Source organism: Colias eurytheme, chromosome 26 (genome assembly GCF_061535395.1).
Source record: "Colias eurytheme isolate Ceu_HAF_F1 chromosome 26, ilColEury1 Martin Lab GWU primary, whole genome shotgun sequence".
Taxonomy (NCBI): Eukaryota; Metazoa; Arthropoda; class Insecta; order Lepidoptera; family Pieridae; genus Colias; species Colias eurytheme.
In genome coordinates, this window is record NC_143005.1 from 3,399,023 (window position 1) to 3,471,111 (window position 72,089).

General features: G+C 31.0%; 1 protein-coding gene across 1 annotated transcript; it reads left to right on the plus strand.

Moving 5' to 3' along the window:
• Positions 1 to 348: 348 nt before the first annotated feature.
• Positions 349 to 51,043, plus strand: LOC149897111 (synaptotagmin-10-like). Its single transcript, XM_090116610.1, has 10 exons — positions 349 to 474; positions 4,820 to 4,961; positions 16,099 to 16,242; positions 23,981 to 24,103; positions 26,541 to 26,695; positions 32,693 to 32,861; positions 37,326 to 37,446; positions 46,464 to 46,635; positions 48,960 to 49,160; positions 49,921 to 51,043. The coding sequence occupies exons 1-10, from the start codon at positions 395 to 397 to the stop codon at positions 49,922 to 49,924; spliced, it is 1,311 nt and encodes a 436-aa protein (XP_089972736.1). The 5' UTR covers positions 349 to 394; the 3' UTR covers positions 49,925 to 51,043.
• The last annotated feature ends 21,046 nt before the right edge of the window (positions 51,044 to 72,089 follow it).

Here is a 72,089-nt window from a genome sequence, read left to right on the forward strand (position 1 = left end):
ATATATAAGAAGATTATTATTTTTCACATTATCAATTATTATCATTATTCAATACTATCCTCTAATATTAACTTAAATTTCGACGGCCACAATCGAAAATTTGTATTTATTTAGAAAAAGATAAAATATCCTGTTAAAATTTATAGGGTGATAAAGTTTTAAAAACTAATTGGTATCATGGACGAATAGAATCAAAGTTTATTAGTCCATGTTGGTATACTTAATTATCTATTATTTATCGTTTATTTATTTACTGTAATGAAACCAAACAGTGTTTTTTCCCTAACAAAAAAAAGCTACAAAATCCTTACTTGTTCCAGAAACTTGGAAGCCGGAAGGTCTGGAGTCTCCAGCTGGTGTGCTGGGCAGTTCCCTGGACTACGCGGCTGCGTTGATGCTGGCAGCCATGGCGGCGGTACTGCTTGCTGCTGTGGGATATCAGTGTGCTGCTACATGGAGATGGATTATGGGCAGGTAATTGGAAACTGTATTGGTATAATTATTAAAGAATTATGTTTGGCTGTAACAATTGTTTTGGTGTAGGAGAATTAATAATTATTAAAGAATTATGTTTGGGAAGGACTTGAATTATTAGGGGAAGGCGGTCCTACAATTATTCCTAAATATTCAATTGCTAACACTAATATTGCAGCCTTAGAATATGTGTAATTATTCTTAGATTGCAGCTTAATAATTTACGCTTGAATACATTGATTAAGTTTAACTTTATGACCTGAAATGACCAAAAAATGATTATCAGTTCCTTACCCATACCTAGTTGAAATCTTCAAGCATTTTGCATCGGTAAAATGAGTAAAATACTAAGAAACATCTAGATCCTTATATCAACATAAGTATAGCGTAATCGATCGTCAATGCTTCCTTATTTTCTGACAAAATTCTGTGATAAATTATTTATTTAATTCACTCTTGGTCCGAACCCCCAAAGCTTACCGCCTCAATTTTGCCTTAACTAAAAGATACACATTTGGTCAATATAATCCAACGCCATATTGTCTGCTAGTAGGCTTGCCCTACAAGCGACGTCGAGCGAATAATAACATTGTTCCAGATAACTATCTTGAGGAAATTGCATTTCAGTAGACTGGCTTAGCGCAGGTGAGCGGAACGGATTTAAAACTTCTGCTTATTTATAGGCTCCTGGTACTTACTTGAGACTTCAAAGCTTCAAACAATGTTTTAAAATGAACATTTTAAACTATATAGACTACCTATGGATTAAGTAGAAGAAGAATAATCCTTGCAATGTTTATAGTCTTCCATATATCTGAAATGAAAATAAGAAAATTTATTAATTTGCAGGGTCGAAATCCCAACGAAATCCGATACGTTGTTCGAAATTTTACCTATTTAAGGCCCCATTGTTCAAAATGTATGTTTCTAAATCATGGTTTTTGGATAGAAATCATCATATTTAAAATCCTAAAAAAATATATAGCACAGATAAACGTTTGATCTAGTGACTTTTTTGGATAAAAACACAATATTAAACATTTAACTCGATCAAAAAAAAATCAGAAGTAACATCGATTTTGAAAGCATAATCAGTTTTATGAGAATTAGGGGAACGCTATGTTTATGAAAATTTTACATTTAATTTACTAATCAGGTTTTACAGGGAAATTTTTGGATAGATTTATAATTTAGCCCTTATTTTTTTCTATATAAAATATAATACGTAAAATGCGACTCGCGCGCACCACGTCAGTGCCGCCAGAGTCCAGCCGGACGTCATCGAAGGAGGACCTGTGCTAGTTTTGCTCCCGACCACGTTGTAGTCGCCGCTCGCGTATTAGAACCGAGCGGCGAGTAAAACGGCGAGCACGTCACGGTATAAATAAATCAGTAGTTTGATTTTGTTTGTTATCCTAGGATTATTGTTGTAAATATAAATTAACTTCTTATTCTATACTATTAAACGAGCAATATTTGCATATTAATATATTTGTTTGTAAATACAGTGTGGAAATTTTCGATAGGCCCTGGGTGAAAGTACTAGAAATACTAGAGATAGCAAATTTCCTTTATTTTAAAAAGAAATAGAACTGCATTCAAAGATTTTCAAAAATTCATTTTCTTCGACCGGGAATCGAAAGAACTATAAAATCCGTTGCGTAGTTTCAAAAATTTAAGCGTACAAAGGGACATAGAGACATAGGGACAGTGAAAGCGACTTTGTTTTATATACTATGTAGTGATTTAAAAAAATTACCTTGTAAAATGTTTTAAAAATTACCTTGCCTGAGATCCTCTTTTATATGGGTTGTTGAATAGGAATAGCGGCAAAGTTTTGAAGTACTAGTAGAAAGACTATTATGATGTTGGTTGATCTGTATTCAATGAGTATGACAAATATTATTTTTATAAAACAACAATCCAAGATGGCGCCGACGAAAATTTGACTTTTTTCGTGATGAATGTCATTTTCATGGTTTTTGGGGTAGCTATTAACGAATATGAGGCCAAAACTAAAATCCAAGATGGCACCGACGAAAATTTTACATCTTTTCGTCATGGGTGTCATTTTCATGGTTTTTGGGGTAGCTATTAACGAATATGAGGCCAAAACTAAAATCCAAGATGGCACCGACGAAAATTTTACATCTTTTCGTCATGGGTGTCATTTTCATGGTTTTTGGGGTAGCTATTAACGAATATGAGGTCAAAACAATAATCCAAGATGGCGCCGACGAAAATTTTACATCTTTTCGTCATGGGTGTCATTTTCATGGTTTTTGGGGTAGCTATTAACGAATATGAGGTCAAAACAATAATCCATGATGGCGCCGACGAAAATTTTACATCTTTTCGTCATGGGTGTCATTTTCATGGTTTTTGGGGTAGCTATTAACGAATATGAGGTCAAAAAAATAATCCAAGATGGCGCCGACGAAAATTTTACATCTTTTCGTCATGGGTGTCATTTTCATGGTTTTTGGGGTAGCTATTAACCAATATGAGCTCAAAACTAAAATCCAAGATGGCGCTGACGAAAATTTTACATCTTTTCGTCATGGGTATCATTTTCATGGTTATTGGGGTAGCTATTAACCAATATGAGGTCAAAACTAAAATTCAAGATGGTGCGGACGAAAACTTTACATCTTTTCGTCACGGGTGTCATTTTCAATCATTAATTGATTATTATTCAAATTGTTGTAAAATACACTTTTTTAAGTTGGTTGAATACACTAACATACTTATTACATACTTATATTCAATTACATATTATTTTGCCTTTTTTATTTGTTTTACTTTTAATTATTATTACCAATATTTTCAGAAGAAAATAAATTAATGTATCCAGAACGAGAGTTTCATTTTAAACTTTAAATGTATGTATAAAATAGACCAATAAACTAGAAGCGTTCTTTATGTTGAGATGATGTTGATTCTACAATAAAAATGTTAGATTCCATGATATTTTTATTTCTAAGAGCAAATATTTTTACGAAAAATTAACAATAAATTATATTTTATATTGTTTCTATCGATTTTAATAATAAAGTAAAATTTTAAAAAGGAATGTTACCTTTCAGAAAAATTTGCTACCCCTAGTATTTCAAGTACTTACTTTCCATTCAGGGCACATCGAAAACTTCCACACTGTATATATACAAACAAATATATAAATATTCAAATATTGCTCGTTTAATGGTATAGGATAAGTAGTAAATTTATTTATCAAATACATTCCTACGATAGCAAATAAAATCGAACTACTGATTTATTTATACTGTGGCGTATTCGCCCGCCTTCATAGGTCACCGGAGTTCATGCCGCGCCGGCTCCTGCGCAACGCGGGCGCGAGCCGTCTCAGTGCCTAAAATGCCTAAACTTTCAGTATAAGGGGCTCTTAAATGAATACTTGGATTTTTTATAACTTTTTTTTAATTATTAAGTAAATAGTTTACGTTAATTATAATTAACTATCTTGTTTCGTCTTAATTTGCTTAACACAATGGCTTAACATATAAATATAAATGTAAATTTACTTACTCTGATAAATTTTATTTAACCCAACATATTTACATTATGGCACAAAATACATAATATTAGCTAACCGCCTGAAACCAAATAATAAAAACATAGGCGAACATAATATTATTTAAACACGCAAAAGATCAATAATTCACACCACGAATTATATTTATTATAGTACGACGGATATTTTACAACACGTTTTTAAACTAACCTTATAAAAAATACATTCGATTTTTTCTGTTTGAATTTTTAAAAATGTATGTTTTATTGCAAGTACTAAAATCACCAGACGTATTTGAAACTGGCAATATTTATTCATATCACCCATTTTTCATGGATATTTCATTATATGCATTATGCAATTGCTGTTACAATTTTTTTACTAAAGTAGTGTCATTAAAGAAAAAAAACTAATTAATAATTGTTTTAAAATTAACGCAATATAATTTTTTGGCTGTATGCACAAAAACCTTTGCCTATTTGCACATTTGGCGGGAAATATCCGACGGAATTATGTATAATCTGTATTGCAAAAAAAAAGTTAAAATTCTTTTTTATAATTCGAAATTCATGTTTATAGTGGGTGTTTATATTAATTTAGTGAATAATTTTAAATATATTATATTGCTTTGAGTTATATTCATATTCCCATTAATTCTAATACAAAACATTTTTGGCTGCCGTCACTTTGCAATACCTATCTACGTAACGTCGTTACAGGTAATTATTTGTAGATTTATACATACAACACAAACAATACTTTTCTATTAATTTGAAAAATAAATTAGGCAAATACTTTATATTGTCTTCCTAGGGCCCGCCGTGACTCCCAAGACAGTAATTGCGACTCGATTTCCCGCCAAGCCGCCATCAGGATCAGCCACTCCCTGCCTGACTTACAGACGGAGCCATTGAAAGAAGAATACGTACAGGAACACAAGGATGCTGCTAAGAAGGTAAGCGTATAAATTGCTGATAATTTGATTTATTTAATGCAAATCCATTACGTGTTTCTATCTGTGTTGTTCTATTCAATAAGACGAAGTATAACTGGCTAGAAAAAGGAACGGAGAAAGTAATCGTACTACTTTCTACTAGTTTTACTGATATAACAATATTGTGTACCATTCCTGCTACTCGGTTTTGAAACGGTTATAGCTCGCCGTGCTACAAAATAATATTATATACCTTCGGATTAAAAACTAAATGAACTTATAAATTATGAAGCCAAATAATGAACCAAATAACGAACGTTAATTAATTATTTTTTATCAATACAGACAACTGCAGATAAATGTGATTTTAATCCCTAGAATTAAGTTTAAAGCTCAATGAAATGTATTAATTATTATCAAATGAGTTTTCGAGAACTTTCTAAATACTGGTTAATTAATTCTGAAATATTAAAATGATAGACGTAAAATAATTTCAAAATGTAAGAAATACTTTGGTGCATTTTTTATTATTTGTAAGTATATATAAAATTGAATTTACTTGTTCAGAGAAGTTAAAAAACATTCGTATATTTTATAAAATATATCAAACAATGACATTATTATATCAATACTAATATTATAAAGAGGAAAAGTTTGTATGTATGTATGTATGTATGGTTTTCACGCATAAACTACTGGACCGATTTTGATGAAATTTGGTACAGATAATCTTTAGACCCTTAGAAAGAACATAGGCTACCTTTTATTGCGAAATATGTACCACGGGCGAAGCCGGGGCGGACCGCTAGTTATGTTTAACTTGATCACTGTGAAAAATGAAGAGTGAACAGTATAATATTATTCTTATAATAAAAAAAGATTACTTACGTCATTTATCTTTCAAAAAATACTTTATCCCGCTATTCAACAAAGAAAACATAATATTAAGTGAAAGATGATAGAATAAAGGTAAGGTTACCCGAACAGCTTAGGAATACAATTTTTCATTTAAATTGCTATATTGGAATAGACATTTCAACGTGGCTGCATAACTCATTTCCGTAATTTCAGAAGAAATGTATTCTTTGTTCACTAATGGAGTAGGTATTTAGATGAAACTTTGGAATACAATTCTTTGTTTAAGTACCTACGTATTGAATATGAATATAAGTTTTCTACAGTTTTTTATATGAACATTGAACAGTAGAGAAATTGCAGACATTTCTATTCTGAATTGTTGGAGTTTCTTTAGTGTTTTATAGGAAGGAAGGGTAGACAAGGGTGTTGGATTGTTGGGTTTCAACTTCTTAATAAGTGAATTTGATAGTTAATACAATGCAAGAATTTTAGTGTCTTGATATCTAAACTAAAACAATGTTTAGAATATTTAAAAAGTTAATTGTGAGCGAGTTATTGTGCAGATGCATTATGCAATATGCATCTACTTCATATTTCGATTTATTTCAGAACAAGTATCTAATCAGCCTTCTGTGTCCTGCCAGACCGAGACATGTTTTTTCTTAGTCTTTAGGGTATTTACTGACTATGAATACAAAAAGAAAATCAGAAGGGAATTAATATTCCGGCCACTCAGTAAGTTTAATTGTTCAATATTTGACGTGGAATTAGAACTTTTGTCAAAGTATTTTCGTTGTTTGTAAGTTTTCAGGGCAATGTCTTTATGGGGATTTTGACCCGAACATATCTTCGTGAATCCCGCCGAGACACGTTCCCTTTGTATATAATATAAAATATAATATTAGTCAAGTTATTGTTCGTATTAGTGCATTGTTGGGTTTTGTTATGGAGCCTTTGGTTAGCCGAATGGATACTTATTACAGTCGTAAAATTATCTGTTGGATTTTAAAGTAAATCTGAATTTACGGGTTTGTATCGGGGTAATAAACTTAAATGAGCTTAGATTATTCATTAGTTATATTCAAGAACATAAAAGCTGTTTATCTTTACATTGAAATAATATTAAAATTATGCATTGTATAGTTTTGCTCCAGATGGTTTTAAAAAAAGGAAACACGAGGAATAACGCTTGTTTTTTCTAACAGACAAGGGATGTGGGTTAGATTTAAATTTATTTTGGTTTAAAAACCAAACGCCTATTTTTTCATGTTAGACACTAGCTGCCATTTTTGTCTATCTACAAAGTAATATATTTTCCCATTTTTCATGTTGGCCCCGCTTCTATCGGTCGTAGCGTGATGATACATAGCTTTCCTCGCTAAGTAATCTATCTAGCATAAATATATTTTATTAATTCCGAAATTTATTCATTTAGGCTAGAGATAGGTAGTATTAAAACCTCGCTATCCGTCTGTCACCAGGTTATATCAAAAATTCAGATTATGTATTTCTGTTACCGCTATACCTACCTACAACAGATAATATAAATTGAAATTGGTGGTCAACCAATATTAAATGTGATTAAATAAAAAATTGAAGAGGTAAATCTATACATATAATAAAATCGTAGGAAAGTCAAAACTGTACATTGAATATTTTTTTAAAAGAATACATAATCCATGATCTATAATCGATATAGAAGCCAAAAATATAGTTTTTAGAATTTTTGTCTGTTTGTCTGTTTGTCTGTTTGTCTGTTTGTCTGTTTGTCTGTATGTTTGTCCGAGCTAATCTCGAAAAGTACTGCATAGATTGACTTCAAATTTTGCATGAATATTACTAACAGGTCGTGTGAGGTTTTTTTAAACATATTATCATGCTATCACCTCCGGGGGAGGAGCTGTGAACCTTTACTTTTCTTACGTATTCCGTGTACTACGACAGCGTACAATCTAAAGACTCATGTTTAAATGTTGTTTTTGAGTAAGCCATGCTATTATCTAGCTTTACACTATAAAAACTACGTCATTTACGTAATTTGGGCAGAGAAACTGTTTAATGAATCTTAGTACTATAAAGACAAATTGATTCAGCGCCATCTATGAGATTTCGTAAAAATCAAATCAATTTACATGTTAACACTACTGAACACAATGTTAAAAATTAATAATTTAAATATAATTATGTTAGTTATTTATTTAACTCTTTAACCCATAATAAATCTTCCCTTCCCTATAAGGTGCGCTTATATAATTCGTGTGAATATACTACATTTTTAAAAGTGAGGGTAGATGTATATTATTTTAAGTCAAACTAGACACCATTACAGTTAATCTAATATTGATTGTGTTCATTGGTTACATTTTTAAAAATCTTCGTGTTTTAATAATTCGATCACGAGGCGGGACTCTAATACAAAAAGGTTAGTTCGTTGATAATTATTATTCCTTCATCATTTACATGTTGTTAGTAAAAATATACTTTGACTGTTAATACTTTTGTTCAGTATTTATCTGTATGATTATTGCTTGGTAATTAATATATTTTCATGTCGTATACCTAATTATAAACATAAGTGTGATGTGAAACTAGCTGGATTTATTTTTACACACTCACAGTCTTATATTTTGTGTTAATGTTAAAATAGTATTAATAGAGTAAATCATAATATTTTTTCAAAGTTAAAAATATTTCCTTTTTTCTGATGGTGTTGCCATCGAATTAAACCGCGCTGTCGTTTCGTTCACAAAAAGTCATGTTATTAGGACCGAATATGTAGCCGCCTCAACTTACGGAAACGAGAGTAACCTGCGTTGTCTGTTAGTTATTGTATAGTCGAATTTAACGTTACATGGAAATTGGAATCTAAATATATGTATACCTACTTATATTAAATCTGTAGAGGTCAATTCTGCACATGAAATATATTTCCTAAATAACTATCACGAGGTGATTAGAGATCGACATCGACGTCATAAATGTTTGTCCGTCTGTCTGTCTGTATAACCGTTATAGAAACAAAAACTACTCGACGGATTTAAACGAAACTTGGTACAATTATTTTTCATATTCGTGAGCAGAGCAGCAACTCCATTTTTAAGCTTTCGTCGCGTGTGCGTTCTTAATGCGTGTATCTTAATGGTTAAAGCTACACAGAAATCAAGTATGAAAGAAATGTTCTCCATATTATATAAAAAATATCTCCCGACATCATAAATGTCTATCTTTTATGGTTGAGCTTAGGAGTTCAAAGCTTTCTGATTATATTTGTCTACTAGCTGTCCCCGCGACTTCGTTCGCGTCGAATAGTGACTATGGGACCTATGACCATGGGCTCAGGGTGGGGCAACAATAAAAAATCATTTTTATTTTCATGCTCCCACTCCCGCGCCCACTCGCACTCCCACGCCATATGCCACGTTCAGTCCCAATCCCACGCCCACGCCCACTCCCCTTCACAATTAGTACCTACCAGATCAAAGCCAGGGTAAGCGCCCCACCCAGCCCCACCGTGGCTACGCCCATGCTGAATTACTACTTAACATACAATTATTGAGTAAATACGTACAACCATACTGTACTGTTGTACTACCATAAATAATTAAAAGAATTGTTATTAAAATTTCTTACTAAACTGAGCTAAAAAACTTACGTACCAAATTATTAAAGAAAATCAAGAAATGAAATGCCTAACCTATACCAAATAGTTACTACATATTGTAATTAAAAACCGGCCAAGTGCGAGTCGGACTCGCGCACCGAGGGTTCCGTACAAATAAGTTTAAAATTATTAAAAAAAAAATATTATGTGATGTAACTAAAAATTTATGGTTTTCGTAATTTTTCCTTTATCTATGCTATAAGACGTTGCTTCGTACCAAATTTCAAGATTCTAAGTTCACGGGAAGCACCCTGTAGGTTTTGATTCCCTGGCAAGTGTCGAAAATTTGCGGCATAAACGGCTGTATCTTTTGATTGCGTTGGCTTAGAAGTTTGATTTTTTCACAGTTTCAAGGGACAGTAGACCTGAGTAATTGATATAAATTTCAGCTTCATACTTCCACGCGTTCCTGAAAAAAGGGTCTTGACAGACGGACGGACGGACGGACGGACAGACGGACAACAAAGTGATCCTATAAGGGTTCCGTTTTTTCTTTTTGAGGTACGGAACCCTAAAAATTATGATTAGTATATAATATCGAAAATCAAAAAAGAAATGCCTAACTAATTCTACGTAAAATTTCTTTTAAATTATGTCATATTATTTTTTAGGAACCAGGGGGGGGAGAGGAGCAAATTCTATTTCCTTCCTTTCTTAAACGGATGTTTTTAATAATCTATGGTGTAGCCAGCAGCCACTGATCAGCTTAATCGATACTCAGTTTTTATCAAATCCAGAAACAAATCCAAATTAGATCTTTCCTGTCTCACGCACGTAACTAAAGGCTGAATAGAGAGAGAGCACGTAACTTAACCGTTTAGACGAAGAAAAGTGTATAGAAAAAGGAATAAATAATTTCATAAACTTCCCGACGATCTTTAAAAATAAATTATAACTTTCATTTTTTTCATTCCCACTTTTACCCCTATGTAGGTATAATAAGTGGATGAACCAATTTTGATACACTTTATCTAAGAACCAGCGTCGGAAAATATTCTGCCTAACAAAAAAAACCGCATCTAATTCGGTTTACCTGTTAGCCAGCTACGGTGCCATAGACAGACACACACACACACACACAGAAATACATAGCGGTCAAACACATAGGTAACACCAGTCTTTTTGCGTCGGGGGTTAAAAATATAATACGACATAATTTAAAGGACATTTTATGTGGAAAATTTACCTATACACCAGGGTAGATAATTTTTGAAACAAAAAAAAATCGCAGTAGGATGAAACCCATTAGAAAAGGATATGATAAAAATGTAAGGAAAAATAAATTACGGTCAATCGGAGTTCGGGAAGTGGGAGGGGGGAGCTTTTAAGAGAAAAAAATGGTTTCTCTCGATTTCTCGATAATAATAACACCTGCTAATTTTTTTCTACATATTTTAATTGTACAGACATCACTTTTCCACAATTTTATTATATGTATTGATGATGATGATTGAGATTATAACACTCTTAGTCCGTTTTAACTTAATTTTTATTCACCCGCATCAGTGCCACCTAAAAAATCTTTATATATCGAAATTCGAGCAAAGTTAAGAAAATGAGAAATAAGAGTTCTCAAGGATCGTTAGAGATAAGAGGCTTACTATTGACCGAAAACAACATGTGTTATGCCGAACCTGAAACCGCTTCACAACGAGAATTGCGGCTCACAGCTGACCGCGAACGGCATGTACTATCCTGTGAGACCGAAACCTTCACTGAGAGGGTATATATAACGTCTCACAGCTGATCGCAAATGGCATATTGTACTATCCCGTGAGACCGAAACCCTCACTGAGAGGGAATTACGTCTCACAGCTGATCACGATCGTCATATTTTATCTCGAGAATTCTGAAACTTTTACTCAATATGAAGACCGTTTGACAAATAATAGGGTGCACCATAATATTATTCGATCTCTCGAAGATGAACATGAGCATAAACTAGAGTAGGGACGCGAATATTAACCATTATTTGAGACAAGAACGATTAATAAGTTTGTTTAATGAAAGATTAAGAATTGAAACTATTGGTCTCTTTAAACGGACGAATAGCGAGAGGCCCGTCTTACTGCAGACAGATTTCGACATAGTCTTAATGACTTAGGGCCGATTTTTCAATGCTTGGATAAAACTTATTCATCGAATAATGTATAAAACTACCATTTTAAAAACGTATTCTAATTGCCCGTATTTGACAGTTTACGTGACATTTTAAAATTATAGTGTAATACTTTATTGGACGGATAAGTTTTATCCAAGCATTGAAAAATCGGCCCTTAAGGCCCGAGGTAAACATAGAAGATCAATCTACAAATTCGGTGGTGTGGTCCGACAAAATAATATAAAAGTGGGTTTGCTTATAACCTCACAATTGATTACAGATCATCTTCTGTATAGGCGATATTAACGTAGTATGTTCTTTTTGTAATGCTTTAAAGTGGAGTAAGGAGTCGGCTTTCGTTTGAAGATACGCCGTTTGAAGATACGCCGGAACCTTTGAAATCACTACTTTTAAGTTTTAGAGGAACATGTGCAATCTAAACAGTTCTTAGACAATATTAGCTCTTATAGTATTGCGTTTTAAATGATCCTTTGGTGCTCAACAATTATCAGATGCTCCTATCATTCTTACTTTTAAGATACAAGGTCAAGTTTATCATTTGATAGGATCCCTTTTGCCTGAAGGCCAACCTAAGTTTCTTTAAATATATTTTGTATTCGACTACGACGAATAATCGAATACAAGAAATCAATATTTCTCGAATTTAAAACTGAACTCATTTCACAATTTTAGAACATGTTAATTCATCAGGTTAATCCGTATATATTATGCGTTTTAAATCGACATTAGAAGCTTTTCCTCAAGATGGTGATATTAATATAAAATTGGTATAAATGCCGATAGACGGAAGTCTATCAGCACTCAGGAATTCCCTGAGCGTGTTTTAACGCCCAGGCCACAGTATTACAATTTTTCCTACAGTAGGGCGACGAATGTATTTTCGCATAGCAACGGAGGGGAACTCGTGGGGGGTAAAGTGACGCGGGCCACGTACCACAAACATGTTTAGTTTGTGGTACCGAGCGCGAAAGAAAGTCATCGTGTTTTTAGTAAAGTTACTATGTAAACTAACGTAATTTATTACTTAGGTACATATTCTATAATGGTGCGCTCAAACTGTTAATCTACATTTAATTTAGATTATTATTTTAATTACTAAGAAATGTAGAATTTAAATCACATTCATTCATGTTTTCCTCAGATACTCGATGTCTATGATTTTCGATGATTTTAAGATTTTCTTATCAGAGTATTCAATTTTAATGTAGTTAAATTTTATAAGAGACAATTAAGAACATTCAAAAATAAAGTGACACGTATTTTTTTTAAACGACGAATGACGAAAAACGACCGAATCGCGGACGAAGTCGCGGGCAACAGCTAGTACTATATATACCTTTTGTTCTATTTCGTCCCGAAAAGAATTAACATAAATTTTTCGTATCATATCATCAATCTATTGAAAAACTTGGTTATTCCATTTCAAGTTTTCAAGAACCATAGCTTTAAAATCTACATGTATAAGTAGCGTCAAAGCTACAAGAAACGTTCATAATAAATATCAAAGGTTGCGTTCAATTCTTTGTAATACGGAAAAGCAGATACTTCAATATTCGAAGCTATATTGCAAGAAATGCAACGACAAACGGATATTAAACATTAATGGTTTGTCTGCTATTCACTGAATTGGAAATCTATGAAACAATGTTCAACAATGAAGTAAAGATATTTATGCATTTTTTAGGTACTTATTGCTTGGAGTTGATATATTGTTACGAATAATTTTACTAGGAAAGTAAAATTGACGAAATCGCATTAGTGATTAAGGGGTTTTAGAAACATTGCAATATATTACAATATACGAAATAAATACAAATAATGAAATTAAAAGTAGCTAGTCTCTCTCTAGTCTAACTATCATTAGATACAAAAATCATATCATTCAATGTTTATAATATTAAAAAGTATATATTATTGTAAAACGATAATTTGTAAACACTGATACCTTCCTAAATAGAAAGTAATGAATTAGTAGGTACAGAATATCCCTGCTTTATTAATAATCTACAATCATTATTACTCATCCTTATCTTTATTTTATTTAGCGCCGATTTTTCAATCCTTGGTTAAAATTTGTCCGTCCAATAAACTATTACACAAACATTTTAAAATGTCACCTGTAAACTGTTTAATACGGACAATTAGAATATATTTTTAAAATGGTAGTTTTATACATTATTCGACGAATAAGTTTTAACCAAGGATTGAAAAATCTGCTCTTAATGTGTTCTGAGAATAAAGTTAAAACATACAATGTAAATAAATAACAATTGAATAAATTAAAATGTTAAACCACTACTTGTGACCTGCATAAAGCCGTTTCTGCGAAATAAGCGAACTTTATCGAGTTTTAATTAAATTGTCACTGATTTTGGGAACATGATGTGAAATATGTGAAGTATAAATAAGGTGTCGCTGAAAATCAGCTCTGCAGTGAAAGTCTATGCTTTCACTGTAAAATGCTGAGCGGCATTCCTTTTAGCTAGTAGGTTTTAGTAATTAGTTTGTAAGTATGTACATAGATTGTTAATTTTTAATGTACCTGGCCTGCTTGCTAATAAAGATTTTATTATTATTTATTTATTATAAATATTAAAGGTAACGAACTCTTTGTAATATAATTTACACTACACGTAAAAAACACGCTTAAGCTCATGAAATTAGTGTGTTGTCACCGATTTTTGATAAGTGAACAATTACAATTTGGATTAAATCTCCGTCCGTTTAGGGTCAAAATCAAGTCTTACATCAAGTCAAAACAAACATACAGGTGAAGATAATAAAGGGTAATATAAAACGTTTTTTATTTATGGACAAAATAGATTAGATACAGCCAAGACGATATTATTAAAAAACACATTACCTACCTGTAAGGATAGGATAAGATTTACAGCCTATTGCATCAGCAGATTGAAACGAGACCTAGGTAGGGAATTAGGCCTTGGATCGATGTACTAGATAATATAAACCTACAACGTATCTAATACAAGCCGTTGCTCGTGCCTCTGTTCGTATTAAATATGTCCTTTGAGTATTTATTTCGTGTTAGTAATAAGCGTATATGTTTTGTTATTCTGTTTTATTACTTGTAATATTTATTTGTTCTCTATGTCATAAAGCCAAGGTCTTTTTATTATCTTTGTTTTTTTCTGTCTCCATTTAAGAATTAAATAAAACACATGAAAATGTAAGTAGCTGCGTAGTTTTCTCTACCGAAAACTCGATATCAACTTTCTCTCTTCTGTATCTTACTATATCTATAGCTAAATAATTTTAAAAATATGTTAGTAATGTTATTTCAAATGTATTGTATAATATATGAAATATTATGGAGCTTTGATTAGTATTCACATCATGTGTAATTCCACGATCTGGCCAAATGTAATTTATATTATAAACACGTAACTGTAGCACGTAATTGATAGGAAATTGGCGGCAAAATTCTATTAGATAATTCACTATTCAGAGTGTTAGTATTCCGATCTCTGATTAAAATATTTATTACCGTCGTTGGCAAGATTCAATTTTGTTGACAGCTTCCGTGTAAATTTAATTAAAGTTTACTTTTTATAAAATGTAATCTATACTAATATTATAAAGCTGAAGAGTTTGTTTGTTTGAACGCGCTAATCTCAGATTCTTTCGGTGTAGCCCATTTATCGAGGAAGGCTATAGACGATATATCATCACGCTAAGACCAACAGGAGTGCAGTACTGCGGGTCAAACCGCAGGGCACAGCTAGTCTATACTAATATTATAAAGCTGAAGAGTTTGTTTGTTTGTTTGTTTGTTTGTTTGAACGCACTAATCTCGGGAACTACTGGTCCGATTTGAAAAATTCTTTCGGTGTTAGATAGCCCATTTATCGAGAAAGGTTATAGACTATATTTCATCACGCTACGGGCAACAGGAGTTGAGCCACGGGGGTGAAACCGCGCGGAGCAACTAGTCTGTGATAAAGTTCATTTCATTTAATCTGGCAATTTAAATGTATCGATTTGTGGGTATTCATATTTCCCAAGCTTTTATGTGTTCTCATATTTTATCTGTAATAATCTATATGAATAAAAATGAATCGCCGAAAGTTAATGTCAGGACAACGTTTGCATAAAATAAATTCACGAATTGAGTATATTTGTTTGGTTAAACGCGCAATTGGTTCATCATACCAACTGAAAACTTATCTTTTGGTGTTGAATTGTCAATATATCGAGTAATATATTATACACTTCAGATAAAACATGATGCTATGACCTAAGACTATGACTTATAGGAGCGGAGTGCAATAAAAAGTTTTCCTTTTGAGAACTGAAGAAATATTAATAACTTGTGGTCCAACCAGGCTTCGCCCTTGTGTACACTGTACATGCTTACGTTTTCTATTTTCAAGGAAAGGAATCAACCCAATCGGTTCAGTCGTTCTCGAGTTTTTCGTTTAGACACGTTTGACGATTAATTTCTTTTTATGAAGATTAGATAGTTAATACATATAAAATAAACTAATATTTGTTAACAGGTGCTCCGTCAAACGACGCTGCCAATCGTACCAGACCGTCATCAGACATTCCAACGTCAACTATCCCATCGGTTGGACCTGCCTTCCATACAGTTTAGCATCTGTAGCTTGGAACGAGCTGATTCTTCTATTGGACTTATAAAGGTAATGTACATTTTTTTTAATCTTTATTTATTTAGAGGGCGCACAAAAAATATGTAGTTATTTATTTTTAAACGTGTTGTTTTAAATGGAAATAAAAAAAGGTGTTTGATCTTGTCCTTTAATGGATAAAAACCTGGCATCTAATTTCTGAAATTATTCTGCTATAATCATTAAAAAAGTCAAATTTCAAGTTGTTGTACGATTGAGTCTCAAAATATTTGACAAAATATCCTTGTACTTGATTATAAAATGTTCTGATGGATTCTTATTCTAATAGAAATAACATAAAACTATATATTTAAATATAACAAAATAATATCATTTTATACATATAAATGCTTAAAGAATGGTATGTAATTACATAGATTGTGGTATATAATTGGCTATTGAGTTCGACGTTGAATTATGCGGTATTGTTGCTCTTACCAAGTTGTAGATATCAGCATAAATTTTCTATTATATAAAACGCGCAGACTAATAAATTGCTCTATAATTGAAAGAATCCGTTAAAACTGCGTCAATAAAGAACATTAGTTGTTTCCCGTGGTTTCATCCGCGGATTAAGCCGTTTGGTTTTTTAATAAATCTATATTTTATAATTTATAAGGTACATTTTTGGTACCCATAGCAAGTTCGTAGCGAGTTTCACCAAAAACCATATCGGCAGTTGGATTGATTAGTGTGATTGAAAAACAATATCTATCGTCAAAACTTTCGCATTTACTATTATTTGTGTAAATATTTACTTTAAAAGAAAACTTGAATAAGCGGTGTGTATAGTATTACAAGTGTGACAACAAAATAATTTCCAAACAATGTAGCGATCATTGCCTTGAAAGGCAAGGGCATGACCGGGAGTTTCGCCGTAAATCTATCGAGATAGCTCCTTAGAGGAATCTTGTGACGGTAATTAAAATATATTACGGCGAAATTAGGTCATTTTCGCCTTTGAAATATAGTGCAAATTGAATAATTTTGGTGAAAACGTAAAAATGTTACCCGCTAATTAATTTGAGAGCCAGGATGGTGGAAGTAAAAATAATATTAAGTTTATTAGATATATTAACAGCTATTTTCAGTTTATTATATTAAACGTGTGTATAAGAGTCAAATTTTTATAAGAGTCAAACAACCTGAAACTGAGTGTCTTACTTCGAAAATAATAGTTGAGAAATTTATTTCAAACGAAGTGCAAAGTTGGTCTCGTCGTGTTAAATTCTTTTAAGAGGTTCATGTAAATAATATTTCTTCTTTGGAAGAAAAATATCAAAGCACGAATTCATCAACTCTTATCAGGTTACTAAGAGACAACTCAAGTTTATTCTTTACTTAGTATAAATGCTAAAAAGTTTGTATAGACAACTTTGAGCAATTTAAAAGTTCTATTCAACAGTTTCATAGAATTCGAAAACCTCCATGAATTGAAGACCTTTCGTTTATTTTCCAGTAAAAGATTAGTTTGCTAGAGTGTATTAGTTCCAGTTTTCTTGTACTATTCAACATTATTAGTTTCTGTCACAAATGTTATTTTTCTTTACCATTAATATTTGTATATTGTAATAATTGTTTGTTTTGTGTTCATATTTAGTTCAGTGAATTATTTGATACTCAAAATATTGAAATAATTGAAAGGTTCTCAAAACATTAAATAGCAAACAAAAGGAACAAAGGATGAGGAAGATTCTTTGCCGTGATCTTTTGTTCAATAATTGTAATATCAAAATTTACAAAGTTCACAACTAAGTAGTATTATAAGTTAATAGCCCAACTTATGAACTACCTTTATTAATTTTACAAATGTCACATTATGAAAGTGGAAAACAAGTGAAAAACGTTCGTTTTTAGAATTTTATTAATTAAAAACAAACAAGTTAAATCACCCTTCAAAGATGTTTACATAATTTTTGTTATAAATTATATTTCTCGGTCGACAAATATCGTACCTACTACACAAACATAAAATACTCATAGAAAGTTTTCTTCTTTGGAAGAAAAATATCGTTGTAAATTACATCGCTCCAATTAATATAACTTGTCTGAACTTCAGTAATTTGATATTTCTGTTTATTGTGCTCATTTAAAGAGCGTTTAATTTGTGCTCTTCCTACAATTATTTTTCTTTTTTAATAAGATACAGATAGTAGGAATTTTATTAGTTTGGTTAAAAAGGCAAAATTATAATTTCCAAAATAATATAACATATTATCTTTTGAATTCAAACGATTATTTCCATGTCCTCTATTTCTAGGAAAAAGTAACATTTTAAACCAAATCTAATATTTAACTGCATTTCTATGATGACAATGACAGAGTCGAGGACACAGCTTAATAAAACGTGTGTCGCTCATTCAAACAAAACTACTTTGAATTCAATTCTTCGACAATTTCACAAATATATGTGTGCGCTACATACTCTCATAAACTTGTCAACATGAATAAAAGTTTCGGTAAAATTCGAGAGAAATTCTTCGCAAAAATGTCATCCTTTCAGAAAGGTTGTAAATTTAGCAGCAACAGGTTGCCAATTTATTTTAATTTCTAACATTTTGTAAAGCACCAATGGTGCGATCTTCGGGGTGCATTTTAAGTTTTAGGAGGGTACTTTCTACACCTGTTACTCTAGGGTGTATAAATATTAAAGACGTCCAGACATGATAAATCAAAATTAACCTTTTTTACTTTTGCATTTTGTTGTTTTTGACGAATTTTTTTCTATCGCTGTACCTATTATAAGACGTATTAATTCTTAAACTTAAATTCTTCTTAAATTCTTAAACGTTATGTATAAGTATAAATACTTGCAAACCGAACTGTGTAAACCTTTCAGGTATAATAACATATAACACAAGTCTTAAGATATCGTATTATTAAAATATGTTTTCTTACAAATATTCATATTCAACCTTTTCTACCCATATAAGTTTGCATTATTAAATTTCTATTGTTAGAATTTAGAAATAACCAAGCAGAAAGTAATATTTTACTTGTATACGTAGTATATTATTATTAGTCTGTGATTTTACTGTAGACCAGAGTCCAGACGAAATACTTCACATTGAAAATATTACTCTTATAGAATGTTGAAGCTGCAAATCGACATATTTTCTAGGTAGTTGTCAGACCCCTAATCTATACTTACTTAATATTATAAAGTTGAAGAGTTTGTTTGTTTGAACGCGCTAATCTCAGAAACTACTGGTCCGATTTGAAAAATTCTTTCGGTGTTAGATAACCCATTTATCGAGGACGATTATAGGCTATATATCATCACACTAAGACCAACAGGAGCGGAGCAATGCGGGTAAAACCGCGGGGTACTAGTAAACTATAAAATATACAGTCGCACAGAAAAAAATAACTATTAAAACTGAAGGTGAAACGCTGTGAGCGATCGGCTCGTCGGTTGGTTGCGTGCAGAGTACAAAGTCGTAGCTAGTGATTTGAAATATCCACTCCATTTAGCACTTTAAGTAATTTTTCAGTAACAGTTCACTGGCTTCCGTGATGCTGTTTACAACTTTGTAGCATCGATTATGGAGATTGCTGCATTAAGCTAACACCCTGTGCTAACACTAAATTATGTGTCGGTTCTTTAAGATATGTGTGAGAATATTTTCTTTTGTTATAAGGTTTCAGTTTACACGAGTAGATTTGAAGGAATTTGTGTTGTACAATAGACAGAACTCTACTTGTTCGTATCCTGGAATATAGTAGCAAAGCGTAGTTGTATTATTTAAATGTTAATTTCAATTTGAATTTCTTGTAACTGGCAATGTGTTTCTAGTCATTCTCCGAATGCCAATAGGATGAACGTTTTGAAGGAATGTGTTTAAATATTGTTTTAATCTAATGTAAAGAATATCAGATAAATTAAATTCCCTCGTAGAAACATAAATTTCGTATCAAATGAATTTATTAAGATTTATAATAATGTTTCAAAAGCTCTAGTTTCTATGAAACCCAACCTTAAATGCGTGTTACTTTGGCATTGAAATATAAAAGAGAAATTAATCTCGCTAATGGCAAGGTTTGGTTAATAAGTAATGGAGATAGGACATTGAGATAATAATTTGGCAGTGTTACACTAGCCAGCCGAGATATTTATGAACGTCTAGAAATATTAACTTGTATTGCTATTAGTGTACATTAGCTAAACTAATGCAATAATAATCAAAAAATCTAAGGAGTATACACTTTGTGTGGATGTGTTTTATTAAGCTATTGCATAACTTCTATCGCGAGCCTTGAGCGCGGGGACCGAATCCAGAAATTCCGTAACGAAAAAACCTCACGCTCCCCACTCCGACGGGCACGGAGGTGTGGCTTGAAGGCATAGCATGCAATAGCTTTACCGCGGCAGTCCTCGAGTGTCACACGTTTTTTTTTTATTTATATTTTTAAAATCAGTAAAATTATGGTAGTGAAGCGATAAAATAATATTAATTAGTGATAATAATATTAATTAATGATATTAATTAGTGTAAAAAGTAAAAACAAATGCAAAAATAAATACTGCTTGGATACCACAATAAATCAGACTGTAGAATTATTTAGAAATGAGTTTGCTACATTTCTTCTATCCCTCTACAAAATTGGGAAATACATTACCATGATATAGGTATGTTTATTAGTCAAATTTTTCCAATCTCATGTTCATTGTTATGATTACGGAAATGTATAATAAATAAATAAATAAAAACACTTTATTGTACACACAGGTTGACAGAAGGACAATAAAAATCAGCACAAGAGGTTAAGGTACAGTAGGCGGTCTTATCGCTCATGAGCGATTTCTACCAGACAACCAAAAAGCAAAGGAGAGCTGGGAAGTAGGAGAGTAGGCGCGGTACAATAGTGAAAGTTACAGTAAGACGTAACATGTACAAATATTCCACAAAGATAAAATAAAATTGTAAAAATACTTAAAAAACGGAAAAATATTAGGATACTAAACTAAACATAAATATAATACACATATATGGTAAATAGATAAGTATATATATATATAATTAATATACAATATATACACATATATACATATAAATATGTATTATATTATTTTAATAATAATCACCCATCAATTAAATGTATAAATATTTAAATGTGTTTATTAAAATTCAATATTATCATAGAAACGAAACCAGATGTTGAAGATAGTATAGGGTTTTTATTTAGTCTGAATTATGACAGTTTAGTTGGAGCAATTCCTTGCAGAAACTTTGAAGTTTACGAGTTACATCTTGTTATCGAGTCACCTAAATTGAAACATATCGTTTTAGCTCCAGTTGATAGTTATTCAGAATATTACTTTCAATATTTGAAATGATATTTGCTTCTTTATAGAATCTAAATCCGTGATAACGAGCAATTAAGTTTCTGTATGTGGAGAGCTATTATTTATTAAATGTTCAATGTATGGTGAAATTGTTAGCGTATTTATATTTTCCAAGGTTTACTACGATTATTATCATCGTCTATTTATTTACAACATCCATATCGATAAATCACTTACTCACGAAAGCTAGGTTGTTTTTACTTGGTAAATGGTAGTATAATCGACATTAGAACTATGAACGATCACGATTACTTGCTATTAAGGAATAAAAGCTATTTAATGTTAGTTGGGAGCGTTTAGGGTTCTTATATGTATTAACCGACTTCATATTGTTTTGATAATGGACTGGATTATGACGCTTAATGGAATAATTTAATATGATGTGATATTATAGTTTCGTTATGTGATTTAATTAAATTGACATTTTGATTGAATAAAATAGGCTTTATATACCTTTTTTATTATCTAGCATTTAGTATAGTTATGATTTGTATACGATTGATATAATATTTTTATTTTTGGTTCATGGATAATGTTGAGAGAGTTGGAGATAATGTTGTTCTGTAAACGACAATAAAACATAGGTAAAATGGTACAATAGTACAATAGTATACGTAAAGCAAGGAACATTCAAATCAATAACATTATTTCATAAAGATAAGGCTATCATCTCCCATAACTCAAACCCTATAATACATATGCTTTGTTTTCTAACAATTATTACAATGGGTATCTACCCATGTACAAGAACGATGTACAGTACTTGTAATAGGAAGTTGATCAAAGATAAATTGGCGTATAAAAAACAATACCTGTGGCTATTGTCTTTCATTACATATTAACCTACTAGCAGACGCCGTAAAATTATTATTGAAACCATAAATAACGCTTTGTGCGTATTGTTTACGAAATGGCGGGAATTATCGTAAATTCCTTTTTATATTCACGAGCAAGGCTAATATTGTTCCTGTATGGTTTACGGTTTTTAATTTAATGTTTTTAAATGTCCATGTGGTATTAATAGAGTGTGGTGGCTATAGATATTAAATATGAAATATTTTTTGTTAAATGAATTAATGTTGAATAGAATAATAATTAAAAAAACTTATGTCTATTTTCAATAGACATGTATTATGAAAAGGAATAATTACAAAATGCATATAAATTTGTACTTGAACATTTTTTCGATTTGAAGAGAAATATTATTTTATTTTACAATACGTAGTTAACAAAACTTATAGAAAACAAAGTATAGTTCCAGATGGTACCATAGTATTCTGAAGATTCTTTTTATAAAGAATGCACTTCTTACATCAAAAATCACAATACTCGGGTCGAGATGCTTTTCTTTCGTGAAACAAGATTTTCTTTGAATTTTCTTCGTTGAGTCACGAAATGCAGTCTTTTGTTGTTAGCTAATTTATGTAAAGTTATATTTTATGTGGCATTTATAGTAAGGTCTGGCATAGAATTGAATGTATAATATTGAATATAAAATGTTGCAACGATTTACAACGTTTTCTTTTCTGTCTGTGTTATTTTAAAAATGTGATGTGTAAAGAATACGTATTTTAATTTAAATAAGGGCCGATTTTTCAATGCTTGGATAAAACTTATCCGTCCAATAAAGTATTACACGATAATATTAAAATGTCACGTAAACTGTCAAATACGGGCAATTAAAATACGTTAATTGCCCGTATTTGACAGACGAATAAGTTTTAACCAAGGATTGAAAAATCAGCCCTTAAAAGAATATACTGAGAAAGGACCACGATTCATATGAAATGTAAAAAATATGATAGTAAAAATACAAAAAGCATGGCACAATTTAAAAAAGAAAAAGACAGATGTGGATATTAAAATCTCTAAACTTTGATGATAAAGCCCTCATTTTAAAATTACATTCGAGGTAGATCATTTAAAGCTCATTGCATTTTTAATTCTCTGAAAAAAAATGAAGTTCCCATACATCTGTTTCTCTCTTCTCTGAAAAAACTATTATTACCTATTAATTTAAAATCTTCATAATTTTAAACGTGTATAGTTTATATATCATTATTATATAACTGTGGTGAATGTAGTGTAGGTACCCTTTCGTTTGGTTGCCATGTAGCTTAATCCATACTAATATTATAAATGCGAAAGTAACAAAGTAACTAGTAACTCTGTCTGTCTGTCTGTTACTCAATCACGCCTTAACTACTGAACCAATTTGCATGAAATTTGGTATAGAGATATTTTGATACCCGAGAAAGGACATAGGATAGGTTTTATCCCGGAAATCCTACGGGAACGGGTTTTTCTTTGAAAACGCGGGCGAAGCCGCGGGCGGAAAGCTAGTTATTTATAATTTTTTAATTTAATGTTTTTACTTATAATATAGTTAATGTTTGTCCACAGCCGGAGCTCTATAAGAACGAGTTAGTACGTCAGTCATCTACAGACAGTGGAGATTTGGAATTTTGCGGCAAGCTTCACTTTGCACTCAAGTATGATTCGGAGGTTGAAGCCTTGGTGGTGAAGGTAAAATAGTTTATTTGTAATATATATGTCTATGTGTTTTATATGTTACCGACTTTCCAGCGAAAACAAGGCGCAATGATATAGTTAATTACCTGCAACATATTTTATATTTTAAATACGTAATGAAAACGAATTGTTGATAAAAACTCTTCTTAGTACGATACAAGATTCGAAAAAAAAAAGAGAAGATAAAATGCATTTTTACTTATGAGAGTAATGAGAATTGTATTCTAGACAAGTCAGAGCCATTTTAAATCATCGTGAAGTAGCTTATTATATTGAAAACTACACAACACAACAACAATATGAAATTTTCCACTCAGTACACAATTATTATTGAAAATATTATTATTTGATTACACCGTTTCATCATTTGTAACTTGTATAATGTCAATATCAAAGCAACTTCTAATAACACAGACATCACAATAAACGTAATATAAACAAGTATTTGTAATTGTTATCTAGATTCTAGACGATCCCTGAGGAGCCTTGTTTGCTTTCTCATTGTTTTTGATACAATTTATTGGAGTACCTATTATGTAATATTATGATATAATGAGCCCTTATAATAATGATGTAGCGATTTTTATACTGCCATACTGGATACACGTGGAGAATTTCAGATGAAATTTCCAATATAAAAATTAAATAGCATAGTATTTTCTCGTGTTCGATTTTATATGAGTACTAGATTTCCGCCCGCGTTTTCAAAGGAAAACCCGCATAGTTCCCGTTCCCGTGGGATTTCCGGGATAAAACCTATCCTATGTGTTAATCCAAGTTACCCTCTATATGTGTGCTAAATTTCATTGTAATCGGTTCAGTAGTTTTTACGTGAAAGAGTAACAAACATCCATACATCCATACTTACAAACTTTCGCCTTTATAATAGTATTAAGATAAAGATAATACTACACATATAGAAATTAAAGTCTCCCCGTAACTACGCTCTAAATAAAGATTTCGATATGTCAGGATAAATAATACAATGCATAAATCGCGTTTAGAAAGCAAAAAACCTACTTTGTAATACTATTTTAAACTATGTTTCTGAACATAGATGGATGGCTCATCGAGGATGGATTAAAGTTTAGCAGGATAGATTAATAGTCTTTATATTAAACTCTGCAATCACTTATCGGGCTTTAACTTTTTTATGAGCACATAAGCTACATATTATCCGCGAGTGAAGTGAATCCTTTATATTGCAAAGTTTGAGTGAATTTTTACGCTATATAACGTGAATTTTTAATAAATTATTCGTCTTATATTGAAGGTATGATAATTAGATTATAACTTGCAAATTGGAATCATTATTTAAACGTACTTTTGAAACGTAAACGTAAATATTGAAATAGGTAACATATGAAGTGGTTTTTAATATTGAACTCTATTAAATTGACAAAAAAGGTTATGCCGAATATTTCAAAACTATAGTAGATACGGAAAAGTCACTTATAAGTCTTCTTATAGTCGTCTTATGTCTATTTGCGAATGTCTCATATCAAATAACAGAAGATACTCGTAAATAATACAACATACGTGTAGATAATAATCTATAGCGGATTATATCATCCATATTCTCGTAGTAAAGAGTTAACCTTTTTTCTTGACTTAGTATTGTTGCCAAACCAATATATTCTGCCATCAAGTTTTATTAAGTTGAAGTGTAGGCGTTGTGTAGGTTTATAGGCAATATAGTGCTAAACCGTAGCCAATAATGAAAGTTACCGATAAACAAGTGGATTACAGCTCAATCACTTAGTTGGTTCTATCGTTTTATGAATAAAATGTTTGTTTTGATTATCTGTTAGTTTTAAACAATGTTGATCTTACTGCACTGTTGTTTTTATGTATTTCCTCATTCTGACTATTGTTAGCTTTTAATGGAGAGTCTCTCTCTAAAATACTCGATAATCTGATTATAAATTCAGTATGTGTTTTTGATAATAAAATATTATAAAGATTTCGTATTTGAATTACTATAACATAAATTCTTAGTGAGTTTCTCCTTTTCTTTCATATAGAATAATGATTCATTTCAGTTCTCAAAGTATTTTCACAAAACACCTTTAGGTACGTTTTAATAATGGTAAATTCAAGGTAATCAACCAACATACAGTGTATCTATACGAGACATTCTGGAAATCGAAAACTTTACTCGAATGAAAAACAGAAAACTTTCTCCTCCGTCTCGCAATGTATCTTTCGAACAAAATCAAACTTTATTTTAAAATGCAATATTTCACGAGCTTTCTAAACTTTATGGGAAAATCAAAATGTCAACAGAAATACTTCATGCTAATCAATAACTATATTCAGATCTTATTCCGATGATAGAAATATTTTTTGCTATATTTTCGAAATAGGTAGGTATTCATAATATTAGTCTTACATTTTTAATGTACTTATATTATTTATATATTCTTACTAGATATTCGAAGCCCGAGATCTGCCCATCAAGGATGTAACTGGCAGCAGCGACCCTTACATCAAGGTGTTCTTACTTCCCGATCGCAAGAAGAAATTCCAAACCAAAGTCCATCGGAAGAATCTCAACCCGGTATTCAATGAAACCTTCTTATTCAGGTAATGTATAGAAAAAGTGTTTAAAAAAATAAAAACGTTGTAAAATTACCAAGAAATTTTTAAAGAATCGAAAAATAAAATACCAGGCGAGATTCGAACTCGCGTCTTTTGCCTTGCCGGGGCGACGCCTAGCCTCTCCGCGAAATGTAGGAAAGACGCGGGGTTGAATCCTCATGATTGTATTTTTTCCATTCTATAAAATTTTCTCATTTATAAAGCATTTGAATTCTCTCTATAAAACTTAATATCAAAAAGTAAAATTAAGCTAGACCTTAGGCAATATGGGACAGATACACGACAGGACAGATGCATCACTAATTAAAATATACTTACTCAATATAAAATGAGGTCGAAAGATTTATATACTTCTTCGTCTTCATTTTTATTCTTGGAATAAACTTCTAAGTTTTACGCTACTAATAAGTAAATCATAAGATTGGGAGAGAAAATTGTTTCCTGGAATAAGAATTAAGACTTAATACCGATTCATGGAATGAATATCTAAGTTTTAATGCTACTAATTAATCTCTAGATTTTAAGAGTAAATCAGTTCTTCCTTTTCTTTTTGCTAAACTAACCACTTTTGATGTTGATAATTCTCTGATTTGTGATTTCAGACAATACTTTTTTAATAAAGTCATATTAGACGAATTAATATTATAAACTAGGTATAGCAGGATTTACAATATTTATACATAAATTAAAGGTATCACATGTAAATCTGATTATATTATATTTTGATATGAAAGGAAGTTGTAATGCGGGTCACGTATTAACTTGAGAGCACGAAATAGCATCGAAACCCGTATTTTGGTTAACTTAACCTATTCAATGAATTTACACCATCTTATTTTATTAAATTTCTGGTATAGATATCTTTTAATCGAATAAAAGGTTAGCGATAAAACTTTATTTAAATAAAATAAGTTGTATAAGAAAGTCTGCAGTAAGAAATCTCGAGAAAGACAGTTTACATGAGAGGCAATTAAGTTTTCTAGCGCATTATCATGATTTCAGAAGTCTTCGTATAATGGCGAGAAACGTCTTTGATAGAGGAAACTTTTAACACTATGTTATTTAAATCATTTTAAAATGAATTCTTTATAGCTTAAGTTTTACTTTATTTGTGGAACTAGATTAAATAATTTTATATCAGACCACAGACTGAATCTCTGTTATTTACTTAGAAAGTTGGAAATAGAGAAGGCATTCTAACCTTATCTTGGATTATGAACTAATTTAACTCGTGTGTTTTTGATTGATATTCATTCACGTCTCACGATGAGACCACCTTTTTAATGTATCAATCTATATCAATAATAACGGTTTAATTTATTACCCAAAGAGTGCTTCTGTCAATTATTATAAGTCACTGTGGTATTTTGCAAATCTCTTGCACTCATCAAGATATACCTAATGTACTACGTAGTACATACTATCTCTATGCTTGCACTAGAAATTTTCATAGAATTAACTTTTCTATTTATTGTGTCCTTACTTGTTGATAACTTACAATATTATTGCAAATTAATTTACACTTTATAATTGGTCTCTAAGACCTCACATATGAAAATAAATATGATTAAAAATTTCGTTGTCCAAATCGTGTTTCAAATAGAATTGATTACTTGGTCTGTAAGCTCATAGTAACGTCATTATAAGCTTGCTTTAGCGTGAACTATAATACCACCACAATAGGATTATGTTGCTAAAGCCTGTATAATTATGTGACTCGAACCTTCTAGAATGATTTGCGTAGTTAACAATTTTGGCTGTGAATTCGTAAATGTGAAATTTGCCGTTCTCTGGTGGCTAGCGTGGTCTAGATATTAAAAGGAAATTTAATTCTGGGCTCGGACTTCTTAAAGTAATAATTTAACCGATTTATATAAGGGTAAGATGTAAGATTTTGCATACACGAGTAGTTTTCACAAATAGTTTCAGTTTTAACGATAACCGTAAAATGCATCTGCCCACAAAAGTTCACGAAATTCAACTTTATACAACTAGAACTAAGTAACATAATTATTACATAAATCGTTTATTTGCAAGTAAACATGGTATACATAGGTGTTAAGATACATTATTACAATTTACAGCATGTTTAGCCGTCATTCAACGGCATGCAAAGTAATACATTATTGATTATATACATTTTACATGCCACATCTTTCAATTATAATAATTAACATTTATGGTCAAAAAATTCTTTTATGCTATAAAAACAATTTAAGATCAACCATTTCTTTAGATTATTTTTATATACATTAAATGTTTGGTTTCGTATACATTTAGGAATACGGTTAAATATTTTTATGAGCATGATAGGCCCACTTTTAGAGTAAAGCGCAGTTTTACAACGTGACATACTAAGTTTATCAGGGTCTCTAGAGGGAATAATGCTCACGTTAGCCGCCCTTGTAAAATATTGGGGGTGTTTTTTTACGAAGATACAGCTCTCCAGTATGTACATGGAAGTCAGAGTCAGAACGTTTAATTTTCGAAATAGTGGCCGACAGCTTTCTAACGGCCATAGAAATAAAGATAAATTTCATAGAAATAAAGATAAATATTTTAAACCTGTAATTTTTTATGTTTGTATGTAACCGACTTCTTTAGGGTACTTTTCCATGAATAACGTGCGAGTATGTGTAGCGAGGAATGTGTTTGTAAATAACAAATAGTATCGCTTAAAACGCACACATACTCGCACATAATCGCAAATAAAATTTTGCCTTTCAGTATCAAATTTTTCAAATTCAAATTCAAATATATTTATTAAAGTCATAAAGTGAAACTTTTATTACACCGTCTCAAACTTTTTGGTCTGTGTAGCGCATGTCGCGTGACGGTCGGCTGCTGAGTAGGTATAAAGCAGTGTTCGGAAAGTTTCACTTTTACCGTGGTTTCATAAAACCACACAACATTTTTTGTTCGTATATGGTTCATAAGGGTGTTACACAAATTTTTTTTATCGCATATTTTATTTATTTATTTAATAATTAAATTAAGGCTGCAGTCTAGCAAAATTGCGTTTTCAACAAGTTATTTGACAATTTTTTCCCGGCTAATGAAATGATAAACTGAATTTTTTTTTCTTGTTTATCAATTAGTGTTATATACGCAATGCGCGTGAATTTTTTCACATTTATAAAGTTACTTTATGTTACCTTAATCAGGCCTTCAAGATAAGTCTCTTTCCCCCAAAATCATTTCGAGCTAAGTTTGTGCACTCACTACGTTGCAACCGATTACAATTTACACAATCTGATCAGCGCATTATTATCCTTATATAGTCGTTATTAAAAACTGCTGAATACAATTGCCGAAAAATTAATGATTTTCTTAATTAGAGCGTTATAAATTCATTAAATTTCCCATTTTTTGCCTTACAAAATCGATTGATAAATACTGCTAAAAGTTATTTTTTCCATTAATTTATTCGAGTTGGTTGAAGACCAATGAGTATTAATCCTTTAAAAAATTTTTTTTTTGAATTTTGATAATTCTTTAAATATTAAAAAAATATTTAAAATAATACGGAAAAATCCTAGCGAATTTCTTTAGTCGCGCTCCTTGGGCCGGAGCGTTCTGACGTGTGCTCTACGCTCGATTTTCCTTCATACCGAAGTGAAAGTTGCTCTACTTCATTAAATTTAATATTTTTGTTAATTGATTATTTTTATCTTAGTTTTGTGCAAATATTCGTATTTTTAAACATTTGATTTCGATATGGAAAATAAACGAAAAAAATACGTGTGTAACTACTAGAAAAAAAATTATCTTCGAACATAAAGTTAATGAAACCAAATAGATTGCAAAGGTGATTGGCAACAATTTCTTTATTTTACGGGGTGTCAGTAAAGGGATGTATATTTCTTTAAAACTAAAGTAAGCTCATAAATTTTCTTATAATAAGTTTAATTTTTTTGAAGTTCCAAAAATGTTTATTTTTCGTTTGAGAAATACGAAATATAATATAAACTTGTATTGAGAACTTGAACTTCCCAAGTTCATCCGGGGAAATCCCCATACGGGGAAAATGATTTGTTTACTCCAAAATTGATCCGAGGTGTTTTAATTTTTTCTTCTTGTCATTTTCAACGTAGCGGCATGTTGTTTGATTATTAATTTTGTAACTTAAATACAGGATGTTGGTTTTATATTCTGATCTTACAGACGCGCTGACAAATTTAGTCCACCATTTCTAGTTTAGTCTACCAACTCTAAGTACCAATATTAAAACGAATGGATTATCATCACATCATCAAAATTCAGTGGGGTTGAGAACTAAACAAACAGAAGTAACAGAGACGCGAAGAATAAAAAAAGAGGACGAAAACGATAATTCGTTGATGCTTTCCCTTTTCGACGTATTGTTGTACCCTATTGATGTACCCTACATCACCAATCTGCAAAAAACAAAACTGATGATTCCCAATTGCTGATTAAAAATGAAAAACAAATAATCGACAACAGTGGTGAAAATTTGCTGATCACAATGAAACATCCTTCAGTGGTAGCAGATTTACTCATTTAAAATGTATCGGTGAACAGCGTAAAGGAGAGGAGGACAGGAAAACATTATGAATGTGGATGGTGGATTGTATACAGGGTGTAATCGATAAGTATGTGCAGGCGATTATGACGTTATTATTGCAGGTATCAAAAAACTTAAAACTGATATCGAAATTACTTTACCTAATGAGCAAAATGACAATGATAACTTTTTAAAAGTATAACGAGAAATATCTAAAAAATTTACTTTATACACTCCCATATCAAAAAGGGAAAATGGGACTAGTAGAAGTTAAATGTCTAATTCCGGCAAAAGACATGAATGCGGAAGATGCGGTTAAAAAAAATTTAATATTTGAAATACAATGCAAAAAATAACACTTTTGTCATAGATAAGAATCATGACTATTTTTTCCAAATTCAGGGACAACTAAACGTTGCAGAAGCAGAAGTCTGCTTATTTGCTGTTTGGACTGGAGTGAATCATTCGTTAAAAATAGAATATATAAAATAGAATATATAAAAAAGTATGTAACGTTTAGGCAAAATAAAATGATGGACCATTATTGGATTTTACATAAATTGTCTACTGTCAGAATTGATTGATTCGAGACTTCAGCATTCGATGCCCATCAAGGACCCATCCTATATCATTCAAGCGATTGAAAAAAAAGAGATAAATCCAGTGCAACCGATAAAGCATCAGAATGCTAGCAAAAGATTTATTAGGTTTATCAATATAAATCTATATATTATACATAATATAATAAATCTGTAGAAGACGCGAAGACTGACATCCGCGCGGACGGAGTCGCGGGCGGAAGCTAGTCAGAAATAAATATCTTTTGTTTTCATTTGCGTATTTTTCTATTTTATAATTTTTTAAACACAAACATTACATTTTTTTTATTAAATACAAAATTTGTTTATCCGTTTTATTAGTTAAACTGAACAACTTTCACTAAGAAACTTAGGTCGAAAAAAATGTATAGAGTTATGCATTTTGTATGGAAAGCTTATTTTTTTTTATATTTCGTCCAAATTTCTTTGTAAAAGTTGATCAGTTATATAAACATGAAGTTGAAGATATCAATAGAAAGTATTCGCAAATTTTGTGTACTGATAAAAAAAAATCACCCGGTGTAATTTTCACGAAAATTGTTTCAAATTGTCATTTTTGGTACTTATTACGAATATTAAATTATACGAATGATTTAATTTTTAAAAGTTAAGTGGAGCAACTTTCCCTTAGTACATTTGTATTATTTAAATATAGGATGACAGGATGCATTTGTTTGCACTACTAGACCAAGCCCTTAAGGATAAATTATGGAAAAGCCCCATTAGACTCGCTTATGACTCACTTTACTCACTCATATTTTTACACCTTTCAAGGATCGGTGACAAAACCATAATTTCTAGAGTTTAAGCGTGTTTTCGTATTTTGTTTTAACTATATTATTTCTTACCTTCCCCTAGTGTTGGTTACGAAGAACTCCGACAGCGTTACCTCCAATTCTCGGTATACGATTTCGACCGCTTCAGTCGGCACGATCTCATCGGCCATGTTGTTCTCAAGGGCTTACTTGAGTCGGCTGATCTTACGCAGGAGATTGAGTACACTATGAATATCTTGGCACCGCCTCAGGTGAGTTGTTTTTTTTTTAACAATATTTCATCATTTATAGGTGTTTATTGGGTTTGAGCTTATATTCATGTAATGTTACTTGTTTAATAGTTATTTAATGTTCTACTTATAGTATCAGTTGTTTACATTTATCATTGCAACAGAAACTGGGTTTTACGTTTACGGTTGATAACTTTTTATACAATACCTAGTGCGGTTACTTTATGACAATAGAAGTTCGAACTAATAAGTTGTGATCATGCTACTGAAAATATTTTAAACTGTGCAATTGAATGTAGTTCTATAAAATCGCGAAAGAACAAAGACTACTTCCTATATCACACTCTATCAATGTAAAAGAAGAATTATAAAGAACATTTCATACATTTCCAAATAATTCACACAATAGCATCATAACAACATATTGTAAAATATTTCTCACTGTCCCTCGATATCAAAACATAAAAACGATAAAAAAACTTGAAACTCATAAATCACAGTCACATTTCTATAAGTCCTTTTTGTTTAAAATAACTGTGTTGCACTCAGTAGCGAGCAGACAGCGAAAACATTTTATAACTTTTGAAGCATAAATATACCTACTGGTGTTACAAAAGTTACTTAGCTATATATAGGAGACTAAAAATAAGACAATAAACATTTTACCACGAACCACCTACATATAAAGATATTTTTGAAGTGAAACTTCTTTAGCTGAGAATAAAATTTCAAGGTCGCGTCATATCAATACCGTCACGTTATGGAATAAGGCGACGATTTTGGTTTCTTTGAATCTTCTCAAAGAAGTTTCACTTATACACGTGTGCTCGGCACACACGCTCTATTTAAATTCACTCCTTCGGTTAAAAAAATAAATAAAAATCTTAAATGGCCCGAAAATCTAATTTTACTTTTCATTGCCAAGGAATATCTTAATAATTATATATAAATCTCGTGTCACAATGTTTGTCCTCAATGGACTCCTAAACCACTTAACCGATTATAATGAAATTCGCACACCATGCGCAGTTCGATCCAACTTGAGAGATAGGATAGTTTAAACATGTAGGTACCACGAGCGAAGCCGGGGCGGACCGCTAGTAATACTATAAAATTCTCCGTAGTAGGTTATTACTTATTAACCAACAACATAAAACAAATGTATTATAAAAGTCATCAAACTTTTCATCACGTCAAACTTAATACAGCTAACTTCTTTGTTTTAAATCTTCTTTGCCGTTTTTTTGGCAAGTCTCTTTTAAAGGAGTTTGTTAGGATCTAATAATATTTCAATTTGGTTCCTTAGTCTATAAATAAAGGTATAAAGTTATGATGTTATTAAATTCGTGTTTATCTTAAGCTTGGAGTTGAGGGCAATGACATGGAGGTAGGCAAATACATAGGTCTTTTACTTTTCGCTACGTTTTTGTTCTAAAAAAAATAGAAATTACTCTTTATATGCAGTAATATTAAATATCTAGTTTGGGCAAACTATTCAATTAAATATTTTTATTCAAATGAAAAACTAAGTATAACTTGCGCATGACATTATTTTGCATATGTATGAGAAATGAGGAAAACAGATAAAAATAATATTTTAAGGTGTTTCGTTTATGTTGTAGGTACGCAACTCAGCTTAATTGTTTATGTCTAGAGTTTTTGAAGAGCACACCAATTTCAAGTATTCCTAATGAAACTACTTATTCAGTCTAATAAATATTTTCTAACTTTCTACTTAAATATTTAATTTTTATCGCTATAGCAGTCCCTTGGCTTCATACAGACAGACTTATCTCCCTCCAAGATCGAGAGTCTCTTTGAATATTTTTATAACGTTTATGGATGCCAGTATGCAAGACTCTGACATTATGCGATGTAAAATAAGTTTATTTGAGACATAACTAGCTCTCTGAGTCTCTGTCCTATTAATATTAAGAGGATTGCAAAGAGCCACTCAGCAAACAAATGGTACATTTATGCTGTGATTTACTTTTATAATATTGCCTAGTAAATATTTGTAAAATGTGTTATGCAATTTGTAAATTTTATTTTAAAATATGAATTGTTCATCATTAGTAGATAATTTAATCAATCAGTTTAGCCGACAAATTGAAGTAGAAAATATAGGTACAGTTTTAACATAAAATAATGAAAAAACAACAACGCAGTAAATTCATAACCTTTTATCGTTGTTGGGAACGTCAATTAAAAAGGGGTTTGAAGAGCTTTATAATTCTTTTTTAAATGGTGTTATTCTTAATATTTACTCAATTAACATTTCGATGAAACGTAAACATTTACATAAACACCGTTACTGTACTTGTACATACAAAACATATTATATTATTGTTGAATAAACTTTTTGATATTAGCTTACAAGCTAATATCAAATTAATTAGCAATGAAATTATCTTTTTATGGTTTAACAATTCGCAAAACACTTATTAGTTAGTTTATTAACTAAAGTGAAGGAATTAGCATCAATAGATTTTATTATTAGGATAGACAGTCTTTAAGTCTCAATTAAGATACAATTAAAGAATATTATCTAGGCTAGCCTACATACAGCAGTAAGTAGGCTCTTTTTAGATATATATACCACCAAAAACATTAAATAATGAAGATATCATTCATACAAAAGGATATACAACAATTACAAAAATCTTTTGTTAAAAATTGCTCGTAAAAATAAAGGATAAATAGCAAGTTGACCAGAATCGAAATTGAACGTAATTTGTTAAATGAGGGTAGATATTATAAGCTGTCCTTTGTAAGACTTGATTGTCCTTCATCGTTCCACATTATAAACCCTTATTCCCCTTTCATCTATACAAAGTGAAGGGCGCCTTTCTTGGAGAGATTTGTAAGAAATCGTAAGTTTGGTTCTTTGATTAATGTCTTTTTGTATTTATCTCTTATTCAAGTAAAGTGTGTGAATGCGTAGGTTATAAATTTGAAACTCGGGGATGTTTATTAAGCCTTATATTTTACATTTTAAAGAGAAAACGTGTTTAAAAACAATATTTAGCTATAGAAATCAATTTGAAACAAAAAATAAGATCTTATTTTTAACTTAGTTCCAGGTAAGAATATATACATGAAACATAGTATTAAAATATAATATCTACCTTACGAAATCTATTATATAAAAATAACAGTATGTAAGAATAACGTTTTTCCCAGAATTGTTTATCAATACTGTGGTAATACAAATCGAAAGTAATTTATTCCTTGTAGAACAATCAAACGAATTGCTTTCGAACGCATTTCCAATTCAAACAGCTATTAGAAAAATTTGCTTATTTGTTTGGCAATATAAAAATGTGAAAAAAATATTTGTAAGTATTCATTTTACTCAGTTTCTTGATATATAATGAATTTTAGGTAGTTTAACATTTAAATGGACCCTCGATATTTATTTTATCATTTTAATTGACATAATTATCATTTCCATAATTATGTTAAGCTTTGTAACTCGAATAACAAATATGCAAACCTTATAATCGTTTACAAGTATTATTGAGGAACAGTTAACTGTACTTATTTTACTGGGATATATAAAAAAATATGATTAAAAAGTAGCTGAAACCAACTAAACATATTAAATTATCACGCCTACATCAGTGAACATAAAATCAGTGTCGATTCTATCAAAACTATTTGTAAGCATACACAATTTAATTATAAGTCAAAGTTGAGGGCCAGATATAATAACAAACTGCCTAACTTATATTTAGTTTGTTAGTTTTGGGATATTCGGCTAAACTAACATTTTATATAACTGATAACATTTAGGTATTAACAGTAAAATACGTATGTATTTTGGTATGTTTAAAACAGCAGTAAATGAAGTCCCTTTTTTCTGGAAAAGTAGGTAATATCACGAGTAAATTCATTTAAATCGCTTTAGACAAAAAAAGATTGAACACATAAACTATTAAGTACTTATGTATCTCCATATGCTGTCAGAAGGAATATATTTTCTATTTTTCTCTCTTTATGGCTAAGCCGTCCGTTTAATTAATTTGATCACCGTGTTACCTCAATACTCTAAATACAACATCTAGTTATCCTCATTATTTATCATGGATGATTGTCATCAAATGGGCATCAAATGGGTTGGGTATGAAGATTTAATTTTCAATTTAAACTATCCTATACAAAATTAATAGTTCTCTAACTAATAAATCCTGATACAAGTACATTCAAACTGACAAACAAATTTTAAGATTAGATTTTCATAGACAAAATGCTCACATTAGCGAAGCGGTATATACCGGCTGCGCGAAGCTAGAGAAGAAAACATGGATTTTCAGGAAAAATTTAGCAAACAATTTTTGACGTAATTTTTTTGTTTAAGTATTTTTTACGTGGTCAGTGTATGCAAAACTACAAGTCCCTTCGCGCTTAGTATACCAATAGTGGGACACCCTGTATAGATCAGCTTTATAAAGTATAAAAATAAATAATATTTAATATTAACAGGAGAAGAAAGACCTAGGCGAGTTGATGCTTTCCCTGTGCTACTTGCCGACCGCTGGCCGCCTCACAGTGACCGTCATTAAGGGAAGGAACCTTAAGGCCATGGATATTAATGGATCTTCTGGTGAGTTTATTTCTAGCTTTAAGTTATTAAGCTATTGCATAGCTTCAATCGCGGGCCTTGAGCGCGGGGACCGAATCCAGAAATTCCTTAACGAAAAACCTCACGCTCCCCACTCCGACGGGCGCGGAGGTGTGGCTTGAAGGCATAGCATGCAAAAGCTTTACCGCCGCAGTCCCCGAGTGCCACACGTCTTTTTATTTAGTTGATAGTACCTAGTTTCACATGAATAAACAAATAATACAAAGACAAAGCTTCAACCGCGAAAATCGGTTCCACTACTATGATAACATTTAGCAAAACTTTTGTTTAATTTTTGACAGCCCTACCAAAATAAGTTTGAAATTTGCACATTCCTTAGAAGCGTTTTCTCTGTTTTGTCACTCATGTGGTAGTATGTAGAAACTAAAAAGTCTCATCTTCATCACTACATAGTATAAAACAAAGTCGCTTTCACTGTCCCTATGTCCCTATGTATGCTTAAATCTTTAAAACTAACCAACGGATTTTGATGCGGTTTTTTTTAATAGATAGAGTGATTCAAGAGGAAGGTTTTAGTATATAATTTATTATGTTTTAGACAAAGCGGGCGAAGCCGCGGGCGGAAAGCTAGTATGTGATAAATTTAACCACTAAGTAAAGGTTGTACAAATTGTGAAAATTGTGTCATAATATTATTAAGTGAAAATCCAGATAACTAAGTTTTAATATGAAACATTACAAATTTTATTTCTGCGAGACGTTCCTGTATAAACCAATAGCAACCAAAAACCGTACGTAGAATCGTATGCTTGTAAAATAAACAAGTTTGATGTAAACAAAATAAAAGAGGAATAGTCAGCATTTTGGCTGGGACTCAACTTTGTATTGCCAGTTGCTTGTTTATCAACAAACACACAGCGTTGATTTTCAGTTTATTTGGTTCAATTTCAGTAAACGAACAAAAAAAACTTTCTTTATTAGGTACTGTACATAACACGTGTATGATAAATTAATATTACCAATAATTAAAAAACCTCCAACCTGTGATAAACAGAATCACATAAAAATCTTGAAAATATAACCAATACGTCAAAAATACTCATCAGTATACATATAAAAAACATTAATTTGTCACATTGGATTGAGGTTCAGGCCCCTTACTAGGTATATCCTGTATAAAGGGGACCTGTTCCTTACCTAGGATTGATCCATTGCATGAATTAAAAAGAAAGAAACATAAATTTAAGAATTCAAGAAAAAGCTTGTAGTATAAAATCAATATCCCATACTCAGATTTACTGTATCCAACAAAAAAGAATATGTAAATTGTTACATCCGGTCTTGAGTGAGACGCTAAAGAAAAGACTTGTCAGAAGGCTATACAGAATCCACCTTAACTAAAAAGCATTTTCATGTTTTTGATTTTCACCTCACTTATTTTTCGTCAATTTGTAAACAAATGTAACTTCCAAGAATATCTGTCGCAATATTTGGAGTTTGAGAACAGCGGATAATGCTACTATGATAAACATCTCTCCTCTAACTAATTTTCTCCGTACTGGTTGTCTGGAAGAAATCGCTATTTAGAAATAAGACCGCTATTTGTTCAAATTTGTAACTATCAAATTTATAAGTTGCATAGTTAAGTTATAGAGCAATCTACACTTATTATAAAGAGGAAAGATTTGATTTTTTTTAAACTGAATAGGCTCCGAAACAGCTGGACCGATTTAAAAAAATATTTTACCATTATCCCTGATGAACATAGGCTATATTTTATGATGCTTTTATCCCGGGACAACCAAGGCGGAGCCGGGACGAGCGGCTAGTTAACTATAAATAATGAATGCTAGTATTTATACTACGTCATACACGGTGAAGATACTATAATATTTTATCTTAAGATACGGTTATATACCATCCTGTTACAACTGACCCGAAATTTTGTGGGTCATTTGTAACATGATGGTGGTTCTACAGGGGTCTTAGTACGCAATGACAAAAAGAAAAATGATGGTCAGAACGCTGATACCGGATACCTTAAGATACTATAATATAAAATATAACCGTATCTTAAGATAAAATATTATAGTATCTTCACCGTGTGTGACGCGCTTAAGAGAGAGATTTTGCCAAATGCGAATATGGTAAATTTCGAGAAGTTTCGATCAATCATCGCAGCATTTGGAAAAACCTGTAATACCGGCGACATTGTGGTACGGGAGCTATTAACGTTAAAAAAAAAGTCATTTTAGTATAGTTGGTTTTTTGATATACTGTTCCTCTTGCTATTTCGGTTAGAGTCCGGGCTGTCTGGCTGGTCGCAGTGGTTGCGTTTTTTAGTGCGCATCTCTTCTGCACAGGATAATTTCCTTAATTTAAAGTCATTTTTTAACGCGTAATTTTTAATATTTTGCCTTTAGATAGATCCATCAGACATAATTTTTTTATTGCAAGACGTTTTTTTCGTTGTTAAATAGGTGCCAGATGCAATTTTTTATTTCGTTTTTATAAAAAATTCAAATTATTTTAGAATGTCTGTAAATTTCATATTATGTTCTTCAAACATAATATAATCTAAAATTAATTAGCCAGACGCTAATTCGATTGTTAAGTATTAAATACGTACGAATAAAAACGTAGTGAAAGTAGGTAAGTATAACAATTTGATGATTGTGTATATGGAGAGATAGTTTAAAGTGCAAGAGAGATAGAAAGGGTCGGCCGCGAAAATTTAATAACAATAAAAAATAACTTTTTTTTTTCGAAAATATAAGATACATAGAAATTGAATTGTTCTTACTCTAGGATTCCCTGTGTTGTGGGAACAAGTACCTTCCATTGGTACATTTTATTCCTTAGGCTAAAAAATAAACTATTAGGGTACATCAACAATCTTCTATACAAAACAATTTTTTTATTACTTAACTATTAAGTTATGGGTTTAAATGAAAACAGCGATTACATAAACTTATTTATATTGTTTCCAATAGCACATTGCATAATACCACACATTCCACACCGCGTACAAGAAGAAAAAGAACCACAGACAAAATACAGTGTTGCCAATACAAGTTAAATTTTCTAATATATATCTAATATTAACTAGCGACCCGCCCGGCCCTGGCTTCGCACAGGTGCAATGCTGATACTAAATACACTACAGAAAAACTGTGAACGTTGAATATAACAACATAGCGGCCCGCTCCGGCTTCGCACGGGTATAAAATATATAGCCGGGCGGCCGGCTGGTACCGCCGCAAACGCTACGTCCCGCAATTCTTAAATCTGTAATATCTTCGAAAATATTCACTTAAATCATACGGTGTAAAGGGCCATATAGATCTATATTAAATGAACAATGTATTCAAGGTCTTTAATTGGTTAAGGATTAATGCTGTATTGGTTAAAATCGCTTCGAAAATTAGCCATTATTTGTCGTAAAAAGTAAATGACAAAAAAAGTTATTGTGGGTTATCCATAAGAGATAGACATATACCATCACGGACTTTTCTGTAGACCTTTTCAATGTGTACTATAGTTAGTACATTATTTTGATAAAACTCGTAGGGTGCCTGCGTTTGCACTGTAAGTGGAAAAAATGTAATTATTTACGAAATCACATTAGAAACCTCAAAAATAACAGTACTTCTCCACTATTTAATGGATGTTATTATACATATAAACCCCCCACTTGAATCACTCTATCTATTTAAAAAAAACACATCAAAATCCGTTGCGTAGTTTCAAAGATTTAAAGAGACATAGGGACAGAGAAAGCGACTTTGTTTTATACTATGTAGTGATGATGATAACAATATTAATTCATTAATCTTAATTCTTAATATATATACATAAATCTCGTGTCATAATGTTTGTCCTCAATGGACTCCTAAACCACTTAACCGATTATAATAAAATTCGCACACCATGTGCAGTTCGATCCAACTTGAGAGATAGGATAGTTTATACATGTAGGTACCATACGGGCGAAGCCGGGGCGGACCGCTAGTATACCTATATAAATTCATTCTAACTACTTTAGTTAAATTCAATACAAACTTAAACATGCGAGTGTGTGTGTGTTCACGTGTGTGTGTCGTGTGTGGTGTGGTGTGGGTGTGTGTACATCAATATTGAAACAAACTTTCTAGTTGTTTACAGATGATGGAATATTGGAAAACAATAACAATTCCTTAGACGATAACATAAATAATTCTGACAGTGTGAGGAAAGATGATGATGATGATGATTATGAAGATGGCTTTTTAAATTTAACAATGTAATTGTTTAACCTTCATTGATAAAGTTTTTATTCCATTCTTTTCAATGTATGGTAACTTTAATTTATTTTTCACTTTTATTTTTTTTTCATTTTAGCTTTTATTTATAAGAACAAGTGTAAATAATACTGTATTCTTGCAATTATTTCCTGTCGCATAGTTAAAATACACTAGCTGATGAGCTGCATGCTTCATTACTTTTTTTATTTATACACATTATTTAATACTTAACAATCGAATTAGCGTCTGGCTAATTAATTTTAGATTATATTATGTTTGAAGAACATAATATGAAATTTACAGACATTCTAAAATAATTTGAATTTTTTATAAAAACGAAATAAAAAATTGCGTCTGGCTCCTATTTAACAACGAAAAAAACGTCTTGCAATAAAAAAATTATGTCTAATGGATCTATCTAAAGATAAATATTAGAAATTACGCGTTAAAAAATGACTTTAAATTAAGGAAATTATCCTGTGCAGATGAGATGCGCACTAAAAAACGCAACCACTGCGACCAGCCAGACAGCCCGGACTCTAACCGAAATAGCAAGAGGAACAGTATATCAAAGAACCAACTATACTAAAATGCTCACTTGTCAACGTTGGTAGCTCCTATACGATTGATAAAGGACAGTGTTAAGCCTTTGTTATCGCGTTTCCAGCTAACGAGAACACGCCACTTATCGACGGTTTTCTTTGAATTTTCACTATTGTCTGGTATAGTCTTGAGAGGTTTTTGTGGGAAAAAAATATTGAAGCGTATTGTAAAAATGTAAAGCATTTGTGATTGAGATAAGATTTATGTTTAAAATTGCAAGACTTATTGCAACATTTTCTCCTGTTTCTGTGTTCACGTATGACGAACGATAAATAATATCGTTAAAACAGTAGCCTTACTCCTTTTTTTCTCTACATAATACAAAAAATATGATGGCTAAAAATCATCCTTTTCCTCAATATATTACATTAATTGAGGAAAGACGTAATTCTCTGCACAAAAAGAAAAGCTTTTGTTGTCAAGTCGTAATTTGAATTACACATGAAAATGAGACCCAAATACTGCTGTACCTTAGCTCTGAAATCATAATTTACTAACATCTAAAGAATGTTTATAATAGAGAGAACTTGACCTATTCTCTTAGATACCTTAATATTTACAATCATTAGGATGCTTCTCCACCAGAGATGTGCTATGCAGCTATGCTACGAAAATGTAATAGCTATGCTGTAAAACTATAATATGACCGTTTCCACTGATACTAAGCTATGTAGCGGTGCGATTAAGATGTGCTATGAAGATGCGCAGCTCGAGATATGCGATGTATCGATAATAGGCACTACACAGCTACACTACATAGCACGCATCCATAGCACACAGAACGCATCCTTCGATATAAAAACGTATTTTAGCTAGATCCGTTTTCACCAGTGCTATTCGCATAAAATAATATAATCGATTAAACGTATACACAGCATCGTAGCATAGTTTAATTTTGTTATTTTATAGCTTTTAGTTTAGTTTAGTTTATAGACATAATATTATGATCAATATTGGGAGAAGCCTCTGGCTCCTGAGACACAGTTTTAAACTAGTTCAGGAGCCGAAGGATTCATTACTTTGACCTGTGTAATTATGTCAATAAAGAATTTTTTTTTTTTATAGCATATCTGGTAGAAAAGCACCCTTATAACTATGGCTTTATGTATTTGTGTTGTACTAACACGCCAGTTTCAAATTAGTATGCGTCGTTGTGAGCTAAATTAGTTACTCAATTTAAACCAGACTGTGTGTGGAATCTTTGTCATATAAATTCACTCCGAACCATTTTAAGATAGATAAAATTGTTGATGAAAAAATAGCAATAACATTTTTCTGCCAGTCATACAACGATAAAACTGTATTCAAAATATTTCTAAACGAAATAAATGAAATAAATAAAACGAGATATTTTGTCGCATAATTGATTTGTGATTCAGAATTTTGACAATGTGTGCCCGAATGCTATAAAACAAATAGGTTGATGAATATTGTATATTGATTAGATATTATGTTATTCTAAAACATTTTATATAAACTATAGTCACAGATTTAGTCGTAGGTATTTTATAAATTTTTATTCCAATATAATTTTAATAGGTTCTAAGAAAATATTGTTTACCATCTGTTTACTACTTAATCATAAACGAAGGCCAAACTTTTAGAAATAGTTAACGTTATATTTTTACTTTTTTGTGCTAATTTAAATGAATTTTTTTATTACAAGTAACAAATGAGGATCAGCTTTATCAGCTACGTATTCGTAAAATGAAATCATTAAATTAATAATGGATAATGGACCAATTTGTTGTTAATTGCGAATGTAGAATAACGAGTAGACAAAACCACACGCTTTATTGAAATTCTCGTGTAAATTTCGCTTCGAATAAATGTAATTGTGTAACATTGCATTTAGATCAAACGAGAAAATGCTCATTCTAACCCCACTATGTCGAATTATTTTAGTGTAACAGGCGTAGAGCATTCTTTCGTTGTTCTTAGTGCGTTCGAAAAGATTCAATGCAATGTTCTAATACTGAACAACACTGAATACGAGGTTTCGTGTACACTCAAAGATCACGAAAGAATGCTCTTGCTTTAGCTCTAGCTCTATGTTCGTTTGATGTAAATGCACTGTAATAGACAGGATACATTTTGTATTAAAAAATTGTTATATTGCAGTTGTAAAGTACCTAAATCTTTACATCTAAATCTTTAAAGGATAGTTATCATCTACTGTTTGTCATGTTTCTTCACTCTTTAATCATCCTACGCATCTAAAATGATAACATAATATTTTACATACATATTTTTTCTAGGTTTATTCTAAGACAAATTCGAAGTCATATTAATAAGCCATGACACTGCCAAACTAATGGTTACAACATTTTCATTACGTATAAAATCAAACGTTCAAAATCGAAGCATTTTGAATGCTTACCCATTCAGTTTACCTTTAAAACTCGCAAATTAGATACACGGAAAACTTTACAAAACTAACAATATCAAATTGTACCGTACCTTGTACCGTGACCTACTTCTGTAAGAGTAAACATCGAGTCTCAAAAGACTCTAGCTTACTGAGACCTTCGCCAAGGTTGAAACATTGAAAGCCCGAGAATTCAATGTAACTTTTTGTTCATACCGAATTTTAATCTTTAATGTATGGAAATTGTAACTCCTTGATCTATGAAAGAGGTTATATTTAACGCGGAAGTCAAGGAAAACTCATTTTCTTTTATGGATGGTCCTTTATGTCGTAAAATTATTTAAATGAAGAATTTAAGCTTGTAATGACTATAATTATCTTCCGGCTAACCTTGCTACTAAAACTCGACCTAATCAATTTTTGAGCAGAATTAAAAATAACTTATATGAAACAATTCATAGTTTGCACATTTTTAATACATGGGTCAATTTTATTTTATCTTCAATGTCAATGTTAATAACATAGCATATTTTCTAACAATACGCAATATGAAAACCAGTCCATGCACGTAGTTAAATAAAAATAACATTAGCTCTGGCTACGTTACCTTTATGCAAATCGGAAAGAACCACAGGAATTAGATTTGTTAGACCACTGTTATGTAAGGCACATATTCTAATGCAAAATTTTCCTTCTATTGAAGAGGAAAAATGTAATAAGCAAGAAAGGTTTGCTTTTATTGTTGACATGGATTTTAATTACAGTCTTCTACTAAGTTAATATGTTTAGGCAGATAAAAAGATAATTTGTACATTTATTTTAAGTTACATATCGTTTCTGTAAATTTTGTTTTTGTGTGCATTGTACAATAAAGTGTTTTCTATTCTATTCTAAAGAATAAATAGAAAAATTATCCGTAGTTTTTAAATACTGAAGAAGATTTTAAAATAAATGGTTTTTAAATAGGAAATATTGTAATACTGTGACTTTGAAGGTGCTACAATCCATAGCACAAAAGCATAAAGCGATAAAAAAAAGACGGGTTGCACTCCGGGAGTGCCGGCAGAAGTGAAAACTTGATTATTAACGTTCAGCATGTTTGATATTTTGGAATGGTATCCGTCTTACGCATGGAATATAAGGGCTAAAAAAAACCGTCTTACGTACTTAATAAAAAAACATTAAATACATTTATACAAAACATTATTCTATGTACTCGTAAATCTCTTACTCTAAGAGATTAATTCGTATTCTGTTTTGTTAGCAGGAATATTAAAATGTTACCGTAAAGATCCTTTATTACAACATAAACTTGCTATTTCGGCTTTTTTCTTGATGGCCGCTGAAAATTTTCCTTATGTTGCAGGTAATGTTATCTTTACGATTATGATAATTTGGGATTGTGAACATTTTATGCTTTCTTAGTTCACAATTTTGCTGGCTTAGAGCTCGACTGACACCATACTGATACTGACATTAATGTTTTGAAACAATATCTACTTAATTTTTCTTTATTTGAATTTTCAACAACAAAGCATGAAAGTTTTCTTTTAATTCCCTAGTCGCTACTCGCTATTTAACAATTGCAAGTTGCAATATGAACATACTCTTAACTTAAAAATAACAAGTTCTTAAATATAAAAAGTTCTCACTTGTCTCACACTTATTAGTTTTCTCGTACATTAATATCCCATTTATTTCAGAGTAAAACATATTATTTTCGACGAAACCATACAATTATTACAAGTCCCAAGACGAACTTCCAAATAAATACTTTGTTACAGATCCCTACGTGAAGATCTGCCTGATTTGTCAAGGGAAGCGTATTAAGAAAAAGAAGACTACCGTCAAAAAGAACACTTTGAATCCAGTGTACAATGAAGCGCTAGTTTTCGATCTACCCGCAGAAAATGTTTATGACGTCACATTACTCGTCAAGGTCATCGATTATGATTTGTAAGTATTTATTTCACACTAAACTACTACTAATTCATTTGTTAAGATGTTTGTAGTAGGTTTCTGCCTAGGATATTTTTTTCGTACATTTTTAAAGACTTGCGTCATATTTGTGTACCCTCGTTTCATTAAAAACTGTTTTCCTGGTTCGTTAAAGTCCGTAATGATTTAAAAATAAGTTTAAGGAAAGTTAATCTATTTGTGAATCATTAGCTAACTTTCCGATTTTGTTTAGAGTTTTAATCAGTACAATTTTCCGTATCCCGTACTTGCAAAAAAGTTTTTTCTCATTAAATGCTGTTTGTTTTTTGGTCCGGGAGCCAGCAGCAGATTTTATGACCAAGTTCCTCTCAAGCGGTAATTAGTAAAATGCATCAAAGTATAGTATTATGAAGCCTCGTGAACGTCAGCTGGAGCTCGGTTGGGGGGAAGAGCGGTTGTAGCCTCCCGTATCAGCTGACGGTTTTTCCACCAAGATACAGCCAGCTGACATATATATTTATCCACAGTTACATATAAGCTATCATCAGGTAAATTTTTGTTTGAGAGGAAATAACGGAAAATAAATTTTTCTTTAAATTTAACTTTCATGTTCGAGACACCAGCTGACGTATAATACACCATGTTGTAACCAGCTGACTATTTTTTTTCGTTGAGATATTGGGTTAGCTACAATTTGACAAATTTTTAGCTGAGAGGAAATGAATGAATGAATGTATTTTTTTTCCTATGTGCGTGGGAGGCTACAACCGCTCACCCCCCCAACCGAGCGCCAGCTGACGTTCACGAGGCTTTATAATACTATACTCTCATGCGTCTGACCAATTATCTCTTGAGAGGAAATAGTTAACCAAATTTGCACCTGGCTCCCTAACCATTTGTATCCTCGGGTTCCATTACAACACTATTTTATTTCTTTATTCTAAATTTCAATTTAATATATTAGATATCCGAATTATAACCACAATTTCAACGAACATAATTCAAAATACCTTCATTTTCAATATTGCACTAATCCGTAATAATTCTCAATTCCTGAAATCAGATAAAGCACTAAGAAGCAATTAGACGCATTTCAAAACAATTCATATATTAATTAAACAGCTATTATGCAAACTGTTTACTCAGCAAATATTGTTAATTGGATTATTATCCTTCAGCGTTGCACGTGTTTGTTTTCATATTCACTATATTGTTTGATTTTTGATGCATTTACTGACGGTAATTACTATAAAGTATAAACTCTGTTTGGGTTTCACAAAGGGTTCGTTGGAATTGTTTTATTCGGAGTGTTGTGTTGGTTTTATTGAAATATTGTATAATAAATAAAGTTTTACATTGTGTTATACAATGTTGAAATGGAATAAAATATGTAAAAAATGTATGTGGATATTTATGTAGGTAAATAAACGCGCTCTTAATTTTATTTAGTTGATTAATGATAATAAGATAAACTCATAAAATTATTTTATTGTTACAAATCCTTGTGTTTGAATTAAATATATCTGTTAATATTACATACAAACTTACAAACATACAAGTGAACCTAATAAGTGTGTTAAAAAGTAATCAATTTTCCAATATTCCTTCACGATAAATTGGCGTTTGAAAAGTAATTTAGTAACAAGTTTAGACTACACAATTACACATCCTTACGTAACTTTCGTACCGTTGGTATTAACTTCATAAAAAGTTATGATTCGGAGAGAGTTTCCTATTTAGATATAGAGTAAAATGTTATAAGTATAAAATTTTATGTTAACTACTTCGTGACTTGTTTTCAATGATATATCTATATAAGAAAATAGGAATACAGTCAGTTAATATTTTATCATTTGTGTTATATTGGTCGTTTTTTATATAGAGTGACTATTTGACTGACTATTTTTTTTTCATTAAATGATTTCTTAAATTTTTCTATAACCTTAGCCAGTCGAACGCGCGCTTACGTTTAATATTATGTTTTCGTAGACACCATGGCCATATTTGCGGAGCGTTATAGCTGCGTGAAGCCGAGGGATGTAAACATAGTTTTAGAAAAAATCTAAAAAAAAAATATTTTGATGTCATTTTGTTGATTTAGTTTTTTTAAAGGAGTTTCCTGTATATTATTTTTATGAAGGAATGAATGAATGAATGAAAGCTTTTATTGCAAAAAAATAAGTTTAGCTAAACTAAGTTCCTACAAAAGCCTCCTATAAACTCCTCCACGATTATTTTGGAAGTTCTGTTATTCTATATATATTCCTTTGCATCATCTTCCTATCAATTGTTTGTCTCTGCTTATGAAGAGTAAATCAAATGAAAATATATCCTATTACCAGAATCGGTCAAAACGAGCTAATCGGTTGCACCGCAATCGGCTCGAACATGATCGGCATAGGCCGCGAGCACTGGCTCGAGATGCTCGACAACGCTCGCAAGCCGGTCGCGCAGTGGTACCCGCTCACCAAGAGCCCGCCCGCGCCCGCCGCGCCGCACGCGCCGCACGCGCGCGACCCGCCCTTCGGCTGCCTCAGCGGCAGGTATGTACACTGTCGCGGAACAATTCCAACCAATACCCGCGGCCCCAGTCGGTAAGAATCCGACATAACCCACGGCTCCTTCCCCGGGGGCAGTGGGTATCTTTGGAAGATTTCCCCACTTAAAAAAAAGACGGGTTGCACTCCGGGAGTGCCGGCAGAAGTGAAAACTTGATTATTAACGTTGAGCATGTCTGATATTTTGGAATAGTATCCGTCTTACGCTTTTTCGATCAGGCCACGTGTCCTGACGCGAGTTTAAGATTTTATACCCATTACAGAAAAAGTGCTCAACGCCGCTAAAGAAGTTTTCACTTCAAAAATGTACTTTACAATACTTCCATATTTACAAGTAAAGTTTAATATATTAATTATGTTTAATTTATCTTATATATAAAAATGAATCGCAAAATGTGTTGGTAAGCGCATAACTCGAGAACGGCTGAACCGATTTCGATAATTCTTTTTTTATTATATTCCTTGAAGTACGAGGATGGTTTTTATGTAGAGAAAACGTAAACATGTACCACGGGCGAAGCCGGGGCGGACCGCTAGTTTAGGATATAAAAATGAATCGCAAAATGTGTTGGTAAGCGCATAACTCGGGAACGGCTGAACCGATTTCGATAATTCTTTTTTTATTATATTCCTTGAAGTACGAGGATGGTTATTATGTAGAGAAAACGTAAACATGTACCACGGGCGAAGCCGGGGCGGACCGCTAGTTTAGGAATAAATTTGTTAATATCTTTAAAAATTACAGATGAAGAGATCAAGCAAGAAAAATATTGGGAGAAATCTGAAATTTCAAGGAATTGAGGACATCAGGTAATCTCGAGATGCCAAAGATTTATAAGTAGACGATAGAAACGGTTGTATGTCCATTTACTGTAGAGATACAAGATAAGTGATATTCAGTAGAAGTGTATATTTTAGAGCGTTGATGTAGAAAATGAATTTATCCCTTAGATTTCTTGTTTGTGTCCCGTATATTTTGGTGTATGTAGCCGTGTTAGATAATCATTGTCATCGTCATTTCTATTCTATCGGTTTATATGGAATAACTCTCTACTTTAAAACTTACTTACAAAATAAAAAATACCTAAATAAATAGTAAATATAACTTACACTTTTTCGTATAACAACGTATTTTTTTATAAAAAAAGACGGGTTGCACTCCGGGAGTGCCGGCAGAAGTGAAAACTTGATTATTAACGTTGAGCATGTTTGATATTTTGGAATGGTATCCGTCTTACGCTTTTTCGATCAGGTCACGTGTCCTGATGCGAATTTAAGATTTTATGCCCATTACAGAAAAAGTGCTCAACGCCGCTAAAGAAGTTTTCACTTCAAAACTTCATAAGTTTGATATAAAAGCACAAATATAACAATTTCTGAGTTATTCCAACTTTCGAGGCCCGTTCCTTGACGTGACATATCTTTCATCCTCTCTATATCTTTGTAACTCTATTTACAAACGCACACTTCAATTCAAGACTTGTCATGTACATATATCTTTAAATAGATGGTAAAGTTGTTGTCTATTACTTAATATAGAAATAGAGTTAAAATATAATTAATCATATCAAGCGTTTATAAATCTCATGATATATAAATTGTGTAGCAAAAATTATCTTTTCCATTATTTCCGCACAATTTTGTCTGGTAGAAACCGCTGATCGGCGAAGACCTTCATTTCTATAGAATACGCTGTTGAAAAGTTGAATGTTTGACATTCTTTACGTCTGACAATAAGTAGATGGATTTTTGCAAATTAAATACTTAAATAAAAAAGTAATTTTTGTTACGTTAGCTGCGCCGTTGTAAACGACATTGAATGCAAATAAAGCTTTAATATAATATTATTGTACTTATATATATTTACTATTTACTATATGATACTCAATTGATATTGTAAGTTAACGTATAAATGTATCTATCTGTATTCTATACTGTAATATTGTATTTTATGAGATTTTTCAATCATAATAAAAACGTGGAGTTGGTTTTCGTTTAATATGTCTCTTAGCTTTCATTTTAGAGTTCCAATATGAAAAATACGAAAAAACTATAAAATATATAGCTTATAAAAATTACTTTCTTTAAAAAATGGAATATTAAATATCCACTATTTTCCGAATTTCCATGTAAGTTGTAGATGCAAAAAATTGAGAAAAAAATACGTTTTACGAGTAGATGTATTTCAATTAAGTATATTAACCGTATGTAGTGTATCCATGTTTAATAATAATTTGAAAAATTATCAGTGTTGATCTCATAAAAAGTGGTTAAAAAATATTCAAAAAATCATATTTTACTTGAAGTGTATAAATAATAAATATTAAATATAAATTAATATATATTTATGAATAAATATAGAATAAGAAGGTAGTTGTCAAAGTAGTTTTTATATATCCCTATATTTTAAAATATTTGATGATTGATTGATGTTTCAATACACTTAAATAGTAAGTGTTCAGAGGCCACCTTATTGGCATTCCGCATTCTCTACCAGCCAATCTATTGCAGAGTAGATATAAATGAATAAATGATACTATTTTCTTCCTGCTGAACAAACTATATTGTTCATACATGTATTGGTACTTAATTTTAAATTATATCCCATCTATTTCAGCCATTTTTCGTATGTTATGATAAGCATACAATCAAAATTGTATAATATATGTATTTAACATATACATAATATAATAATTAATAACGTAACAAAAGCAAATCTCACATGAAAAATAAAAAATATTTTGTTATATAAACCTTAGTGACTAAATTGTCTTTGTATCTACGAAACATATCCTAAAAATATCATTATAGTTTCAAAGTAATATCACCTGTATCAAAGTTTATAATCTGCGATAACTCAATTAAAATTAATTGTCACGGTTTTGGGAAATTTAACAAGATCAATATTAGTTTGGTCCTTTAACGTGATCTAATTAATAACTTTGTTTACAGAACCTTAATTATTTTATAATATTAATTATGATATCGTTGTATGTAGAGAATAATTGGATATTTTGTGTATTTTAATTATTTCTCGTATATGGTATATAAAAGTTATTTTAATTTTTTTTTAACCTTTTAAATCTTCTATATTATATGATTTATGTATATATAATTATATATATATATATTTGAAAATCATAATACATAATTATTATGTGTGAAATTTTCTTTTGTTTAAGAGAATTGATAAAGGCTTCAAAACATTCTACAAACTGAAGTTAGTTTGTACGCTTTTGTGTATTTGTGCGAAATAAAACAGGACGGAAAAAAAACCTTTCCTTTTTGCCAAGTTTTATAGGAAAAAAATGTCAACATATCGATTTTCCTAAGTGATAAAAAATATTTTCCTAAACGATGGAATAGGAACGATGGATAGTTATCCAATATTACATATAAAACGTCTATATGAAATAAGATGTTTGCGTAATCTATCCCAAAGCTTTGTGTACCCATTTCTCTTTGAAATATAAAAAATATATCTTTGAAAAAGTACAATAGATGGACATAATAATATGTGATGTAATTATTTTTGTACGGACTATCGTAATACTTCGTTATTCCTTAAGTCTTTATACTGTAACTGTCTAGATGTAAGAGATTATACTGATTTATGAATAAAATGTTGATATTTTTATATTGTGTTTTATTTTTCCCTGTCATATTCGATAACTGTTAACCAAGGAAAGAACCTTAAGAACAAAGAAGTTATTAATTTTATTATTATTATTAACCGTATTTAAAAAATCAATTTGTTTCTAATTATTCTGTACTTTATAAAATATGTAAAGTCTACTAGTATATAAGTTAACTAAACAATACTGGCTAAGTCTGGAGAGGAAGGCGTCGATCGTCTCTAGCACAGGTATGTTCCTAGTTGAGGCGATCGTCGTGTCTAATTTGTTTTTTGTATTTATGTATTGTTTCGAAATAAACGATTTTTATTTATTTATTTAAAAGTACATTTAGATCATCAAACGAGCGAACGCTCATTCTAACCCCACTATGTCAAATTCTTTTAGTGTAAACAGGCGAAGAGCATTCTTTCGTAGTTCTAAGTGCGTTTGAAAAGATTCTATACAACGTTCTTATACTGAACAACGATGAATACGAGTTTTCGATTACACTAAAAGATCACGAAATGCTCTTGCTCTAGCTCTATGTTCATTTGGTCTGAATGCACCGTTTCTCTAGTTGAGTGACCTAAGTTTGTTTAGAGCAAAATCCGAGGTTAGGCCCTGCAAACTGTCTTTTGAAATAACATACTAAGCTTATGCTAATAAATCTCTCACCCAACTTAATAAATGGTAATATATTTTATTCTACCTGTGAGAAAAGTAGGGCTGTGTCACACAATAGATGTAGATTTGAATAAAAATCAACCCCATCCCTTACAATCCCTTGAGAGTTATGGGGTATCTACATACATATATTTAGTTTTGATGATCGAATACTTCGCAACAAATGTGTGACTAAAACATGTATTAGAATGGTTGTCTTTAAAACCACAAAAAAAACAAGAGTTAAGGAGATTTTAAGTCAAATTTTTGAATGAAAATATGAGGTAAGTAAATTGAATAATATTAATGTGATCGATTTGCCTATGATGTGGTTACATGATACCTTATGTACCTAATAATATCTACCTAATATCAATTTTCTAAATCTAAAGAAAATCCTAATTCAGACAATTATGATGATTTAGAAACTTATTAAGGCATATGGAACCACAAATACGTCGGTAAGTTATCCACTTTCTTTGTTTTCTGTATACGCAAATTGTATCAACTGTAAGATTAATCTAAAAACTTCTGAGTTAAAAAGTAAACAAACAGTAAAGTCACTAGAAAACTTTTTCAATTAAATAAAATCAATAATTTTTCATTTACGAGAAACTGCAGGTATTTGCTCAGCGTCCTTTAAATTCTGCAGTCGAGTCTCAAAGATATTCCAAATTAATATCTAAAGCTTCATAAGGCGAAGATCATTATTGGTCAAAGCTGAGAAGCTAATAGATTTTAGACGAGTGGAATTTAAAGTACCTATTTCATTTGGAAAAATAACTTAGTTTCGCAATAAGTTTTAGAATCACATGCAATGATGTAGCTAACTTTAAAACATAGTAGGTAGGTTATTTGTATCCCTGATCACTTTTCATACATAGCAAACGTACATAGTTATGAATATAATAATATGTATATATGATAATATGTAGCATGTAGGTTTTTAATAACTCATTCCTATATCTGTTTGTTACAATCAAAGTTCAATTTGCCCTCGCGTAATTATTTAGCTGTCTTTTCACAAAGCACATCCGATGTTGATCAACATTTTAACATTATGTGAAATATTTTCATAATAATATAAAGCGACGTGAAAAATTTAATAACGCTATGAGCATAGCGAGTACTAAGAATCTCTGTACATTTCTATCTAAATAGTAAGAGGAGAGAAACACGTGTAAAAACAAGATTTTTCATTAAAATGTTTCCCATTGAACTTAAGTCGTCTCACGGTAAACTAAATAATCTTCTCTTTGACCTCTTCAGTTTATTACCTACAGCCGGTGAAGATGTTTGCTATGACAAACTTTTATTAGTAAATTCTCAAGGGAGACAATCCGCTATATTCAAGTTAAAATGCTCGTAAAACGACTACCTCATATTAATTCTATCTATGTCAAGAATTTATTCTTCGGTTTTTTGTTGATTATTTTTCTATGTACTTAATTGGGCATATTTTTTAGTTTTATGCTATTGTGTGTTCATCTCAAACTAGTATCTGAAAAGGTTATATTATATGTTAAAATAAAACAGAGCTATGTTTTGGTATGTAATGCAATGGTTTGGTATTAATGAAACACTTTCTTGACTGAATACTGTATAATAATGTATTCACAACTGTTATATAACTGCTATTACAACTGCTCTTAAACGGACTATAGTATGACGCACACATACAAAACATACATGATACATTACACACTACATCTCCCCTCATGGAAAATAATAAAAAAAATAGTAATTAACATTTTTTTTTAGCTGAATATAATGCAAATTTTTTCTTCGTTTTTGGTTACATATCTTAATACCTATCATATAAACGAGTAAATAAAATCAAAATTAAAATTAAAACAATAGCATGAATTTTAACCTATTACTAAGTACTTATTTTTAAAACTCCAAAAAGAACATTCTACACGATTACACATTGGCTTACACACTACATAGTAACTAATACTAATAGATTAAAACAAATAATTTTAATTAACTTCTCATGTACGAAAATAATGGAAAAATTATACAATATTAGAAAATATTTTATCGTCATATCCGTATTTAAAAAATGTCACAGTCCGTAATTAATTAATAGTCATATCCGAGTAAAATAATAATTATCTTTCAATAAATCTTACAATATATTCTCATAGAATACGTTTATTTATGTGCTTACAGTTTACACATCATACTTAGAAACGACATAATATGTATTCATTATCTGTATTCAATTTTCTTCATATATTTTATTCTTTATGTACTTCCTCATACGTACAACAATATCAAGATACACAATTTCATTTAGGGTAATCTTCCCTCTTAATATTTATCATAATTATAATTAATAACACCGTCGTGTTTTATATTATTCATCTTATTATATTCAATAATTCAAGATACAAGAAATATATTTATTTATTTATTATAACATTAACATTAATTCAGGCAGTTCTTTTAACACATCATTATATTATCATATATTTTATACCTTTATTCATACCATGTGTCCAAGTTATCTTCACGAGTGGTAGCTCGACCTAATCATGATCAGAATTAACAAGGATTCCGTGCCTGTCATGTATCCTGGTGTACCTTGTTTCTAACAATCATATCATTTCACTTTTCAATTGTAGCTCTCAGGCTTACATATTAATTTATTTTTATTTTTCATACAATATTAAGTCTTATTTCTTCGAGTAATTAAATGTCACATTATTTAATTTTTGATAGGAATATAAAAGAAAAAACTTAGGTGATCAAGCTAAGATTCCGTCTATATCCTAACAAAAAAAACAATCTGAGTAATTTTTTTTTGTACTCATACAACGACAAATATTTACTTTTTCTCTTCGTCTATTATTCACAAATATCATTAGATATTTATCATGGTAATTCATTTAATCAAATAAGAATATACTTTTACTTTAGTCTCTTTAAATCATGTTTTAAATATTGAAATATAAGTTTCATTACAATCGTTATTTATGAAATTAGTGTGACTCTCCGAATCCAAAATGTTAATTAAAAAAAATTAAAGTTTCACACTCAATTGAATTGACAAGATCGTATTTCATTACGAACATTTTATAAAATGCACAGAACGATGCATTGTGACTACCTAGTTACCTACATGGTAACACGAAATATGAGACGAAATTACAGACGCTGCATACCATTTCCCTATTTGGTAGCGCTTTATAAAACAAACAATGAACTAATAGAATTATCTGTTACTAAGTACTTTGATTATACATAGCTATAATTATATATTTATGTATAATAAATATAACATAATAATGGTTTTTGACAAAAAAAATAATCTTTTAACGGATGCTTTTAACTAAAATAATTAGTTACCTTACATTAATGTAACATACACTGCTTGAACTTTAAATTTCACTTTTAGTTTTTTTTTCACGAAATTAAACTTTTATTCCGTCGTCACTCTTGAATTTCGGGACATTCGGGATTCTGGTGAATTTGGGAAAATGTCTGCTATTCACACTGGCTGATCTCCCGGCTCCAGCTGCATCCTTCCAAATCTCCAATTTTTTAAAAAAACTTTCTTCGTCAAATAAATTCTGTTCTTAATTTCCATATTCACGTTCGTCGATTTTTTTATTATATTGATAAATTTTCTATCCGGTACATTGCGATTTGCGAATACGCATAAAAATTATTTGTTTAAATTTTAACTTTTAAAATATTATTTTTCAAAAATGATCCATAGCTCAGTACTGCCGCGAGGCAGCACTGGCAGGGTCGCCATGCAATGGCTTGTGGTATTAATGAAACACTTTCTTGACTGAATACTGTATAATAATGTATTCACAACTGTTATATAACTGCTATTACAACTGCTCTTAAACGGACTATAGTATGACGCACACATACAAAACATACATGATACATTACACACTACACATAGTAACATGAAAACTGTTCATACGATCAAAAGAACATTTCTGAGAATTATACTAGGTTTACTCAGAATTTTCCACTTCCTCAAGTACACAAAAACTTTGATTTGTTTTGGACTAGTATTTATTACTTCTTATTTTTGTTAGTCACAGTTCGTTACAGTATAACTTGTAATAAATTATGTTTACTGTAATAAATTATATTTTCATGTAAGTATATTTGTGTTCAAGAAGTTCAACCAAACAAGGATACAGAAATCTAAATAGGTACTATCTCTATTTAGCTTTACACTGCTTAATTTCTACTTTTACAACTCACCTGCAATTTTAAATAACATTCTAATGGTATGGTACTTACGTTCAGACGCGTGGCAAGCAGCCTGGCAAGCAGCCCGTGCGCTTACGGTACAAACAAATAAACACGGGCGCATGCACAAACAACATGTTTACATGCTTGTGCCCGTGCTTGTGCTCGTTGAATGTCACTTTGAACGCAAGCATATTTTGAGCCCACCAGAATATTTTTTTTCATATACATGAGTAATGATACTATGAGCCATTCAATCGTATTAAGTGATTTTAGATCGATTTAAAATTGCTTCCAGTGAAAATGAATTAACAAAATTGATACATTGGATTTAGAATTGAAAGGAAAACGAGAGATAAGCAAAAGGGTCGGAAAGGCCCAGGTGTTCAATTACTTTATAGCAATTCTATAATTTATTAGATTACTTATGTTATATGATATATTCCGTTAAATTATATATTTAAGTGTAACACACACTAGCCAATAAATTGTATAAAAATATTCTTCTTTAAAAAAATATAAAGGCTATTGACAAATCTTGTAACACAAGTATGCAGCTGTTTTATTAGAGATTTGTTCATGATATATGTATAGCTGATACATTTGTCTTTTTCAAAGAACTATAGAATAAAGGATGTAGTTGTATTAGTGAAGTTAATTTATAAGCAAAAACATAATATGGAATTCAAAGAAAGTTTGCTGGGTTATAAAAAAATGTTAAATGTTTTTAGCTTTAAAAATCTATAGTGCTGAAAAACTTAATATAACGACATGCGTAATTCTACGTTTCTTATTATCGATTAATTTGATTCTCTAGTTAAATTTAGAACTTTATTTACATCATTGAATGTTAAAAAGTCCTTTTTATCCTTCTCCATTGAAATATCCAGACAAATTTCTCATAAAATTACCTTCGAATTTAGATAGTCCGGGATACATCGCCCATTTTTGCAAGTGATTACTATCAAGCAAATTTTTCGTGAGTAGCTTTATTTTGATGAGATGCCCAATAATTTCATGTATGAAACTCTCGATTGTGGTAGCTACCAGAGGAAACAAGGATAAAATATTTTGATTTGATGGTTCTCAAATATTAATTACTAACTGAATGTTTTTTTTTTTGTTCAATCTCAAGATAATTATCTAAATTAGTCGAAAAAATATTTGTCCTACAAAATCTATGGTTTGATCAAAGAGTCCCCCTTTCCAATGTATATCGATAACGAAGTCATCATAAATGATTACTAACAAGCTGATTTTTTTTATTTTTACTTATTTAATACTTATATAATTCAACAGACATATTGTCCTACAAATTGCGTAATAAATATTTGAGAACCGTTAAATCAAAAATTTTTATCCTTGTTACCTCTGTAAGCTACCACAATCGAGAGTTTCGTACATGAAATTATTGGTCATCTCATCAAAATAAAGCTACTCACGAAAAATTAGCTTGATAGTAATCACTTGCAAAAATGGGCGATGTATCCCGGACTAAGACTTCATTCAATTTATAATTCTTTCATTAATCAGAGTAACAACAGTCATTGTAAAGTACTTCTTGAAAGATATAATCTTTTTAAGCATAAATTGTTACGCCCATTATGTGATTAAATCTTTGGAAATTTTCAAACTTCATTATTCGGTATCACCTTTAGATGGTATCAGATACCACAAATGACCGCTTTTAGGGATCTGTGTTTTAGAACCTTACTTATTAATGAGAAAACATAAGACTTTTTGAATAAATTCAGATATATTTATTTTAGGTACTTACACAGAAACTACCATTGAAAAGTTTTGCTACCATGTTTTATAAGTTCGTTGTTAATCAACTTATATTCTATTTTAATTATTTTATTCATTGTTATGCAGTCATACAATTAGTTTGCTATTTTTGCGACGATATCTGAATGTAAGAATAGTTGATAGCCAATAATTAGATTTTCCTAACTTATACTTTAAATAACAAAATACGGAACCCCTTTACCAAAATAACTATTTTATCCACTTTTTACGTTCCCATTTTCCTTGAACATCGTCTATTTTGGACGTAATGAAGTACTTTGACACCTGAGCTCTAACAAGATGCTGTAAGCTGATCGTTATGCTCATGAAAGTCAAATAGTATTTTTGGAAAATGATGGCATTGTTATAAGGTCGTCTGTCTAATCTAAAAGCTATAATAAGGAGCCTGAAATAAATCTGAGGGAATCTATGTTATTTTTACAGTATTTAAAGATTGGAACTTGAAGTTTCATACTAGCTATAGCTTCATATAACTATTATTTTTATATAAGCAGTATTGACTTACAGTATCTATTTATTTGGTAACACACGTATACTTTGTGAACAGATATTTGGTGTTGCTTTCTTTGGAAAGAATTGCGGAATTTCAGAATAGAATTCACTTCAATATGAAAAGTTATAAACGCATTAGTATTGCAATATAACGCATTACAACACGTAACTCAAATTATCGAAGAATTTGTTTTGGTTGATTAAAAAAATGGCTTACCAATGCAGCTGAAGGAACTGATCTTCTAATGAAACATATAACACTTAAAAACTATTACAAAAGCACAAAGAAAGGGCAAACGTGGTCGCTCGAATACGTACCGTCTGTTATAGTCTAGAGTCTAGACAAAGGCTTGTGGAATACAGAGAGAAATCAAAAGGGAACCGAAATAGAAACAACTGGTGTTGTAATATGGATGCTCTCTGTAAATCAAATGAATAAAATGTATTGACTAAAGTGTTAATTGAATAAAAACACATACAGTTTAGTGTAGCTATTTAAATTATATAACATTCAGCTCTGTCTGTTCACAGGTATAGAAATAGAAAGCATGAGTTCGGTTTTTGATTAATTTCCTCCAAAAATATAGGTCATAGAAAATAATTTCTTCAAATGTTTTTCTTTTGTTTCCCTTATTACGTCGTAAAGGTAACCTCCTACATACAATCTTTTATAGCAAATATAATGATCTCAGAAATAAATCGAATATACTTCCAATTCTTTTCCTGTCCTTCATATTTTATTATATTTATATTGTAAAAGTAATAAATACGATATATTTTTTATATTGTTTCCCCGCAGGAACTTAAGAGAATGCCAAGGTCCTCAGATATAGGTCAGGGATGCTGGGGATCAATGGGCTTAAAAAAAACAAATAAAAAAAGCATTCATCGACAAAAGGGTTGCCTACATGAAATAAAAGAAACAATGCTGTAAAGTAAACATTTTTAATGGGTCCGTTTTTTTTATTTGCTTCAGCGAAAAGACCGTTAATGGTTCAAATATAAAAAGCGTTTTCAGATTATTGTAATCTACTACCACCACTTATATTAGCATACATTTTTATTAACGTTCTTAGAAGCACTACTATAATAATGAATTAAAAATATTTTCCTTAAAGTTCGAACTTAATAATATAAGCGTTTGTTTAATTTATTTTTTAATACTTGCAGTGTACAAAAGTTTAATACGTAGTCACAAAAACAAACACAAAAATGAGCCAAAATTTGTCTCTTATTAAAAAAAAGAAAAATTTTCACAAATTTGAATTCTCTGAATCTAAAAACACTAACATACAAATCCCCTATGGTATTTATCGTATTTCCTACATCTTATAAAAACTATTTCAAGCAAGGTTTATAAATAAACTGTCAAATACAGTAGGAATGATGTTTACACACAGGGATCTTAAAATAATGCCAAGGATGTTGTAAGTGGGTCACCCGCACCCGGGACTCAGCCTTGCATGTTGAACTTGAGGCCACTTCCCGCGGAGGCTGGTTTCCACAGATTATATAGAGACCTGGAAGAGAAAGTGTGATTTAGAAGTAAGAAGTACAAATATTAAAAATTATATAACGTTAAACATCTTGAAGTTTTTTGGCTCTCTTTCAGTTCTATCTAGTTTAGATTTTTTTCAGAATAAACTATCTTCTTAACTAGCTTTGGAATTAAAACATTCGTATCAAAATGCATATAATTTCTATTTTGGTTTTATTTGTGTAGTTATTAATTAATTTTCGATTTAAATGCGCTTCTAGTTTAATATATATGATCTGTGTTAAGGATAGTATCACATTAACATAATGTAAATAGAAAGAAAGGAACGCCTGCATTTTGATAGAGAATATTCATCCATTGCGCGTTTTACATTAAAAGAGCAATTGATTAACATATCTCAACTGTTGGCAAATTAATTATTCTCTTTTCCCGTTAGATAGATTTTGTTCGTTCGTTTTCGTTATATTTTCCTTTTTAATTTATTCCAAATACGCTCTTCCTATTCAGTTATTTTCTCTTAAACAATAATTAATACTTGATGTAAGAACCATTTTCAAAAACTATTAAGTTATGTAGTTTTTTAACGATACGCTAATATTAATATATTCGTGACCATCCTTGTATATAAGAACTAGCGGTCCGCCCCGGCTTCGCCCGTGGTACATATGAAAAATAGATGTTGGCCGATTCTCAGACTTACCCGATATGCACAGAAAATTTCATGAGAATCGGTCCACCCGTTTCGGAGGAGTATGCAGACTAACATTGTGACACGAGAATTTTATATATAAGATTAAGAAACTAGCTGCTCCGCGCGATTTCACCCCCGTGGCTCCTCTCCTGTTGATCGTAGCGTGATGATATATAGCCTATAAGCCTTCCTCGATAAATGAGCTATCTAACACCGAAAGAATTTTTCAAATCGGACCAGTAGTTCCTGAGATTAGCGCATTCAAACAAACAAACTCTTCAGCTTTATAATATTAGTATAGATTTAATTATAAGAAATTAAATCTAAGTTAAGAAAGTTAATTATAAAAACTTTATGTAACATAAAATTAAATATTTATGTTAAATATTGGTTAGAATGCGTATGAAACTATAACTTTTAGTTCTTCTGAGATGTTCTCTATTTGACTAGAAACAAAGGACTCAAATATTATTTTTTCCGTTCTATTCAACTGTAAACAGTAGACAAGACGGTATGAATTCTCTCAAGGATTGCTTATGATTTTATTACGGAAAAATATTTCAAGGGTACTCTCTTATTACATGGAATACCTTGTTGATTTTACAAAATATAAAACATAATCACTCAACTGTACCTATATACGTATCTGTAGGAATATTTCTTTCTCAGTCTTTCTTTAATCGCTTTGTATCTTCCTATTGAGAATCACTACATAGTATAAAACAAAGTCGCTTTCTCTGTCCCTATATGTCCGTATGCTTAAATCTTTCAAACTACGCAACCGATTTTGATGGGGTTTTTTAAAAGATATGAGTGATTCAAGAGGAAGGTTTTAGTATATAATTTATTAGATTATAAGCTAGTAAAATATAAATGACTTTTACATACCTAACTTTGTATATTATTTAACTCTACGTTCCAGAGGAAAACATAAACACAACACAGTCAAGAAATAAATTATTTTAGTGTACAACAGTTTGATATTGTTTCAATTTAACCTTACCCAATACACAAAGGAAATTAAGTGGTGTGTTTGAAAATAATTGGCGAATCGACCTACACGTTTCACTTATAGATAATAGGTATATATAGATTATATATGACCTTGATGTTTTTGTATTTATAATATTTTTTTTTATAAATATAAATATGTAAATATTTCAGGACATTTTTCACACACGGCACGATCTGACCCCATACCACAGAATACATAATAGTAGCTAAACGCTACAGAACGGACACTCTCCGCCTCCCGCCAAAATTAAACTTACCTCACCCCCGCACGATCAGACATAAAATGGGCCATATTTTTCTGCAAGGACGATACGCAACGAAGATTGACAACATTAATCAAATTGACTTAAAGTAATTTTATTATTTTGGATTTGTGATTATCGTTTTTCGTAGAAAATGGATAGATATTGTGCTGTTTACGGATATATTTCATCAGAAAAACGCGAATTTTTTTTTACGCTAGTCACAAATGTGCCAACCATAAAGCGTTAACACACACATTTGCAGTCTCTACAGTGTGACTGTCAAAACGATCATTTTGTATGGAGTGTCCGGGGTGTGCCCATACTAAGCTTTCGCTTGTGTTATGGAAACCAGATGGCTGATAAAAATATATAATTTTAAATAAATACTTATATAGATAATAATTAACACCCAGACACATGGCAAACATCTATGTTCATCACACAAATATTTGCCGCGGGTGGGAATCGAACCCACGACCTCTGGCTTGGAAGGCAGGGCCACTACCAACGAAGCCAACCGGTCAGTCATAACGTAGAATTTCTTTTTGTAACATTTATTATGTCTCGAGTATCTTATAACAAAGAGTAACAATGAATATTACAAATCCGATAGTTTGTAAGGATTTTGGTCTAACAAAAGACCTAGATTATCTTTTCTTCTAGTAAATGTAGACCGAGTCTAGAACATTTCATGCTCATGTAGGTATTCAAATATGATAAATGGCAATGAACAAGAACATATTATATCACCTTTTGATCTGTTAAAATATAATTAGATTATGTTTTCTTTTTCCTTATGAACAGACAATTATTTCACAAAGGGGAAATGAGGAAAATACCTAATGATACCTTTTTTAATTTTTTTTTTCAATAAAATTGTTAAACAAAGGAATTTCATTGCACCTATTTATAGATAATTTTTTATATAAAAATAATTCTCTAAAACAGCTTTTTTAACTTAATCATAAAATAACACGATAAAAAAGATAATAATATAGTAGTTATTTACATATGATAAAAATTTCTCATGTAAAATTGCTTGAACGATTTTTAAGATCTTTTTATGTGTATATTCAGGTCCCAAAATAAACAATTTTTTACACCCCTGGAGTAACAAGGGTATCCTGGGAGAAAAACAATGACCAGCTTTATTATAAAAGTTATTATTTTCAAAACAGACAAACGGATATTACGATTCAATATCGGTTAGTTTGTAAAATAAACTCAAAAGGGTAACATAATACTGTAGGGTTTGGATAACCTTCAGTGTACAATAACCGAACGAACAGTAGGTATTTGTGATCCATTTTATTATTACAAAAGATATTGGATGATGGATGTGGTATCGTGGTTAATGTAGAATACGAATACGGGCTCTAATTTGATTAATCATAGTTCATAATATTATTGAATAAACTGAGAACTATGTAAAATCAAGATTATTTTATTTAACAATTGCGAACTTCTGCCATTTTTTGGAACGTCAGTTAAAATATAGACTTTATTAGGGAATGTTTTAATATCGTGTTTTAAGTCTTATTTATTTATTTTATTTAACAAATTAACACACATATTTAAAAAAATACTAGGCTGCCCAAGGTAAGATAATTGTAATGGCTAGAAATATTTACGTAAAGATTTCCATAATATCTTTACTTTTTTTAATTGTCTGGTAGAGCTCATACCGATATTATTCAAAATTATTTGGCTGTGTAGGTATGTGAGTAAAGTTGCTTTTTCTCGTTATTTTTCTCATATCAATAATGCTCGAAAGTGACAAGACTGAAAGGAGGTAATTTAGAAGGACATAGTCAATGGGGACCTAACAAAAAGACCGCTATCAAGTATTAAGCGCGTGACACACGGTGAAGATACTATAATATTTTATCTTAAGATACTGTTATATTTTATATTACAGTATCTTAAGGTATCCGGTATCAGCGTTCTGACCATCATTTTTCTTTTTGTCATTGCGTACTAAGACCCCTGTAGAACCGCCATCCTGTTACAAATGACCCGAAATTTTGTGGGTCATTTGTAACATTTGTTACTTTCAAATAGGCAGCTAGCATTATTTATACGCATTATGATGTTGTAATATTATGTAGATATTGTAATAAGTATTATTGCTTATAAAAATACAACATTATATTAACAAATATCCGAAAACTAATTAAGGAAACTTCTATACGATGTTAAAGCGTATAGCAATTAACGTTTTCTTTGATCTTTCATCTTAATAAGGGATATCTTATGTAATTATTATTCATGTTAACAAATACAATTTCAACGGTGAAATGAAATTTTGTTTATTTGTACGTTTGTAGGTAATTTAACTTGTTATTACTTAAATCATTTAAAGAAATTTTATTGAGTATTTAAATTTTTTGTGTAGTTGTGATAGAGAATCGAAATGAGAGACAACTAAGGCTGAGATTTTTAAGGTAAATACACGTTATAACATTCTATAATTATTTTTTGTACAAAGTCCATCCGAAAGTTTGAAACTATTTCAAGTGTTTTTCCGCTAAATTTATTGAATTCCTGTAGGCAAAAGCTGTTGAGCAATATTGGAATATGTATTATCGTTATAGTATTTACAAACATAAATTCTGTACTGTGACCTAGCAATGTCACTGAAGATATTAGTAATCTTATAATTTTAGGACAAAGTTATAAAAACCAAGGTAAGGATAGTTAAGACTAGAATCTACAGAATTCCTTTTAATGGTAAATGTCGTAAAATTGAGACGTCCTGCTATCAAAGCAATTTTCAATATAAATTCCTACAGCTGAGTCATTATAACTTATGGATTCCAGATAAATGATGTTGCAAAAGCAGTGAGTTATGAAATCAATATTTTAAAAATGAGTAACGGTAACCTCGGTAATAAAAAAAAATTATATAATGAACATAGATATTTGCTCTTCATTTAAACTTAAGCTTAGTATGGGATCAGATCATGCCGTGTGTGAAAATTGTCCTGAAATATTTATTTCTATTATAGAATAAACACGTTTGGGGTCTCACAAAGTATTGAAAGTTTACTCACAAAACAATATGAAATTAAAATTAAATTCGTCCAGGGTTCGTCATCGCAAACTCCCAGCTTATTTCGTTACTTAACTTGTAACTTAGCACGCTGCAGCTGGAAGTGACTTAAAAGTTTAAATTGTAAGCTAAAATGTGCATTGAGAAACACTTATTTTAAATATTACACTTTCTTGTAAAAGGCATGAGAAATTAAAAATGTAATTTTCATACTAAATAGCATGTTTTAACACGCTTTTTTATGTTATAATTAATACACTTTTAATAGGTTTACCTGTAGGTTTGTATGTAACCTACTCCTTAGGACTTGATTTTGACCCACTTTAAATGGACAGATATAATTCAAATTTTGTACACTTATCAAGGATTGGTGACAATACAATATGTAATTTAATTACTTTAAGCGTGTTTTTTTAAGCAATAATATATCTAGGCGCAGAGTTTAATCACATGGTTTTTGATCGCACCCCTTGAAAGTTCAAGTAGTATAAGTACATAAGCTATGCTCATAAGTACTAATAAAATAATTCAATGTGTGTGGAGACAGGTTAGCATAATAGCTGAGAAATTCTATTCACTCTTGTGGGAAACCACAAAATAACAAGATTTAGCAAAGCCTAAAAGGCTGATTTTAATATGTAGAAAAACTTAAAATGTTGATTTTACGTCAATATGTAGAAAAGCAGTAAAATGTGTTATATGTTTTATAATAGCAGAACATGAATGTAGTTATGCCAATTTATGCAATTAAAATAATTTGAAATTTCCCACTGCACAAAGAGCACGCCGCTATCTCACAATATTTTTTTTAAAGGGTTTATAAGTATATAACTATAATATTAAAGAATGCAGGCAAATAATGCACTTAACAAATGTATGGCGTGGCAATACTAAAACTTTAATACCCGAAACTACATCATAACCTCTCATTCAAAATTAAAGTCAAACTTCCAGTAAAATACATACTTAAATTGCAAGCGTACGGTAAAGCTTAGAGACGAAGCTTAGTCTAAACTATGAAGCTTTCAAAAAGCTACTCTCGAAGCCAAATATACATAGAGCAACCCTATCAAATTGTTTAAAGATTAGCGATTTTTTAACAGGAATATATCTATATTCTATACGTAATATTTTCCACCAAGATTCGGCTTTGTTGACTAGTGTAAAAATAAATAAAGCCTATGTAGGAGTAATGTAACTTTCCGCTAATGGAAATTTTTATTTAGAACGGATGAGTTGTTTTTGTGTTTATCGATTACTTAATACTCACAAACAAATTTGGTTACAATTTTAGGGAAAGAGGAAAGTATTACACGATAATATTAAAATATCACGTGAAGTGTCAAATACGGACAATTAGAATACGTTTTTAAAATGGTAGTTTTATACGTTATTCGATGAATAAGTTTTAACCAAGGATTGAAAAATCAGCCCTTAAATGTACAACAATATAATTTTTAATACATTAAGAAAGGAAAAACATAAACAGTATAAGCAGAGAAAAATATACAAAGTGTGGCATATTTTCTCACTTTTAAATATTTCTCCTAATTAGCCTACAAAATAAAACCTACAGAAAACACGATTAGTAATTCAAATGCGAAATTCGAAGTTAATTTGCATTTGCATTTTCCTCGAACGCAAAATAAATCTTTCGAAGTGGGATTTGCAAGGAAATGTGAGCAAAGAGAAGCGATTCCCTTAAGCCTAGCTCCTACGGTCCAGTTCAGTACTATGCTACTTTGTGAAATTGTTTGAAATTTTGTTTGTGCAATGCACGTCATTTCAAATGGCTTTCGTGTTTTTATTTTTAAACTAGCTGCTCCGCGCGGTTTCACCCCCGTAGCTCCACTCCTGTTGGCCGTAGTGTGATGTTATATAGCCTATAACCTTCCTCGATAAATGGGCTATCTAACCCGAAAGAATTTTTCAAATCGGACAAGTAGTTCCCGAGATTAGCGCGTTCAAACAAACAAACAAACAAACTCTTCAGCTTTATAATATTAGTATAGATTAAAACATGCTTTCGCTAGATAGAGCGATTGTAGCAATGTTTCGGTCTTTGAGTTTTAATTGTTTAGCATATATTATGTACTTAATAGCTTGAATTCACGATTTAGTAATTTTTCTGGGTAGGATACTTACTTATACATTAGTGCAAAAATCCTGTTGTTATATTTTCGTAACTTCAGTTTATTTTTGGGTGATTTTATCCTTAAATGGTCACTAAGGAAGTGTAATTACATTGTTAAGGATAACAGGGGTTCATAAATAACTGCTTAAAGCGCGTCACACACGGTGAAGATTTTATCTTAAGATACTGTTATATTTTATATTACAGTATCTTAACGCATCCGGTATCAGCGTTCGGACCATCATTTTTCTTTTTGTCATTGCGTACTAAGTCTCCTGTAGAACCGCCATCCTGTTACAAATGACCCACAAAATTTCGCGTCATTTGTAACAGGATGGCGGTTCTACAGGGGTGGGTGGTACGCAATGACAAAAAGAAAAATGATGGTCCGAACGCTGATACCGGAAGCGTTAAGATACTGTAATATAAAATATAACAGTATCTTAAGATAAAATATTATAGTATCTTCACCGTGTGTGACGCGCTTTATGCTTATATTATCAACGCGATCGTGTACTTAAGTAAAACATTAACACCATTATAGTTAAGACAAATCGGATTCATTTATTTTTCTAAAAGTGAAAAAATAATATAATTATATTAAAATTTTGTATCGAAAATGGCAAACAAGTTGGCTTTTTATTATCTTTACTTAAAATTATAAAGCTTAGGAGTTTGTTTGTTTGTTTATTACGCGCTAATCTCAGGAACTACTGGTTCGATTTGAAAAATTATTTCGGTGTTAGTAGCCCATTTATGGAGCGGAGCAATGCGGGTAAAACCGTGGGGCACAGCTAGTATTAAATAATACCTACTTACATTATCACATCCATACTAATATTATAAATACGAAAGTAACTCTATCTGTCTGTCTGTTACTCAATCACGCATGAAATTTTGTATAGAGATATTTTGATACCCGAGAAAGGACATAGGAAATCCCACGGGAACAGGAACTATGCGGGTTTTTCTTTGACTGCGCGGGCGATGCCGCGGGCGGAAAGCTAGTATTATAATATAATTGAAGAACGTAACCCTCTCTAGCACAATCTGATTAAAAATAACGATCACGTAATTGAAACAATATTATTCCAAAACGTTGTTTATCATAACGGAATATTATTTTTTGGAAAAACAAATATTTCCGCTCACAAACAGTGGGAAATTCCAAGCGTTTTGTTTCATTGTAATGTTGTTTTTATAAGTAATGAAAAATGTAGAAATATTGATAAATATTAAATTGTAATACAAGGTGATTTATTTAATCTGGGATTGGAATTATTGGCATTGTAGTAAAAATTGAAAAAAATAAAATGAGGGCAAAATAGAATATTATAGAATGCAAGTATCTATAAGATGGATTACTTATATGTACTATGAACTATGAAGCATATTAGCAAAATGTTTACCACAACTAAGTACAAACAAAATATGATCAGAATATTTTTTTTAACAAATTGGAACGAATCGAATTAAATTAATAACCTTATGTAAAAAATTAAATTCAATGCTTATTTTAACTATGTACACATATGTAAGTATGAACACATATTATGATAACCGTAAATTATTAATTAAATGAGTTAATAATACACATTTTAACAGATGATGGATTAGGGATCCTTAGATGTCGAGTAAACTTGCTACGTGACTGATTGTGAGGTTTTATTTTCGGGGAAAAACCTGATAAATGGTTGTGAAACAGAGATTAGCGCTAGTAATGGTGACAGAGGATAGTCCGCTATTTATGACAAAGTATAATAATATTTTTTTCTTGAGCTAGTTATGTACTATGGAAGTTTGTATGAAATTACGATACGGACTTTTTGAAAAAGTTTTGTAATGATACGAAAAAGGAGTTTTTAGATGTGCATTATTAAAAATTCTGTAAAATCGTAAAACTATTTTTACGCCGAAAGTTGATGATTAATGTTGTACCTAAGTACCTAATGTACCTAATTGGACAAGTTATCCGATACTTTGTATTTATTAAAACTCACGTATTATTGCAAGTTCAAATAAGGTATAGGCACATAGGTATCTTATATTGACTGCAGCATAAATTAATAAATGAATAAAAACAAATTATGTGTACTTTTGATTTTACCCCTTTCAAATCCTATCCTCCTATCCTACTAATATTATTATAAATGCGAAAGTTTGTGAGGATGGATGTATACAAAGTGGTGGATGTATACAGAGTTTGTTACTCTTACACGCAAATACTGCTGAACCGATTATAATGAAATTTAGCACACATATAGAGGGTAACTACGATTAACGCACAGGATAGGATTTATCCCGGAAATCCCACGGGAATGGGAAAAACGGGGGCGAAGCCGAGGACGGAAAGCTAGTACTATAATAATTCTAACTCAATACGAACTACACACACAAACATGTATAATATCACTGCATAGAGAATCTGAATGCATAACCCCAATTATGTGTGCTAGTGGTCGCTATATTGGATGTAAATTACCTACCAAACTGCCTACTAAAGCCACATGCTAAGGCTTTGAGGCTACGTCTGTGATATATATATTGGAGTAATATAAGATGCGTAACAAAAACAAAGTTAAGCACATTTTCTAACAAAAAGTATTGCATAGGAAAAGGTAGAAATTTTTCGTTGCCAATAGTTTTATTGTACAACTAGATTTCCGCCTGCGGCTTCGCCCGCGTTTTCAAAGAAAAACCCGCATAGTTCCCATTCCCCTGGGATTTCCGGGATAAAACCTATCCTATGTGTTAATCCAAGTTACCCTCTATATGTGTGCTAAATTTCATTGTAATCGGTTCAGTAGTTTATGCGTGAAAACCATACATACATACATACATAATTACAAACCTTTCCTCTTTATAATATTAGTATAGAAAACAATGTAAGTTAGGTTACAGTTTAGGTATATTGAGCAAGGCGTTGAAGAATATTTCCTAGTATCTAACTCTCATTTGATTGTTAGTAGATAAGTTTAATGGTTATTGGTTACCAACTGAAAAGTGTTATTAATAAACAAAAATAACTTCCCTTTGTTCGTTATTAAATTTATTCGTATTTTTTACTTATTTTACGATAGGTATCGAAGTATTGTCATATAAAAACAGCGGCTTAATCTATCATACTTCAGAGTAATTCATCATCTGCCACATTAATTAAATTAAGGACTTGTAAATATATATATAACAAAAATATAACTCTAATAACATTTTTGGTAAACCAACACTCTATATCTATATGTACCTACATATACCTATAAAACTCAAAGGTGACTGATATAGTGATCTATCAACGCACAGCCCAAACCACTGGACGTATCGGGCTGAAATTTGGCATGTAGGTAGATGTTAGGACGTAGACATCCGCTAAGAAAGGATTTCCCGAAATTCTTGCGGGAACGGGGAAAAACGGGGATGCACATACAAAGTCGTGGGCGGAAGCTAGTAAATAAATATAGTAATGAAAGGAAAGGAT

Coding starts and splice junctions, on each gene's coding strand:
- LOC149897111 (XM_090116610.1), top strand. CDS start 395: ATGCTGGCAGCCATGGCGGCGGTACTGCTTGCTGCTGTGGGATATCAG. Junction 475..4,819: donor TGGAGATGGATTATGGGCAG/GTAATTGGAAAC, acceptor TTGTCTTCCTAG/GGCCCGCCGTGACTCCCAAG. Junction 16,243..23,980: donor CTTCTATTGGACTTATAAAG/GTAATGTACATT, acceptor GTTTGTCCACAG/CCGGAGCTCTATAAGAACGA.